Genomic DNA, 72,089 nt, shown 5'->3' on the forward strand with positions numbered 1-72,089 from the left:
TTTAGGTAAGGAACTTGCGAAGTAGGGATGTCACCTAGCATAGAGTAGGGACAGATTTAACTTGTTTATTCTCTCTTTGTAGATGACGCAACGGATCCACTTTGTGTCTATGCTTTTTAATCTGCTGATATTGGAACTGATTTTAATTGTATTCGTTTGTAGACTTAGGTTCTTTAGGGAATTTATGTTCCTTTTAGTTCCTGTTTACTTATTGAATCTTATCCTGAGAGGATTGTATATGCAACTTATTCTGATTTTATATTAAACTTTTAAAACTTTATCAGTTGTAAGTGGTTCTTCAGAGTTGCGTCAGTCTATGGGGTTGATATAACCTATGTGGGGTTTGTCTTTTACTCAATGACAGATAATAATCGATCCAAAAAGAACGAATGAGATAGGTATCAAAGTAATCAGAAAAGATATTAAAATCTCATTCCCCGCAGTTGGTAGCAAAGAAAGATGGTTTTCTTCTTGAGGAAGGCAACCTAGGCCAGGTCTAGATTACCCCAAGGTCCCTAGTCATCGACGACCAGAAGAAGAATCCCTGCCGAAGAAGGTGCTGACGGTGCGAGAAGAGAAAAGCAGCAGAATCGGTCGAGAGTGAGTATAAGGGTCATGCGTTGCCAGATTGCGGTGTTTTGTGTTGTACCTGTGTTGTAATGTCAAGCGGAGTTGAATGCCTGTTGTGTGATTGAGGGAAGGTTGTGAGCGCGCGCAACCGGATAAAATCTTAAGATCCAGAGAAGGGCTTAAGTGGTTCGGGTGTATCGAACACCCAGAGTAATTGTCTACCATTGTAAAGGGGGTCATGAGGTACCATTGATCGCCCGTAGGACCGATGATAGGGGGAGTGACAGAGTGAGTGTATGAGTAACGGACGCTGGTCGGACGTTTACTGTGTGTAAGTAACCTATCAGTTAAGGCGAGCGTCTGAACGTGAGAGGGAAGACGTCTTGTCAGTTGAGGTGACAATTACAGTTAGACTGTGGACGTACAGTCAAGAAAAGTGATCGCTTGGACGGAAGTAGTCATTTTTCGGTGTATGAATGAGACGCATGCAAGACCGCGAGACGAGCTGAGAAAGGAGGGGAACTGCTGCAGAGGGGACGAGTGACGTCAGCGTAGAGCCGCGCTGAGATTGGCCGGTTGGTGTAGAACCGCGCTGAGATAGGCTGATCAGCAAAGAGCCGCGCAGGGATTGGTGGTTTGTCATCGGGAAGTAAACAAGGAAGAGAATAAGGAAAATCATATATTATTGAAAATGAAGTGTTTTAAACGTTTAAGGGTGATCTTTAGGAGAGATAGAAGAAACTTGTATGCAGTAGAAGAAGCTCCACCAGAAGGCACACCAGCTTATCATATGGCTGTAAATGTAGGCTTACACTCAATACTATGGATCTCCGAGTGGAATAAGCTAACAGAAGGGAATAAGGAACTTACGTTTCCGAGATACGGGACGTTTAAGCTAGAAGTATTGAACCAACTGAAAGCGGTAATGCTCGCAACGAGACCTCTACCGAGGCCAACACAGTTCGAAGCCCTCAGTGCATGGTTTAGAGCAGCACACGAAAAGAGCTTGAATAGGCGCCAAGAAAGAGTGAGACGATCGGTAAAAGCAGTGCAGGATGCTAAATGGGATGATGAAGCTAAAAAGTGGAGGGTGCAAAAGATAGAAGCAGACAAACTGTTCACAATGCTAGAGACCACGGGAGAAAAGAAACCTCTAGAAGAAGATGAGGATAGCGAGCCAGATGAGGATCTGATAGAGAGGCTATTAATGGATAGACCACCTTCGTACAACAGGGAAGCCGAAAGTCCCGAACTACAGCAAGGAGACTGAGCTAGGTGGGGGGAATATAAACCGCTCCCCACATCAGAGTGGGATCCCAAGAAAGGTGAGGAAGTACCTCAATCTAGTCCCGTACAGAGAGTAGTAGGAAGATTCGTGGTCCAGAAGGTGCCAGAAACGCAGCATGCCAGGTCATATCAATTGCCAGATGCTCTACAAGTACCTGTTACCATATGCCCTATAGTGTCAATCTACAACCCAGAGGGAGCCCAGCAGGAGGAACAGGCACGATGGGACAGGGAAAGGGCAGAGATGGAGAGTAGGAATAATACGATCAATTCCCAAAGGCAGTTGCTAGGACCAAAGAGTCGGAGTACCCCAATGGATTCAGCAACGGGTCCCTGGATAGAACAGGGGGGTCAGAGAGGACAGATGGATTTGAGGGGACCGAAACCGAAAACCTTTAAGGAATTAAGGGAGTATTTGAAAGAATGGGATGCTGCTGAAGAGACTCAGAATAAAAGATTAGAAACAGAAGCAGAATGGAGAGATCAGGATAACAGGATCCTCTCTCACTGCGGAGCTGGCGAAAGCAGCCCGGAGTGGGAGAGAGGGAGTCAAGGAAGCAAAGGAGATACTTGCCATACTACCAGTGGCAGTAGGCAAGACAGGAGTACAGGGTGTGGGGGAGTGCCTCGCCTCATCCTTAGTGAGGGAGAACGAAAGACGCAGGAGTACCGAGAGAATTTTAGGTGCACTCACCATGCCCCGGGCGAAAATGTGCGACATTGGAGTCACGAGAATATAGGGAGTCGCGAAGGGTCTCGCCATGCATCCGGTGATCACGGACGAGATCGCGGGAACATGGAGGGCCTTATCGTTTGTTGAGCGACACCAGACAGCAAGGGAGTTGCAGTGATATAGAACAGAACGGAACGGAGGATCCTATCTCGCATCTAGAGAGACTGAGCCAAAAAGACAGAATGTAGTGATGGGGGATAGAACATTGTTCCACCACACCCCAAGGGAAGATGGAAAAGCTTGGGATCTAGAGAGGTGGGAACAAAGAGAAGCAAGAAGAACGCCTCATAACTCACCTGTGCTTAGACGTAGGGCGCGTAGTGGAGGTGAGAGGGATGTAAGCGAACAACCTAGGACTGAGGTACTGAGAGCTGAAATAAAAGCAAAACGGCTCGATGTAATGAGTTTGAAATCAGACTTGGATGAAATAATAGACGGCACAATGGCAATGGAAAGGATAGAGCTGTATGAACCGGATGAAATACTGTTTATGTCTAAGGATGTTACTCGGAGAGCAAGGTCAGCTCATGAAAATTTATCTAATTTGGCAAACAGGTATATGATAGACCTATCACGAACTAAAGCTTTACAGGGTAACCATAGGCTAAATTGCACGGATCAGGATCTAGATGAGCGTAGGACGATTGCGCTGAAAATACACATAAAGGAACTGATCCTGAATATTAGATTGTGGAGGAATTTGGATAAATGGGAGGAAAGATGGTCCAAGAGGGGAACCGTCAGAAGGAGTACACTTACGAAGTCCCCGGATGGAGAGCTAATGCGAATGGAAGCTTTTCCTTTGCGAGAAATCGCGAACGGAAGCTACGTGCATGTGCCCTGGAGTAGGGGGGATTTAGCGGCATTTACCAATTCCTTTCCAAAGCTAAGAGAGAACCCCGTTGAGTGGTATAAGCAGGTAGAGAGGTTCGTGAAGATCTCTAAGGTGCTGTGGGTCGACTTGAACACCCTGTTTGATATCGTAGTACCCGGAGATCTGTGGACGGCATGCAAACTTAGTGTCGAATGGCCCATTTGTGAACCCGATAGGGATGCCCGGACGAATGGCCCATCAGAGAGAGTCATGGAAAAGTACGAGAGGGTAATTGCATGGTTGAAAGAGAAAGTGCCGGTGCAGGACATAGACTGGGTTAAAATAGATCGAACGACTCAGGAACCTAAAGAGACCGTTCACGAGTTCTATGAGAGATTGCTGAAAGCATTCAAACAGTATAGTGGGTTGGACGTAATGGATCCCAAAGACATAGGACAGTTTGTGTTGAAGTTTGTCCTGGGATTGAGACCAGACATAAGCTTAATGATTCAACAGCATTTGATTTGTTGGCAAAACAAACCTTTAGATGAGATTCTGAGGTATGCGAGGTACTGTAGCGATGAAATAGATTCGAAGGCAAAGAAACTTAAGGAAAAGCTGATGTTGGTGCAGATGCAATCAGCTGGAAAGGGTGGACAGCGGCAACAGGGAACAGGAACACTAGGAAAGAAACAGAATAATCAAAGCAGAGATGAGGAGGAAAGACCGAGACCGAGAGTAGATATCGCGACACTGAAAAAGACAACGAGGTGCCATCAGTGTAACGAGGTGGGACATTGGAGACGCGAGTGTCCTTATAATGTCGAGACGGGGGAATTAGAACAGGAGGAGGATGAGGTTCAGAACAACGTGGTTAAGGGAGCAGCAGTCCCGAAGGGAAAGTTTGTCAAAGGGGGGACTCAGACTCCTCGAGCCCCGTTCCCTCAACCGCCTCGCATTGCAAATGGAGGGGAAACCTATAGACAAATGCCATTGTTCGTAGGAGGAGAAGAATGCTACTACGTTGATCCTCTTACGGGACAACGAGTGAATAGAGAAGAAGACTGTACTCTAGGAGCAGCCCTGGAGGTAGACCAGAGAGGACCATACGTAGAGGCTGAGGTGGCTGGATGTCCTACGACCTTTTTGGTGGATACGGGGGCCACTCGATCCACTTTGAGATCGGCGGTAGTCCCAGGTCTGCCAATGTCGGGAGAAACGATTCAGGTGGTAGGAGTCGCAAACAGGAGAATGACGAATCCTCTGACAGAACCAGTGTCAGTGAAGATAGGGAACTATAGTGATGAACATCAGTTTGTGATTTGTGATTCTAGCCCTGTGTGTCTACTAGGAAGAGATCTGTTGTGTAAACTAAACTGCACCATATATTGCACACCTGAAGGAGTAGAAGTGCAGACTAACGATGATGATGCCGATTTTAAGGTTGTAAACTCGCAAGGATGCGTGGAACTGTATCCTACCTTAACAGTGGAGGAGCTTCCACAGGACTTGAAGGAGAAAGTGTCAGCTGAGGTGTGGGATTTTACGGGAGAAGAAATAGGACTGATCAAAGGGGTAGAACCAGTAAAGATCATGGTAAAACCCAATGCCGAGTATCCAAGAACACCACAATATAAGTTGACACCGGAGACGATTGCAGGAATAAAGCCTGTGATCGAATCCATGATTAAACAGGGAATACTGAAGGAGATCGTGGGAAGTCCATGTAATTCTCCGATTATGGGTTTGCAGAAGCCTAGTGGGAAATACAGAATAGTGCAGGACCTTCGAAAGATTAATAATATCGTTGTTTCATGTTGTCCAGTGGTACCGAATCCATCAGTGATATTGTTTCAGATACCGTTCCAAGCTGAATGGTTCACAGTGATAGACTTGTGCCAGGCTTTCTTTTCGATTCCTTTAGATGAGGAGAGCCAGTATTTGTTCGCTTTTAAGCTGGAAAATCGCGTTTTAACATGGTGTCGTATTCCCCAGGGGTATACAGAAAGCCCATCGATTTTTAACCAGCTGCTGAAGAAAAATCTTGAAAGTCTAGTGCTGCCCATGAACTCGGTTCTGGTCCAGTACATAGACGACCTCCTAGTGGCGTCAGAAACTGAGGAAGCTTGCAAGGTAGACACCATTACCTTAATCAATCAATCAATCAGTGACACTTATAGAGCGCGCTACATACCCGTAGGGTCTCAAGGCGCTGGGGGGGGGGGGGTGCCGCTACTGCTCGAACAGCCAGGTCTTCAGCTTCTTCCTGAAGGAGAGGTGGTCTTGGGTCAGGCGCAGGTCGGTCGGGAGGGAGTTCCAGGTCTTGGCGGCCAGGTAGGAGAAGGACCTTCCTCCTGTAGTCGCTCTTCGGATGCGGGGGACGGCGGCGAGGGCGTGGTTGGCTGATCGGAGGTGGCGTTTGGGAGCGTAGAAGTTGATCCGGCTGTTGAGGTAGCTCGGGCCTTGGTCGTGTAGGGCTTTGTGTGCGTGGGTGAGGAGGCGGAAGGTGATTCTTTTGTTGACGGGGAGCCAGTGAAGGTCTCTCAGGTGTCCGGTGATGTGGCTGGTTCGTGGGATGTCGAGGATGAGTCTGGCTGAGGCGTTCTGGATCCGCTGGAGTCTCTTCTGGAGCTTGGCGGTGGTACCGGCGTAGAGGGCGTTGCCGTAGTCCAGTCGGCTGGTGACGAGGGCCTGGGTGACGGTCTTCCTGGTCTAGGTGGGGATCCACCGGAAGATCTTCCGTAGCATGCGTAGGATGTTGAAGCACGCCGAGGAGACGTTGTTGACTTGCCTGGTCATGGAGAGGGAGGAGTCCAGGATGAAGCCCAGGTTGCGTGCATGGTCTGTTGGTTTGGGTGCGGTGCCCAGGGCTGGAGGCCACCAGGAGTCGTCCCAGGCGGAGGGGGAAGAGCCCAGGATGAGGACCGCCGTCTTGTCAGAGTTCAGTTTCAGGCGGCTGGTCGTCATCCACTCGGCTACCTCTTTCATCCCTTCGTGCAGGTTGGCTCTGGCGGAGGCGGGGTCGTTGGTCAGGGAGAGGATCAGCTGGGTGTCGTCGGCGTAGGAGATTATGCTGAGGTTGTGTTTGCGTACGATGGCCGCGAGGGGGCTCATGTAGACGTTGAAGAGGGTGGGGCTCAGAGATGATCCTTGAGGGACGCCGCAGATGACTTCGGAGGCTTCTGATTTGTATGGTGGTAGGCGGACTCTCTGTGTCCTTCCGTCGAGGAAGGAGATGATCCATTCCAGCGCCTTGTCCTGGATTCCGATGTTACTGAGGCGCTGTACTAGGGTGCGGTGGCAGACCGTGTCGAATGCCGCGGAGAGGTCTAGGAGGATGAGGGCCGTTGTTTCTCCATTGTCCATCAGGGCTCGGATGTCATCGGTGGCGGCGATGAGGGCGGTCTCGGTGCTGTGATTGGCTCGGAAGCCGGACTGTGAGGGGTCGAGGGATCCGTTCGTCTCGAGGAAGGCGGCCATCTGCTTGTTGACGGTCTTCTCGATGACTTTGGCTGGAAACGGGAGGAGCGAGATGGGGCGGTAGTTCTTGAGTTCGGTGGGGTCCGCTGTTGGTTTCTTGAGTAAGGCGCTGAGTTCGGCGTGTTTCCAGCTCTCAGGGAAGGTGGCGGTGTCGAATGATGTGTTGATGATGTCTCGCAGGTTGGGTGCGATGACAGCGTCGGCCTTGTTGAAAACGTGGTGAGGGCAGGGGTCGGTCTGTGATCCGGAGTGGATGGAGTACTAAATCACTTGGCCGAGAACGGACACAAGGTGTCTCCAAGTAAATTGCAGTATTGTCTGACTGAAGTGCAATACTTGGGCCACAGGATTGAAAAGGGAAAACGGAAGGTGTCTCCAGACAGAATAGAGGCGATCATGAAAATGAACGCGCCTAAAACACAAAGAGAAGTCAGGATGTTTCTAGGCATGGTCGGTTATTGTCGGCAGTGGATAGCCAACTTTTCACTGAAGGCAAAACCTTTACTACAACTGACGCACAAAGGAGTGAGTGATCTGGTACCATGGGACAAAGATTGTTTGATGGCGTTTTTGCTGCTGCGGGAGGACTTATGTCGTGCCCCGGCTTTGGGAATGCCTGATTACGAAAAACCATTCTTGCTTTACTGCTGCGAAAGAGAAGGTTGTGCTTTAGCAGTTTTGGCCCAGATACACGGGAATGCGCGTAGGCCAGTTGCTTACTTTTCGGCTACATTAGATCCAGTAGCCGCAGCGTTGCCCGGATGTCTCAAATCCGTTGCTGCAACGGGTGTCAGCATTGAAAGATGTGAAAGTGTGGTAATGGGACATCAGTTAGTGGTGTACGTACCGCATTCTGTGGAATTGTTAATGACCAGGACTAAGACTCAGCATCTGACGAATAGCAGGCTCACACGGTACGAGCAAGTCATATTGGCTGCCGAGAATGTGACCCTAAAGAGATGCTCTGTCTTGAATCCTGCTACTTTGATGCCACTTCCAAATGAGATTGATGATGAAATTTGTACAGATCATGACTGCCTTGATGTGACTGAACTATGCACCAAACCGAGACCTGATATCGTAGATGAGCCATTGACTGATCCCGATGAAATATTCTTTGTTGATGGTTCATGCGTAAGAGACGATATCGGTCAGCTGAGAGCAGCATATGCAGTTTGTACAATTACCAGAGTTGTGGAAGCCGCCTGCCTGGAAGGAGTACATTCCGCCCAGGTAGCTGAGATTATTGCTTTGACCCGTGCCTGTTTGGCAGGTAACAAAATTCGAGTCACCATATACACGATAGCCAGTATGGTTTCGGGTTAGTTCACGATTACGGGCAGTTATGGTCTCAAAGAGGTTACATGACCTCCACGGGTTCTCCCATTAGGAATGGAGAATTCGTGAGATTATTGTTAGAAGCATTGCAAGGTCCGACGGCCATAGCGGTCGTCAAATGCGCCGCGCACACAAAGAGTACAGATTTTGTGTCGCAAGGTAACCGTTATGCCGATGAGGTTGCACATTATTGTGCAGAACAGGGATATTCTCACACCAATGTAGAAGTGGGGGGAATACAAGAAAGAACTGAGTTAACATTGTTGTTAGACACTGTAGATACGTGGGACGAATTGAAGTGTGTTCAGGAAAATGCACCAGACTCAGAGAAAAAGGGATGGGAGACAGCTGGATGTACTAAAAGTGAAATGAATTTTTGGATTTCTGCAGATGGGAGAGCAGTTTTACCAAACGAACTTGTTAGTCCAATGGCAAGAAAATTGCATGGATCAGCGCACATAGGTAGAGATGCCATGGTGAGAGTATTCAGACAAACGTGGTATAATCCGAAATTTAGAGTAGCGGCAGAAGCAGTATGTCAGCGTTGTGCGATCTGTCAGCAACTAAACGTAGGAAAGAGAACACCAGTCACGTTGAGTCACATAGGGAGGTCTGGGGGGCCTTTCAATAGAATGCAGCTGGATTTTATTGAAATGCCCAAATGCAATAGACTCAGATACGTTTTAGTGATTGTCTGTATATTTTCAAGATGGGTTGAAGCTTACCCTACACGTAGGTGCGATACACTTACAGTAGCAAAATTGTTACTTAGAGAGTTGATACCGAGGTTTGGGGTGCCAGCCTCTTTGGAATCGGACAGAGGAACTCATTTTAACAGCGAAATAGTGAAGATGCTGTGTTCAGCTTTGAGTATCGATCAGAAGCTCCACTGTAGTTATCGACCAGAAGCTTCGGGGATTGTAGAGCAAATCAACAGCACGATTAAATCCAGACTCGCCAAAGTTTGTTCATCGACATCTCTGAGTTGGCCTGATGCACTTCCATTGGTTCTTATGAGCATACGAAGCACACCAGATAGAAGAACAGGTCTCTCTCCACACGAGGTGCTAATGGGGAGAGCTATGAGATTGCCATCGGTTCCGACTGCAGCGTTATTGAACATCACAGACGATTTGATCTTGGACTACTGCAAGGGACTATCTGATGCCATTCATTCTGTGTCCCTCCAGGTCCAGGCTGCAGAGGTTCCATCAGCACAAGATTTGTGCCATGACCTGTGTCCGGGGGACTGGGTCCTGGTGAAGAAGCATGTCAGGAAGAACTGCCTAGACGTGCGCTGGCGAGGACCATTTCAAGTCATACTAGTTACGAACACTGCAGTAAAGTGTGGAGGCTTGCCCAACTGGATACACGCCTCACACACCCGAAGAGTGCCAACACCTCTGGAAGAAACAGCTCCTCTCTCGGATGAAAATCCAGCGGAAAGCGGAGAAGCCACAGAGGGGGAAAGCCAAGCTGTAGAGGTGATCGAAGAGGCTGAGCCTGTGTCGGAGCAGGCTGACGACGGTCAGGACATCAGTAGGACCGAAGTCGCCTCAGAAGAGGAGAGTAATTGGGAGTTCGAATCAGATACCGAACAAGCTGTGAGTGATCAAGAGACAAGTCCAAGAACAAGGAGCAGGAGGACAAGGAGTGATGAAGCTAGTTGGCCGGAGAGAAGGAGAAGGCCAAGCTTAAAAGCAAATCAAGAGAGAACCCTTGTCCCGATCTCTGAAGAGTCGGATCTAGAAGAAGAAGCTACGGACTCAGGCTCTGAGAGTCCGAGAAGATCAAGAAGGGTACGTGTGCCCTGCAAAAGATACGCCACCCCTGAGTGGACTTATCTAGCAGATGTCTTGGGGACAGAAATCTGGGAGAGTGAGAGAAGTGAAGGTGATCAATCTCGATCCAATTGTGGCAGTGGAGATATGGATGTTGACGCCTGGAATCGAGACTGAGGGGTTACTGACTTTCACACTTCCCATACCCCCTTACCTGAGTCGGATTAAAGATCTAGTGCTAAATCGATTAGAGTTTCCGACTTTTGGTCATCAAATACCAGAACAAGAAGAACAAGTCATTCGTTTGGAATTATTGGAACATGTTATTAAAGCTGCAGGTACGAGAATCATTGTAGATGCATAAAGACTTTTGTGTTTAAGCTATAAAGAAGAAGATAACCTAGCGCCGAGTGGAAAGAAGAATAAAATTAGGGATTATATTTAGAGGACGGAGAAGGGTTAGGGTTGTCTGTTGCTGAAGAGAAAAAGACATTGTTGCGAAAAAGAGACTTTGTTGATAAGAGCACTTTACAGACTGAGAAATCAAATAAAGCAAATAAAGACTGAAAAAAAAGAAACTTTTCTTCGAAAAAGAAAGAGCTACGCTGTTTGATAACATGGAGAATGGCAACCCAAACCGAAAAGCCAAATGCATAATAGGTACACTAATAGCAGTAGTAATTTTTCTCATTATTACAGTAGTTACCATATTATACATAGTAGGACATGCAAGTGAAAAAGAAACGACAGATGTAAAGCCTGTAACGACTTTGAAACCTGCTCTTGTTGGGAAGAAGGAGGAGAGCAATGTTATCCGTGAAAAGGCGTTACTGGCAGATGAAGCTCGTAGGTTACACGTAGACGAGTCACAGGGAAATTTTAGGTCAAATGCATATGCCAAGCTATTATACGAGTATATCGATGCCATGGAGGCCAAAGATTGTTATGTCTGTATGCAATTGCCGGCTTCTGTAGATGAAGGCATCAGATATCATCATCTCCCACTGACTTATGGGATAACATGTAGTTTATTGCTCAGTATATTTTATGGTAGAGAAGGATTCGAGTACTACTTTTCGAATTATGATTCGGTACTGCCTGAAGTCCAGAATTATAAACAAATGAATAAGTGGGACTATTATAAAAAGGAGGATAGATTAGCAAAATTCTTTCTTCCTTGGGATACACTAGATACTTCATATGCACGCAGAAATAATCTGACTTGCAAAGTGTCAGAGGTAGAGAAAAAGTTCATAGGACAAGTAGATGACCGGTACAGAAGGCAGAAGATTCTAAAAATGTCAGGACAGTGGAAAACAGATTGGACCGAAGAAGAAAAGGCACATAAAAAGAAAGGTAGCAATGGTCCAATAGCTTTGGATAGAACGCAGAAAGGAAAGTTATGTTTAACTCGAAGCAAGACATATTATGAGAGTGTATTTGTAGGTGAAGTAAATTGCGAACATGCTTTTAGGTTAGAGTACTATACGAAAGATTTTATGAAAGGGATGCAAGCAATTCCTAATGTATATTTTGTATGTGGAAGAAATGCCTATGTAAAATTGCCTGACAATTGGTATGGTTCGTGTTATTTGGCAATTGTCTTCCCCAAAATATATCATGCAAAGGATTTAGCGATCATAGAAGGAAAGGCTTCGACAAGAGCGAAAAGGGAAGCAGGAGATGCAGAGGTAGTAGGAGACATATTTGGAGCAATGTTTCCTCTTTTAGGTTTAATACTTAATGATGTTAAGATCAGGAGACTAGCTACAGTTGTAGATAGATTATCTGCAAGTACTGCAAGGTCTTTGATGCTAGTAGAAGGAGAGATGCAGTCGATTAGGGCAATGGTTCTTCAGAACCGTCTTGCTTTAGATGTTCTGCTAGCAAAAGAGGGCGGAGTCTGCAAGGCTTTGAAGGTCCAGGAATGTTGTACTTATATTCCAGACAATTCAAAACCACTTGAGAAAGTCATACAGAACATTACAGAGATTCACCAAGAAATAGAAGATTTAACAAAAATAAATGTTTGGGAAAAAGTAGGTCATGGAGTAGGAAAGGTTGGAAGTTGGTTTGCCAACCTTGGTAAAAGTATTGTGTGGTACATATTGAAACCTGTTTTAATAATATTGATTTGCATAATCACATTGTTGGGGTTAGTGAAATTGTACAAATGGTATAGGTCGAACCGGTTACAAAGGTCCATGAGAGAGCAGGAAAGGAGATTAGCTGCTTTACAAGATCAACAGTATAAAAGTTTAAGAGCTCTCGAAACGATAAAAAGAGGGAATCTTGTAACTAGTTCTGTGTAAGGTGTCATTCAAATTGCATTTAGTGATGACCCCTAGAGGTCATCAAAGGGGGGAATTGAGAGAGCGCAATTTGAATGAAAAGTATATCTGTACCATATTCACAAGCATATCGCATAAAACGTAGAAGCTGTAACGTGAAGTAACACTTATAGCGTAAAGTTAGCCGATGTAACCAAAGTAATAGGAAATGTATTTGTATTTACTCTAGAATATGTGTTAGAATTGAGAGTCCGTATACATAGTGGGCTAATATAGAAATGTATAGAAATGCTTACGAACAGCAGAACGTGCTAAACTGAATTCATGTACGTGTGTAATTATTAAACGGAGAAAGCGGCGAAATGTAAAACGAAGAAATGTGCAGCATATATAGCACGGTGTAAGCACGAGAATATAAACGTTGTATTCTATGTAACATGTATTCTAGTATAATCAATGATTTGCTGAATTCGATTATATATAAATGTGTGTTAAAGGTTATACTATGTAGAAGAGTTTGTAGGAATGTTAGAATAGTATGGTCATATGTGATTTTAACCTAACTGACCAAGGGTTCGCAGGAGTGTAGTCCGCTTCATGTAATTTAGTGGGCTCACAGGAATAGGGGATAGCCTTGATCTGAACGTGTGAGCCAAGAGTCAAAGGTCTTGTTAGATTTAAGGTGACAATGCCGGACGAAGTTTATGGCCTAAGTGAGATAAGAGACGCTTGGAATTTGGGTCTTGTTTAGAAATGACCGTTCACAGGACCAAAAGAGGTTATGATCACAACCGTAAAGAATAGAGTTCTGTTGAGGTGATAGACTTTGCTCTGAAAGTGTCAAATGGAATGTCAATGAAGTCACCAGCAAGAAGACGAAGGTGGCGCCTAAGAAGAAAGGTCAACTTAACGAACGACGCGAAGAGATGAAGCTATGGAAAGAACCAGAAATGACATCATGTGAATGTGTACGTGGTGGGCGTCGAAGGGGCGTTCCACCCATACTGTGATTGTGTATTTAGGGACAGCACCCCGGGGAGAAGTTAGGAGCGAGCACAGCGAAAAGCTCAGAGCACAGAACAGAAGATCAGGGCGCAGATGACTTGAGTAGATGATCTGAGAGCAGAGCGCAAGAGAGCAGTAGGCCGAGGACCCTTAGAGAGCGGATGGGTAGGCAGAGAGGGTACTGCTTCTCGACATAAGTTACCATTAGAGGCTAAGAGAGTTTGAACTTCTTTGGAAGTCAAACTGCTGACACCTTTTTTAGGTAAGGAACTTGCGAAGTAGGGATGTCACCTAGCATAGAAGAGGGACAGATTTAACTTGTTTATTCTCTCTTTGTAGATGACGCAACGGATCCACTTTGTGTCTATGCTTTTTAATCTGCTGATATTGGAACTGATTTTAATTGTATTCGTTTGTAGACTTAGGTTCTTTAGGGAATTTATGTTCCTTTTAGTTCCTGTTTACTTATTGAATCTTATCCTGAGAGGATTGTATATGCAACTTATTCTGATTTTATATTAAACTTTTAAAACTTTATCAGTTGTAAGTGGTTCTTCAGAGTTGCGTCAGTCTATGGGGTTGATCTAACCTATGTGGGGTTTGTCTTTTACTCAATGACAGATAATAATCAATCCAAAAAGAACGAATGAGATAGGTATCAAAGTAATCAGAAAAGATATTAAAATCTCATTCCCCGCAATAGTGTCAGTATTTTTCTCGAAGGGCTTTAATAATGGTGAATTAGAGAAGATTTTCTCCATAGTGATTTGATGTTGCAAGGATCTTAGGAAGGGGTTTTATAGAGAAACAATTTTAAGAAGTTTTATTTCAGTATAGCGAAGAAAAGGATGGGAGGTATAGTAGTAGCTTGTTGTGTGCTATTGGGATGCTGCTAGACCTGGGTTTCTTCTGGTGAAAAATAATTATTGGCGGTATTGAAATTGACAGTTGATTTATATGGGTCTGTGAATATTTAATTAATTATTTAAACTTCACTTGTGGAGCACTAATAAGGATCTGACAGGGTATCCTGGTGCTAATGATCGAAACTTACATTCCAGGTTATTAGTCAAAAGAAGCTTGGTGAATAGCCAAGTGTGATGGGAGCATGCCCATATGTGCCCCCAGCTCACTGTGCCACTGAACTAAGCTCTACCAAGCTGATGAGTCTTTATAGGGGCAAAACAGCAGTTCCTTGTATTCAGTTTAGGGAGTTCCTGGACTAGCAGTTCGGGCTAGACTGTCCCATTGGAGCAGGGTCAAGATTGATTTGCATATAGCTGGGCCCAAATTGAGGTGGCATGGTGGGTGAAATACAATAGATTCATTTTTGAGTCCAAGCGATTGTCAGTGGCTAGGATTAATACAAGCCTTCCATCATCACCATGTTGTTGGTGCCCTAAGTGTGGTAGGTATGCCCAGTCGTGGGTCCCATGCTCACTGTGCCACTGGAACCAAGCTATACCTGGTTGATGAGACCTAATAAGGGAGAAAACAGTCCTGGGTTGCTTGAGCTCACTTTAGAGAGGACCTGGCCTCAGGAGCAGCCAGTGCATGTAAGAGCAGTAGGGCAGTGGGGCAATGTTGGGGGGGGGGTGTTTGACAGATGACTGTAAGACAAAAATAAATAAATAAGTAATTTTCTATTGTAGTCGTCTGTCGAAATTCTGCCCACCACCTGACACCACCGTACTTACCTGCACAGGACACGGATGCCTGGCCTGTAGTTCAGGCCAGACTCTTCGCAGAGGAGCAGGGTCAAGGCTGATTTGCATATGCAAAGTGAGGTAGTGTGGTGGGCGGTAAATGATGCATTGGGATGCAGCCTAAGCGATTGACAGTGGCTTATATTTAGTGAAGCATTCCATCCACCACAATGTTTTTGGTGCATCAGATTGAGATAATGCCAGATGGCATTGTTGATGGCCTTTTGTCAGAAGCTGGACACAGCGTTACTTTCTTAGTTTTGTTCTGACTAGTCCCAAATTAGGGTAATGCTTTTTCATATCTTCTGTGCCCTCATTAGGCTGGCAAAAAAAGTTTTGAAATGCAGATGTCTGTAAAGACTCACTCAGATCACAACCCCCAGCAGTTATGCCTGAGTTTGGATGCTAAACCCCCTCTAATCCCTACATGGTGGCTGCAGCTGGCAGTGCTGGAAGACCCTCCTTTATGTTCCTCAATGGAAAAGGCTATAGAGGAAGAATATGAGATTAATGTTAACACGCCCTCAACCTGTTTACTCAAATGGGATGCTTTTAAGGCTGTTATCAGGGGCCATTGTTTTGGGGAACATTTGGAATGTGAGATGGACATTTCCTGCATTAAACAGGACCTACTGGGCCGGGAATCACAAGCTATCCTGACCCCAGAACACAGGGAGATACTCCTTCTGTGCCTTGCTTCTGGAACGCATTTGCTGTCTTAATTAGTGTGCCCACACAGGCAAGTCCATACCTTAATCACCATACCTCCTGAGCAGCAGGTTGAACTGAATAGCGCAATTACCCCATTTGAGATACAGGTGGCCATACGAGCCCTGGTCACAGGGAAGACCCCAAGTCTGGATGGTCTGCTGACTAAATTCTATAAAGCATATGTCCCACTTGTAGCCCCCCACCTACAGACACTACACAATGAAGCTCTTCAGGCTGCCTGTCTGCCACCCTTGGTTCACATGGCGTTACTCATCTCCTTACCCAAGCCAGACCACAAACCTTCTGTCTTACGCTCATATCAGCCTCTCGCACTACTCAGCACAGACTATAATATACTGACCAAAACATTAGCAGACCGTCTGACCTCTCTGGTGCCTACCCTCATACACACTTCACTTAACTTGTGGAAATTCTTTAGGGTTATGGCGCTTTCTCCCTGGGTTTGGTCAGGTTCCTGTTGTCTAGTGCTGGACTTGGAAAAGGCATTTGATTCCTTAGAGTGGGATTTTATTTTCCTAGTCTTGCCCCGCTATAGGCTGGGCCTTAGATTTATTAGCCTGGTGAACTCTACACCTAACTTCTAGCAAGGGTGAAGACCGGAGCCTTGACTGCAGCCCCATTGCAATCCATTGGGGCACCCGCCATGGATGCACACTATCCCCTGTACTTTTTCTCTGGCTATTGAACCACTAGCAGCCACCCTGTGCACACACAGGCAGTTCTGGGGATTTAGCTGAGAGACGAGCTGCACTCAATTTCACTCTATGTCGATGACCTACTCCTATACCTACATGACTCACATGCGATCCCCCAGACATAGCGCCCAAAGGTTAACTGGACAAAATCATGCCTTTACTTCTTTAGTGCTGCCATCCCAGTTCCTGACCACCTAAACTGCTATTCTGTGACATTCCAATATTTAGGTATTTGCATTTACAGAGACCCTGTTGACCTATTTGACAGTAATCTTACCTACACAGTGTCCTCGATACGGGCACAATTGGCATTTTGGAAATTACTCCCACTCTCCGTTGCAGGGTAAGTAGCCCTTGTTAAGATGGTCATGCCATCCCATTTACTGTACTATGTTGCCAATCTTCCAATATACATCCTTAAATCCTTCTTCCATACGCTCAACCAGCTCATGAGTGACCTCCTTTGGAACAATACGCGCTGCAGGGTGGCCTTCCATAAACTACATTTGCCGACCACTGAAAGGGGGCTAACGCTTCCCAACTTTTAACACTACTACTTGGTCTCACTTCTACAATGGTGGCCGAATGGCTGGTAGAACGTCAACTATTGGACATTGCCATGACAACTCCAGCCGGGAGCCAGACCCACATTTCCCATCTATTTCATCCCTGCATCAAGCAGCCATCCGTGTCCTCTGCACTGATACATATAACACACCAATGTTTTAAATGGAGTCTAATAATCACCAAAGCTACCCAGCCTTTTGCCCCTCCACTTCCACTAATAGACACCACTAGGGTAGACCAGATTACTTCCATGAAGGAACTTGTTAACTGACACGAGATAGGCTTGCACACACTGGGGGATCTGTACTGTGAAAGTACCCTTATACCATTCAAAACCCCAATCACCAATGAGGGACTCCAACCCAGTCGCTTTCTTCTAATCAACTCTGTAATCGAGATGCTTGATGCATGTTTGGGTTGCATGCTTAAGGAACTCCCAAGGCATTCCACTGTCCAATACCTTCACATTTTGGGCACAGACTGTCATCTGACGCGGTGGTTTGATGAGTCTCTCTGCATACATGCTGCAATCCCAGTGTTCTCACTATGCTTCCACTGGGAAAGTGATCTGGCCCGCCCCTGCACGGACAAAAAGTGATTGGCCCTAGTTGAATATCCTTGGCTTGTTCCTGTATAATACACAATTCACCCTTATCCAACACTACATACCCCACATACCCCCTTTCACCCCTGAAAAAATAAACCAATACTTGCCTGCCCCCACTGTTCCCTTCCTGATGCTGTCATGGTACACATGCTTGGGAAATGTCCCTCCCTCACCAATACTGGCTAGGCGTATCTTCTCAGTTGCAAAAAGAGCAACTGATGGACAGAATGCAGAACAATGTCATACATTCACCCCAGTACAGAGATCTGGGTCTAAATCCATCGTTTTTTTTGCTCACCATGCCATTCCAGTTTGGACCCAGCCATATGCAAATTAGTTTTGACCCTGCGCCCAAAGGAATCAGTCCATCCCGAACTGCCAGACCAGGTCCTCCCTAGATAGGAAACAAGCATCCGAGGACCGGTTTCAGGCGTTCAGCCCTCATCAGCCAGGATAGCTTGGCTCCCTTGGCATAGAGAGTACGGGACCCACATCTGGTCATATCCGTCCCACTCGGGGTGGCAAATGCAAAAAGAACAATTAATGGACAGAATGCAGAACAATGTCATACATTCACCCCTGTATAGAGATCTTGGTTTAAATCCATTGTTTTTGTTGCTCACCATGCCATTCCAGTTTGGACCCAGCCATATGCAAATCAGTCTTGACCCTGCACCCAAAGGGAACAGTCCAGCCCAAACTGCCAGGCCAGGTGCTCTCTGGACTGGAAACAAGCATCCTAGGACCGGTTTCAGGCTTTCAGCCCTCATCAGCCAGGATAGCTTGACTCCAGTGGCATGGAGAGCACGGCACCCACGTCTGGGCATACCCATATTCAGCATTCCGTCCATCATTTGTTTGCGTAGCACTTTCACCCTAAGTGGGATGGGTATGCCCAGACGTGGGTCCCGTGCTCACTGTGCCACTGGATTCCAGCCAGCCTGGCTGCCAGAGAGTGGGGAGTGTAGACGTCGATGTGGGAAAGAGGGCACCTTTATCCATATTCTCGGGGATTGTGAATACATACGGATTTATTGGGCTGGCGTACACAACACACTCAGTGAGGTCCTAACGATTGAATTGCGCCCAGAGGCGCGAAGATGCCTGTTAAACATATGGGAGCCGGCAGACCTCACCTCCTACACTAAGCAATGGGCAACATTAGCAGTAATAATCGCAAAAAGGAATATAGCGCAGAACTGGGGAGCTCATCAACCACCTACGATGGGAAAGTGGAGGGAGGATTTAGACTGTGCATGTTCAGCGAAAATTGGTCTATGTAGCCAGAGGATGTCCCAGTAAAAGGAACAGGGTCTCAAGGCTATAGAACTCATACAGGCGAGACAACCTTACACCCCCCAGGTGTTTTGCAATATTCACTGTGTATTGACCTTCTGTGTATTAGTTCAGATGCCAGATATGAATGCTGTCTCCTAATTGTGTTTCAAAATCGCTTCATATATTGATGTTGTTTAATAAAAAGGTTTCGTTTTTAGAAAAAAAGCTAGCCTGATTGAAGAAGGGTGACATACCCTGAAACCGGTCCCATGATACTTGTTTCCGGTCCAGGGAGGACCTGGCTTGGCAGTTCGGTCTGGACTTACACCATGAGGCACAGGGTCAAGACTGATTTACATATGGTTGGGTCTAAACTGGAGCGGCAGGGTGAGCAAAAGAGCGATGGATTTGACCCAGATCTCTTGACTGGGGGTAACTGTATGATTCATTCAGCATTCCGTCCATCATTTGTTTGGATAGCACAAAATCCTCTGAGTTAGCGGGCTGCACAGAGAGACCTGTGCCCCACACTTGGGAGGTCTGCCTACTAGGCCTCACTCGCAGCAACATGAAACAAATGGCCACCACATGGTTAAAAATCCTGGGAATATTGCTAACCAAGCATTTGATCACCCGTGGGTGGAGATCATCGACGCCCCCCGCAATAACTGCCTGGGAACTCTCCATGCAAGCCATGACTGGGCAGAATTTGTTGCCTTACACAGAGAGGACACGCGGCCTATGCAATTACCTACTAGCAGATAGATGGGATGCCATCCTGACCCATTTCCAAACTACCCTAGCTGTTATGTTCCCGAGGGTCCGCCCCCCGGCGCCCCGAGGGCTGGACGCGTTGGTCATGTGACTCCCTATAATAAAAAGAGGTCTAGCACGTGCGCGGGCGTTCAGAGAGAGATGCACGGACCGAGCAAGCAAACTTATTCCCAGTGTCTGCCTGAGTTTATTCTAGGGCCACGTGTCAGGCCTAGCTAGGATTAGATGCCCCTGAGTGCAGGTCCCAGAGTGATCTCCCTAGGGCAATCCTGTCCCCACTACCCGACACAACAATTGGCGACGAGGGTGGTTGTCGATCCCTCGCTCGGGGTGTGTGTGTGCCCCTCCTGGGGTGAGGCGGCTGCGGGCGCTCCCACTTGCCTGCGGTGCTCGTGCCTTGCTACCACACACCCCCTCGCACTGCTCGCCTGGAGGAACAACTCTGATCCCTGGCCCTCGACATGTGAGCGGCGCTGGCTTGCACCTTCCTGCTGCGCACAGGAGCTCGAGTGGTCGCGCGAGGTCATCCCTCTGTGGACGCTCCACGCCCGGTGCCGCACCGTGCTTGACTGCACGTGCGTGAATCGCACCTCGGCACGCCTGGCGAGGCGCTCCGGTCGGCGCCCGGTCCTGCCCAGCTGTTCGAGGGGACGTGGTGCTGACCCGTCCCGGGTTTTCACCCTACCACCGGACTTTGGTGCGCCAGGCCCATCATTCACTCGGCCCGCGGAGCTTGCCTCGTCGGAGCGCGTTCGCCGCTCCCTCCGCACTGATCAGTGTGCCCCTTCGACTCATCCCCCGGCCACCCACGAACCTACTCCAGAGTGTCCAGGGCGATGGCTACCATTCCGCCCATTGAACCGTTTGTGGTGGAGGGTGCGCCCTCCACTCTCGCACCGAAGTGGAAGGAGTGGGTGGACAGGCTCCTAATATTCTTCGAGGCCACCAAGGTCCACAAAGAACAGAAGCGCGCCATGGTCCTCCATCTTGGTGGCAAGGACATCCACTCTATCGCCCGGACCCTCACGGAGGCGACTCCCAAAACCCATCACACCCTAATCAATGCACTCAACGCGCACTTTGAACCAATGGCCAACCAAGATTATGAACGATTCATTTTTCGGCAAGCACGACAACTGCCAGATGAGTCGCTGGATGCCTACCACTCCAGGCTAAAGAAACTAGCACTAACATGTGGATTCCAGGACGTCACGGAAGAGATCAGGGGCCAGATCATCCAAGGATGCGCCTCTGCTAAACTGCGCGAGAGAATACTGGAAGAGTCGGGGAAGCCCCTACCAGACATCCTCACGCTGGGTCGCACAAAGGAGCTGTCCAAGGCCAGGGCAGCCCACATGGAAGCCGCACTGCAAGCCAACATGAAAATGGAGCCGGTTAACAAACTACAAGTCCGCCCACAGCCCAAATGGGCAAAACGAACAACAACTCCTCAGGGCGGCGCTTCAGCGCAGTCCTGTGGCTACTGTGGCGGCCCAAAACATCCGGCGCCAGAATGCCCAGCACGGGGCAAGCGATGCTCAGGTTGCGGAAAAATGAATCACTTTGAAAAGGTGTGCCGGTCCAAGAAGTTCAGCAAGCCTCGCCAGACAATACACACGGTGGCTGAGCCCGAAGGTGCTGAAGGAGAACCCAGCAACAGTGATATGGACGATGACGAGGAGGAGCGATCCGTACATAAGGTGCACATGATCGGCACCGCCACCAGACTCACCAGGACGCTGCCACAGTGCGCCATACAGGTGGCTGACCAGGACATCATGGCGACAGTCGACACGGGCGCCTCGATAAATCTCATGAGTGCATCCCTATACGGAGACATGGCTACTCCTCCCAGCCTCCGCTCCACTCCGATCACCGTTTTTGCCTATGGTCAGGACGTTCCCCTCCGCATTCGGGGAAAATTCAAGGCAGCGGTCCGACACGGGGACAAAATCACGCGAGCCAACATCTTTGTGTCGGAAGAGGGTCAAGGCATGCTACTGAGTTGCCGGACGGCAGAGGACCTGGGGGTGGTCACATTCGCATTTGGTGTGCATGAGGAATCGGTACAGCAACTAATTGTAGACTTTTCTGACCTATTTGAAGGAATTGGCTGTTTCAAGGGCCGGGAGATACACCTGCACGTGGACCCCACTGTTCAACCGGTGGCCCTGCGACACCGTCGTGTTGCGTTCCACTTGAGACCACTGGTTGAGGAAGAGCTGCAGAAGCTGGAAGCAGCGGGGATAATTGAAAAGGTGTCCGGTCCCACCCCCTGGGTGTCGCCCATCGTGGTCACGAGGAAGCCAAAACAGCCTGGAGCGGTCCGGATTTGCGCGGACATGCGCCTACCCAATGCTGCCATCAAGAGAGAGCGCCATATCACCCCCACGATAGATGACCTGATTGGAGAGATGGCTGGAGCACGATGGTTCTCCAAATTGGACCTCCGGGCGGGGTACCATCAACTTGTACTAGACAAGGAGTCCCGGAACATCACGACGTTCTCCACACACATTGGACTGCGCAGGTACACCAGGTTGAGTTTTGGAATCTCCAGTGCTGCCGAAGTTTTCCAGAATGTCATCCAGGAACTGATTGCTGGGATACTGGGAGTAATCAATGTCAGTGATGACATCATGGTGCACGCAAGAACAATCCCAGAACACAACCAACGCTTGGCGCAGGTTTTCCGCAGGCTCCGAAGTGCCGGGCTCACCTTGCACCGAGACAAGTGCGAATTCCTCCAGAACAAGCTGGGATTTTTCGGATACGTATTCTCAGCCGACGGCGTCAACCCTGATCCTGACAAGGTCAAAGACATCAAGGATGCACCGCCACCCACAACAGTCACGGAGGTCCGAAGTTTTCTGGGAATGGTAAATTACTGTGGCCGTTTCATAAGGGACTTAGCCAACCTGACTCTCCCTCTGCGTGAACTAACCAAAGACTCCACCCCATGGAGCTGGGGGCCTGAACAGGAAAGGGCATTTCAAAACATTAAGAGCGCACTCTCCAGCAGCACCACGTTGGCGTTCTTTGACCCACGACACTACACTCTCATTGCAGTAGATGCCGGACCGGCGGGATTGGGGGCCGTTCTGATGCAGAGAACCCGAGATGAGATAGACTGGGCCCCCGTTGCTTTTGCCAGCCGGTCCCTCACGGACACAGAACAAAGGTATTCCCAAATCGAGAAGGAGGCCATCGCAATACATTGGGGATGTCGCCACTTCCATTTGTACGTCTATGGCAAGCCCTTAACAGTGGTAACGGACCACAAACCGCTGCTGGCTCTGTTTTCAGGCACCTCCTCCAAGCCACCCCCTAGAATTGAAAAATGGATTTTACAACTGCAAGAGTATAATTGCACCATCGAGTACCAGCCAGGGGCAAAGAATCCGGCGGATTACCTATCACGGCACCCTAGGCCTGCAACCCCTGAGGAGAGAGATGAGGCGGAAGAGACGGAAGCCTATGTACAGTGGGTCGTGGCCAGATCATGCCCGCGTCCAATATCATTGGAAGAGGTCGTGAGCACCACGGCTCAGGATGCTTGCATACAGCGGGCTAAGGATCTGCTACGAACAGCCAACTGGCAGAAGGCCAAGGAGGGCTGGAAAGTACTCACACCGGAGGCTCAGAAGATAATGGACAGCTTGTACCACGTGAGGGCTGAATTAAATGAAGATGCGGCTGGATGCCTCCTGCGGGGGCATCGCCTGGTGATCCCGACGGCTCTGACAGGACGAGTAGTTCAACTGGCCCACATAGGCCACCAGGGGATGGTCAAGACAAAGGCCCGGCTGCGGACGAAGGTATGGTTCCCGCTCATGGATGATATGGTGTAGAGCGTGGTGCGATCGTGCGCAGCCTGTCAAGTCACGGGTGACAATCCCCGTGAGGCCCCCATCATTGTGGAACCCAGGCCACGAGGACCCTGGGAGAGAGTCAGTATGGACTTTGGCAGCCTTCCGGATGGAAGGCACACGCTGGTAATGATAGACGACCACTCAAAATATCCTGAAGTCGAAATTGTCACAAGCACCAGTGCCGACTGTGTAATCCCCAAAATAGAAAAAATCATTGCCACTCATGGAGCCATGAGAGAACTCAGAACAGACAATGGACCGCCATTCCAGGGTCAAGACTTTGCGGAATACCTCTCGTCTCTGGGGACACGTCACAGGCGCATAACACCTCGGTGGCCTCAAGCAAATGGGGAGGCCGAGAGGTTCATGAGGACTTTGAACAAGGTTATCCGTATCGCCCATGACAAGGGGCAGTCAGTGGAAATGGCCATTTTCACATTTCTCCGCAGTTACCGCCAGACCCCGCACTCCACAACTGGGGTGGCCCCCGCACATCTCCTTCTAGGAAGGGTGATAACTGACTCCATTCCTCATCACCCCCAGTGGGCCCCTGCAATGATAGACGAACGCGCAGTGGAGAAGAAAAGAAATTCTGCATGTGAAAAAATCAGTAAGAGACGCCGGGCTGTGGCCCCGCACTTCAAACGAGGTGATGTGGTGCTCATCAGAAATCGTGTAACTGGTGGCAAGTTTAAACTTAACTACGAGAAGCGACCATGGCGAGTCATTGGAGTGAAAGGCACCCGCCTCACGGCCATTCGAGGACGAGACAGGGTGACTCGCAATGTGTCTCATTTCAAACTGTATCATCCTTCAAGCCTTGAGCCAGGGCGCCAGCAAGGCGGTGAACAAACGAAACTGCAACCACTGTGCCGGCCGTTGAATCAACACCTCGTCACGAGGTCAGACAAAGTAGCGAGCATCAGGTTTCCAGCGAAGAAGTGGGAGGTGACGCGGAGGCCCTGGAAGAGGCCCCAGATCCGGAGGGGGCAGACAGAGAGGCCCCAAGATGCGAGGTGGAGGTTGGAACGGAACTGATGACTCACCGGGGGTCCCAACGTCAGCTACGTGACAATCCCACCCCCTCCGGCTGGCTGAGAGACTACTTTACGTAAGACTGTTCCCATTTACATATTACATGTGTTGTTTGAACTGAATGCGCTGGCATTTAAAAGGACGCTGAAGGCATCGGTCCAAATGTTTCACGAACAAGAAATGTTACTGGTTAATTGTGTTCATTGTTTACAGGTTTTTGGTTTTCCTTATTTTTAGGAGGAATGTTATGTTCCCGAGGGTCCGCCCCCCGGCGCCCCGAGGGCTGGACGCGTTGGTCATGTGACTCCCTATAATAAAAAGAGGTCTAGCACGTGCGCAGGCGTTCAGAGAGAGACGCACGGACCGAGCAAGCAAACTTATTCCCAGTGTCTGCCTGAGTTTATTCTAGGGCCACGTGTCAGGCCTAGCTAGGATTAGATGCCCCTGAGTGCAGGTCCCAGAGTGATCTCTCTAGGGCAATCCTGTCCCCACTACCCGACACAACACCTAGCGCCTGCTGATACACCGTCTGAGGGGTCCTAGTCTCCAAGAATTACGGAAATCCCTCCAGTTACTGATCTGTTGCTCATCCCTGAAGCCTTCCCCCCCCCCTCCCCCACCGCCACCCTTCCAATACGGCAACTGGCATCCGATTTCACATTCAAACAGTTGTTTCTGTAATGCTGCGCTTTAGTTCTTCGCTCCTGTTAAACATTGGCACGGACCCCACTGCTGATGATTTTTGCTTGGGAAGAGCTTGTTTTTGACGTTTCTAGTTAAAACAATACTTACCGAGTCTTCTGCTTGATGCACTGCTGTTCTTCGCTGTTAATGCAGTGTACTTCACATGTCACCTCATCTATTGCATATGAATGTAATATGAAATGATTGTACACAAAAAACGCAATAAAAAAAGACAAACAAAAAAATAACATTCATGCAAAACTAGGGCAGATACTTGTGTTTTTACGTTATGTCACCAAAAAATAAATCTAATATGCCAGCTACACTGGTGAAATAATAATCTCTTCAGATTTATTTTAAATTAACCTTTGGCAAGTAAAGAAGTAGAAACAAATTTGAACTCTCGTGCTCCCATCCAAGGCCTGCTGTCATATCATATCCTTTAATAAGTCTGCCCTCTTCAGCAGTGAAGCCATTTTCAGTGTCAGGTTCTGCTCTGCAGTTGAATTTCACCCAGCCAGACTAGCTGATGTCTTCCTTTTGAATTACATGTTTTTCCCATGTCCTGTCATCGCCTCTGAAAATTGCTGAAGTGTCTGGAAACAGCATCGGCAGCACAGCGTTTTTCAAAATGTTCCCCTAGCTTGTTTTATGCTGTGAAGGGCAGCTTTATGCTTTTCCTGTCAAGCATTGGTGTCTGCGACTTATCTCAAAATAATTTTCAACTCTTAAGGGCCAAGTCCCATGTTAGATTTTCCACATTGACAGTTACAAGCTGAGGATGTTGTCAAGGCTTCCTTGTTTGTGGTTCATCATAGTTCATCTGTGATGTATAGTAAGCAAGAAATGAGGAAATTGGATCTTTATAACTACTGTAAATTTAAATTAATTAGCTGTGAATTAATATATTTCCAAATTTTCGACAGCATACATTTCAGGTCCAATTTAAGCAATCTAAGGCCCTTTTCCCGTTCGCAAATGGGCCTATTCTCAGAATCGGCCCATTTGCGAACGAGTAAAAAGGCTTTTAGGATGCCTCATCCCAAAAGGCCCTCGCAAAATAGGGATTTGCAAAATTTGCGATTCCCTATTTTGCGAAAGCATTTAAGGAATCACAAATTGCAATTCCTTAAATTCAATGTAGGAAGCATCCAAGTTGTGCGATTTTGGCTTAAGAAACCGCAAATTACCACCAACTTCAGGTTGGTGGTAATTTGCGATTTCATTGAAAAATTCATTTTTTTGCATTTTTCAAAGGGCCATGTGGTGCACATACATGCCCTTAAGGCATGCATGTGCGCCACATGGGACACCTACATCTTTCAAGGGGGTTTCAGGGTGTCCTTTTGACACCCTTACACCCTTGAAATTGCATTCGCAATGTGCGAGTACCTAATGGGCACTCGCAAATTGCGAATGTCTTCCCATTCATTCCTATGGGCCTCTAGGCCCATAGAAATGAATGGGAAGGTACTCCTTAATTGCGAATCGCAATTTGTGATTCGCAATTAAGCAATATGTAGGAATCGCCATTATTATTGCGATTCCTACATACATAGCATTTTGCAAGTCCACAATAGCGATTTGCTAAAATTCGCTATTAAGGACTTGCAAAAATTCTATTTCATACATATGACCCTACATGTAAAGAACGGAAAGTAAAAGGATTTGGCCCAATTCTGAATTGCAGCTGTGTCTTTCATATGTAGCACAGAAAAGTCTAATATTCCGAAATGCTACCAAAAGTTTACTGAGATACACACTCACAAGTCCTCAATGTTTCTATCCAATGGGATAATAATATATTTTGTTTACCTTTAAGATATCTTACTAGCTGGGAAGTGAATAAATCATTTAGGAATTTAGCGACTTATTTAGAGTTTTGCAGACAGGAGACTCCGTCACACATGTGGCGGAGGTCCCATTTGCTACATCACAAGTGCATTATAGCCTATGGCACTTGTAATTTGGAGTACGGAATATCCGCCTCATTTTAACACTGTATCCTTTCTACCAAACTCTAAAAAAGGTTCTAAGGGCCCCATTTATTAGTTTTAACCATAGGGCAGTACAGCAGGCTTCCCTGCTGCGCTGCCCTACGGTAAAAGAAAAGGGCAGGAATGTGCCGTATCTATGAGATATGGCACATTCCTGTACTTTCCCCCTGCGCCGGTGCACAATGGGCTGCCTCACGCGAATGCAGGCCCCTTTGCACCATGATGCAAGGGTGCCTGCGTTGAGGGGATGATTTTTTTGGTGCAGGAAGGGAAACCTTCCTGCATAAAAACAATCAAAAGAGGCGTTTTCCTTTTTCTATGTACGCTGCAGAATGCATCACACATAGAAAAAGGAAAAACAAGGAGAAATAAAGATATTACTCCTTGTTTGTTCCTCCCTTACTCATCCCCTGGGGAGGCGTACGTTTCGGTATTGCCTCAGATTCACAATTTCTCGTAAATCTGCGGCAATGTCAAAATGCCATGGATGTTGCAGGGAACACCCCCGAGCAACAACAGTTGCACGCCCCTTTAACACAGAAAACTGTGCTAAAGGGGACAATATTTACGAAGCAGCATTGAGCCAAACAAAAGTGGCTTAGTGCTGCCTCGTAAATATGGAGCAGACACCTGCGCCACAGAACATCACAAAAAGTGACTTTCTGAAGGTGCAAGGTGCCTCATAACTGAGGCCCTTAGTCTTTAAGTTAAAGGAACATCACATAGTCTTTCAACTACAACCACATCACAGATTCGACCCCTTGTCTCCCCTTTAGCCTCTAAACCAGCCTAGTATTTGCTACTGAGGGGCTACAGCAAGTAGGTAACAAGGGGCCCACAAGGCACAGCAGCCTCATCCCCACTCTATCCTAATTAACAACCATGCCCCAAAAGCTTTTCCTAATACCAGCAACACCGAAAGAAAAATACGTTTTGAAATAACTTGTTATGGAAACGTCTAAAAAGTGGACATGGCTGCCTGGTACTTCATTACTTTGCAAATTTGAGATGCTCTTTTCTAAAAGAAGAGGGCAATGCAAGAACTGAGGAAGTTCCTCAACAAAGCAGATCCAAGGCAACTAGGTACAATATTTCCTGCACCCACTAAAAACAGATTTAGTGGAGGAGTGTCTAGTAGCCAGGATACATTGCAAAACCACTCTTCTGCAAACTTGATATTAGGGAATTGACTAGTTAGCCTCTCATCATGATACCATAGAAGATCATCTGTGAAAGTGAAAGAAAGGACAGACAAATTATGAGTTGCTGAATGTTCGACAGCCATGATCTTAATCTCTTTTCAAAGCAGCTACTATAATCAACTTTGCTTAATTGATGCTGATTCGTAGTACGAATGAGAAATTACTGACAATGAGAGCAACACATCTTAAAGAGGAAAATCCCAATTCCCCGAGTATCTGCACCCATTTTTAAACTATTACAGAGGTAACTCTTTGAGGTAGACTAAGTCACATATTTGATTTTGCTGACTGACAAATTGGCCACCGCAGGGTATCTAACAGCAGTCAACAACATAGTGCCCACACCGCCATCGCTCGCTCCACCATGCGCCCCATACACTTACAAACCAAGAAGACTCCTGAGACATAATTGTGGGAAAACGGTGGTGCAGGTTTATTTGCATACAAGTAGCAGATAGGTGGGTCATCTTACAGGCGATCCAAAGCGGCAGCCCCTCGCTGACCCGCATGCCCAATTAGCCATTTTGCACGGTAAGTCGATGCTCTTGACGGTGCAATACTTTGATAGTTATCTCGTTTACTCCCGCCCCCCCCTGTCAGGGCGGAGCGATGAGGCACACCCCCGGTCGGTTCAGGCCCCCCGACCGCCCGAAGGACTAACGGGGCGCCGACGTTGTTTCCTGGAACCCCCTCGGCTCCAGGTTCTTGGCTCAGGCACCCCTACTGTGCCAGGCAGAGGTATTGCTGTCTCCTTCTGCCGCAGAGGTACCCTTACTGTCCATCTGCTTCCAGATCGCCCTGTGACTCCGCCTGCAACACAAAACAGACCATTAATTGCTCACACCAACCTGCTGCTCTGCTGCTGGGTCAGGGCCAGGGTGGGAACAGCGCAGAGCAGTCAGGACGAAACGCGGCAGAAAGAGGGCGGACAAAGCCACGCTGACCTAGATAAGGCCCTGGGTCCGCCTCCCCCCTTACACGCGCACCCTGCATTGGCCACATCCCAAGGGGGCGGCACCCTGTCCGGCGCGCTGATGACGTTCTGCTCGCGAGGCATGTGTCACTAGGACGCTGTCTCGCGTTATCTCCCCTTCGCGTCGCGCGGCCAGCGGCATAGTGCCCACACCGCCATCGCTCGCTCCACCATGCGCCCCATACACTTACAAACCAAGAAGACTCCTGAGACATAATTGTGGGAAAACGGTGGTGCAGGTTTATTTGCATACAAGTAGCAGATAGGTGGGTCATCTTACAGGCGATCCAAAGCGGCAGCCCCTCGCTGACCCGCATGCCCAATTAGCCATTTTGCACGGTAAGTCGATGCTCTTGACGGTGCAATACTTTGATAGTTATCTCGTTTACTCCCGCCCCCCCTGTCAGGGCGGAGCGATGAGGCACACCCCCGGTCGGTTCAGGCCCCCCGACCGCCCGAAGGACTAACGGGGCGCCGACGTTGTTTCCTGGAACCCCCTCGGCTCCAGGTTCTTGGCTCAGGCACCCCTACTGTGCCAGGCAGAGGTATTGCTGTCTCCTTCTGCCGCAGAGGTACCCTTACTGTCCATCTGCTTCCAGATCGCCCTGTACTCCGCCACAGCTCTGGAGGAGGCCCCCGTCGATGACAGAGCCCCCCACCACCTAGCCACCTTTATACCTAGCACCCTCGTATCATAGGCACCCTGCTGCTGCCAGAGCTTCCTGTAAGTCAAGGATGAAAACATCCATCCCAATCCCTGACAAGTGAACCCCATCTCTTTCATAGTAGCCCACCGTTCTGGCCCCTCTTCTCCATGAATGTTTGCATGGCCCTGTTCACCCTCCTCCTGCCTTGCTCGATGGCAAGGGGTGACCACGCTCCCCTCCAGGTCCTGCGGGGGGCAATCTCTGACCATACAAATTCAGTAGCCCCCAGTGACATGCCGCTGCATGGCATCCACTAATGCTCGCCTCCCCATTGTCACCAGATCATTCCCACCCAGGTGTATCACGAGGATGTTCCTGCGGGGGCAATCTCTGACCATACAAATTCAGTAGCCCCCGGTGCATCCCGCTGCATGGCATCCACTAATGCTCGCCTCCCTATTGTCACCAGATCATTCCCACCCAGGTGTATCATGAGGATGTTGGGAGGCCCACCCCGGGCTGCCACACATTGGTCCGTTTAGAGCACCTCTATCATAGTATCCTTCACCACACCACTTATGGAGATTTCTTAGAACGGTTCTTAGGACACGCCCTTAGTTACATAAGCCGCACCTCTAATGGGGATTGCTTAGATGTGTTCCCCTTTGCATTTGCACAAGTGCCACCCTTGCCTACGTAACGTTTGTTCTTGCGCCTGGGTGTCTAGTATGTATTGCAGTATTTCACCCCGAATTGTACTGTCTTTTCCCTTGTAACCTGCACACTGTTGTACTGTTTGCCACCTCCTGTATTTATTTATTCACTATTGTCCTCTTACCTCATGTAACTTGTCTGCTTTTCCTGTAAAGTTTCTCGCCCATCATTTCTGGGTTGGTGTATACCCTTGCGTTATGCAGTGATCCACATGGCACTAGCGACTTACACTTGATGCCTGAGTTGAGTTTCGTGGATGGACTGCCCCTTCCCACATCTGACACCCATGCATCTGCTCCTATTCCCAATGTAATCCATCCTGGATGACTTATAATACGGTGTCTTGTATGTCGTCACTTTTGTCCCAACGTAACCTGACTGATTCTACCTCAGGCACTTATTGCGATTATCATTGGCTATGGGAAAGTACGGGTTAAGGTGATGGTACTCTTACAGTGCCTGCACTTATTTATATAGTGAACAAGTGGCAGGCATGCCTCTCTTAAGTCCCTGGAGTATCTGCCTTGTACCTGCGCTTGGTACTATTTTGTACATGCACCCGCCACTGATTGCTACTTCTCACATGTTGTTTGCCTCTGCTGCTTACACCAGCGCCACCATCGCCTACCTTACGTTTGTTCTAGGCCTGAGTGTCTAGCACATATTGCAGTATTTTACCTCCAATTGTACTTTGTCTCTCCTGTACCTGCACACTTGTCAATAATCCCTTCTGTAATGCACTGTTTGCCACCTCATGTATTTTGCTTGCTCCCAATTGTCACTTTTACCTCATGTAGCTTAACGTCTGCTTTTGTACGATTATTACCCGTCATTTCTTGTACTTATTGTGACGAGCTCACGTCATTTAAGATGGTATTATTCCAAGCGTGTGCGTAAGGAAAGTGCGTTTTATGGGATTTAAACCCATAATAAATTTAATCTCAAAATTAAATTGGAGTAATTATGCAGGAGTATGAGGCAGTGCTTTAATCACAGCCAGCCACAGATGCATTGGAAAGCATGATTCTGCATTTCCCCGAGTGGGTTGAAAAGTGAACCTTAATGAAGGCACTTGGGCTTGTTTTACAAACCTTTTCCAGTGTGCGCAGATCCCTCATGGAGTACTTGGTGGCGAGTACTGCATAATACTGCAGTGCCTTTTAGGATTACATGTGCGAGTTAGACACGTTCGGATTTATGCCTGCAGAATTAAGAAACCTGCAATCACCCTTTAAAATATTTACCCACGTGTCCTACACCATAGCTGTCCGTTGTCTTAAATATCTGTTATGGCTACGTTCACCCCCCAGATCTATTAAGTTCATTGCTTGAAGTTAACTTCGCAAACTTGAACTTCACCGCAGCTAGATTTTATTGGAAGGGAAGTGTAACAGAAGCTGCGATGGTTTGCTGTTTCATATCTCATTCTCCATCATACCCATGAAGGCTGTATCACAGCTGTCCAGCTCAGCTTAAAAGATGTGAGTCAAGGCATACATTTAAGGACCAAAACAGTGCTTGTACGGACTGCTGCGCAAAGACTGCACTAGCCTATTAGCTGGAGGCTTAAATACAGATTTAACAGCAGCATGCCCTTCGATTTTATGAGCAGAGTTGCTTTTTACATGCTTGTTTTCCTTGGTATGTTCGCTGTAACCTTTTAGTATAAGCCTATTGTAATCATGAAAACGTTTCATCTGTAGAATACTTTCTATGCCCTCATTATGTAGGCGAACTCATTCCAACACCTTGGGTCGTCATTATTACTATCGAATAGTGTTCTGAAAACCATTTACAGCTGGCGATTTATAGCTACCACACACAGCATGAAATAGGTAGTGGTCCGAGGTAGGCGCACTGAAACCCGGCCTGTATTCCGCTGAACGATGTAGTAAGAACAACTCCCCCTGGACCGGCTCAGCTACCAGAAGGCAGTGTTGAAGGAAGTGAATCAACATTAAATCCCTTTTTAATTCGCCCTGAAGTGCTGCCTGAAATATTACCGTATTCAACACAGTTGCCTAGTGAGGAACCAGCGATCACAAAGGTAGCCAAGAAATCCAGTATAACCGTAAGCAGGCTTGGTTGCGTAAATGCGCACAAGTCCAGCTCCTAGCACCTTCTACATGTTGTAAGAAACAATCTCATTTGAGAATGGAAAACCAAGGGCATATCAAAATAATACATATGAAGTCAGCGTGCCCTGGAATAAAGGAAAGACACGTGATATGAAACCCGGCAGAAACCACATTTAGCCATTGTAACATACAGACCATTTGTGTGTTCCGTGTAACTGCGGATCTAAATGAAATTCTCTCAATATCAAAATTATCATGTTATTGGCGAATTCACCGGACCCACGAGGAAGCTGCCCCGGAAGCCCCATTCACAGACCGTGGAAATATTTGCGCGTTTAGAGAGGGTCTCGCGGTTTCTAGCGCAGCTTAAGTGATGTGGCTAAACCAGAAAATGGTTTCTGGGTCATTACCGAGACTCGAACCCAACTCCCCAAGTCCGAGGTTGAACGTCCTAGCAATCAGCCCACGGCAGCGCTGAAAATAAATGCCTCGAAAAGGTGCTTCAACACTTAGATGTATTCCAAAACGATCGCATCCAGCAGCCATATGAGATTGAATTAGACTAGGTATGTGTGAATACCGAAATATACTTTTGCATGATGTGGTATTGAGCCCAAGCCTGACACGTCTCGCTCCCAACTATATCAGTAGGTGCTTCTGAAACGCTCAAGGGGCTGGGTCAGAATCATTCACACATCGTGCACTGCTAACATAGGAATTACATTGTACCTAGAGGGCACCACGAGAAAAAAGACTAGTCGCAAAATCTGCCCTTCCACCCCCAGGTCACACTGCCTTTGGTCCCAGATACTGGATCGACATTTGGCAGTTCATGTCAGTAAAGTCCTCCATGGGTGATTTATTTTATGCAAACCGCTGTTTAAGAAATAAGTAACAATGAAAAACCTTGAAAATTGAGCGACTGAACTACGGGACAGTCTCACTCTGGTCAGAAAGAAATCAAAGAGTGTCTGAAACAAGAAACAATGCTGTGAGCGCCAAGACGCCAAGTCACAGCTGCTTCGTTTGAATGCTTTGCCAAAAATGTGTTGCTACAAAGCAGGGCTTCGCCCCATGGAAGCGACACAGATCTGCTGAAAGGCGCACATAAGAGAAGTATACGTGTAACATAAAAGGTCTTATGCCTAGCACTTACCGCATGTTTAGGAAAACAAGGACTGAATGGCTGTATGAACCAATATACGGATGTACATATTTTCAACACATTTTAAAACGTACTTCCAATTAAATCGATTATCTTCATCATTTCATAAAGAAATATTGCGGTTAATTAGTCAATACATGATAAGTTACTGTGTTAATAAAAGATAATCCTTTGTAGCTTCTCCCCAGTTGCTGCGACATGACTCAGAAACTTCCACTGCAGCGACCTTCAACTAAGAACGACACATTCTCTCCCCGGTAGAGCGACGAGGATAAAGCTTTAGAAGTGGGGAGTGGGGGCAGCTGGTAGATAGGCTAGAATCCTGTTTAGCCCGAAGGCTGCATGTTACTGTGTTAACTCGCGCAGAGCCTGCGACCTTTGAACTTGCAAACGAGAGCAGTGGAGACCGGGCAATCAATGACGTGATCAGTCCAGCTCCTGTTCACTGAATGAGACGTACTCATCAGATGAGTCTAACATATTGTCAATAGGATAAGGAATTCAGAAGGCAATTCACTTCATTGATTATTTTGCCAAAATATGTCTACACTTATACACCATCAATCATGTTTCCATGCATCTCGTGTTAGAAAACAGTAACAAGATATAGGACGGTGTTTTGTGGTGTGTCTCACAACCACTGTGTCATTCCAGCTATATTTGCGCTTTTGCTACCACACCTGTGTTGCCACAAATACCCTACCCCACCTGTGTTGCTCGTTCCAGAACTAACTTTGTAGTTAAATTACTTGTATCCGCAGTAACGACTCTCACAAGAGCCGCAGGTGCTGCCCGCTAAGGGGTGCATGGGAGCAGGGCGCACAATCACAACAAACCTGCCCCAAACACACACAACTGATTAAAGGCACCGAAGTTAACCCGGACCTCCAGGTCGTTACTGTACACGGTCATTTGCCAACCAGCTGAGCGCGGGCGGGCATATATACATTGAGGATATTATATAAACTTTTGCGGGTGGAGTGGGAAACTACCGATCTTTTTAAGGCCCACCCTGTCCATTAGGGATTCGTGGGTGTAGTAGGCAGTAAAGTAAAAGGCAACTGCCAAATTGTTTATACAACCCGTAGCTTGGTAGGAGCCCATTATACAATGAAGGGAGCAAGCGCTCGCATAGGCGCTATAGTTCGAGCAGCATGGCCTGGTATACGAAGGGCGTCGAACAAAGGGGGCCGTTGATGGCGACCCAGGTTTTTGGCGCCACCCGGTTACCTCGGTAATCGGACATCGTTACCGTGGATGCAGTCATGGAAAGAGGCCCTATCTCATACTAGAGGGTGTGCAAGTGCTATGGGGCGCTGTGGAAGGCCCCGTCCGAGATCCCTCTTGCTGCCAATTTGTCCTTCCGTGAAACGGCGGGACAGTAGAACCCGCCTTCCTTGCTGACCGAGGAGTAAGTCACACCTAACTCCTACGCGACCCGGGCAGCGCGCTGGGCCCTCCACCCCACTCGCACGAGCTTGTGACCGTGCACCACCATAGACCCCACAGACCCCCTCGTTTCCACACAGTCTTAGGGGGACTAACTAGAACAAGCATTCGTGCCATTACTATTAGGCTTTATACAGCGCGCAGCCCTAACCACGCTCGAGTTGCTGCCAAGTGCCGCGAGGCTTAAAGTAACCTGTCGGACAAAAGGATACTGGTCATGCAACATACCCACTCGTTCATAGGACAACAAATAGTCGCTTGCAAATCTCTGCCCTTCAGATACGATAACCAGCTTCTCCTGCTCCCAAAACCAAATCAACTAAACAAGTACCCCTTTGTCCCTTGAAGAGAACGTTAATAATGGCTGCCACGTTCGAAATACCGGGGTTGGAGAATTGCCGTAAGCATGATTTTCACAGACCTCCGAAGCTCCAAAACAAGTCCCGGACCGAGAAAGACTGAGAAACAATATACAATTAGAGAACCTATTCATTGAACCGAGAAAGACTTTGCAGCCATATACAATTAAAGAACCTATTCATTGAACCGAGAAGACTATGAAGCAATATACAATTAAAGAACCTGTTCATGTAACAATTTGGGATTCAGCAACTCAAAATATATATACATTTAAAGAACCTGTTCATGTAACAATTTGGGATTCAGCAAATCAAAATATTGTCTCCGTGTCTACGTATATGTTGTGGATCAATTTATAGCTGCACTCTGGTTAATTTAGGTCATAACAATGATCATAGAAAATACTGCCGCAAGCATACCTGCGCTCTGGTTAATCTAGGTCATAACAATGATCATAGAAAATACTGCCGCAAGCCAATCGATCTTCAATGTTCAGTCTACATACTTCAGCCCACCTTCCCAGAGGCTTCTTAAGCTACAAGTAATTCATATTAACTTGTACAATGCTTTCAATTGGAAGGCACCGAGATAATAACCGTAAGTGAAACAGACCTTTTTGCCAGCGCTTTACACGGACCACAGCCTGCAGTGATGACTCATCCCGTTAAGAACATGGGAACATTATATAAGAGTTGCCCTTTTATCTGAAACATCTAACGATAAGAATGTGTCGTTAAACCCTGAGAACACATTGCGCGAGTCTCTATAATGCTTGGCTTTCAGCGCGCTATCTCAGTCAAGGCACAATCCAGCACAACCGTTCGGTTAACAGTAAAACGACTTCCCCGTGTTGCTCCTTGCGGCGTCCTCGCAAGACTGGACTGGAGAAGGGGTCGACGACCGATGCCTAATGCATTATTATTTGTGCAACTCTGAGTCACCAACAGGGCTTGAGTGCTAACCCCATCCACGCTTGCAGCCCGCTCAGCCCCGAGCAAGACAGAATCCCCCAGCAGCTAGCGCCAATCAAGCATGCCGTCGCCATGGTCCATCCACCCCAATTATTCAAACGAGGCCAAAACACAGCCCCGTCTGCAGCGAGCTCTGACCACCAACCACGTCCGCTGTCCTGTGCTGTACCACCAACCGCGCCACCCAGAACGAGAGTAAAGGACGCAACTTCCCGTACCTCCCACAGCAAAATTCCCGAAAATAATTTGCAAACAGCCAGGCCCCGCAAGAAGCCATAACAGCCAAGTGGCTGCATCGAACACATCCAACAAACACCGAGCAATCAGACTCCGCGCACAACAAAAGCCGCAGAGGACACGTGTGAAAACCGCCACAACAAACACTGCCCGGCACGCTCTCCCTCGGCCCCCAGGGCCACACAAACCGCCGCCCATGACAAACACTGCCCGGCACGCTCTCCCTCGGCCCCCCGGGCCACACAAACCGCCGCCCATGAATACCAGCACTCACCGCAAACCCGTCGAAGTTAAAAACCAGACGCAAGCCCAGCGAGGCAGGGCGGCCCACCGAGGCCGGACATGGACAATCAGCGAACAGCGCAAACAATCAAAAGAGGCGTTTTCCTTTTTCTATGTACGCTGAAGAATGCATCACACATAGAAAAAGGAACAACAAGGAGAAATAAAGATATTACTCCTTGTTTGTGCCTCCCTTACTCATCCCCTGGGGAGGCGTACGTTTCGGTATTGCCTCAGATTCACAATTTCTCGTAAATCTGCGGCAATGTCAAAATGCCATGGATGTTGCTGGGAACACCCCCGAGCAACAACAGTTGCACGCCCCCTTAACACAGAAAACTGTGCTAAAGGGGACAATATTTACGAAGCAGCATTGAGCCAAACAAAAGTGGCTTAGTGCTGCCTCGTAAATATGGAGCAGACACCTGCGCCACAGAACATCACAAAAAGTGACTTTCCGAAGGTGCAAGGTGCCTCATAACTGAGGCCCTTAGTCTTTAAGTTAAAGGAACATCACATAGTCTTTCAACTACAACCACATCACAGATTCGACCCCTTGTCTCCCCTGTAGCCTCTAAACCAGCCTAGTATTTGCTACTGAGGGGCTACAGCAAGTAGGTAACAAGGGGCCCACAAGGCACAGCAGCCTCATCCCCACTCTATCCTAATTAACAACCATGCCCCAAAAGCTTTTCCTAATACCAGCAACACCGAAAGAAAAATACGTTTTGAAATAACTTGTTATGGAAACGTCTAAAAAGTGGACATGGCTGCCTGGTACTTCATTACTTTGCAAATTTGAGATGCTCTTTTCTAAAAGAAGATGGCAATGCAAGAACTGAGGAAGTTCCTCAACAAAGCAGATCCAAGGCAACTAAGTACAATATTTCCTGCACCCACTAAAAACAGATTTAGTGGAGGAGTGTCTAGTAGCCAGGATAGATTGCAAAACCACTCTTCTGCAAACTTGATATTAGGGAATTGACTAGTTAGCCTCTCATCATGATACCATAGAAGATCATCTGTGAACGTGAAAGGAAGGACAGACAAATTATGAGTTGCTGAATGTTCGACAGCCATGATCTTAATCTCTTTTCAAAGCAGCTACTATAATCAACTTTGCTTAATTGATGCTGATTCGTAGTACGAATGAGAAATTACTGACAATGAGAGCAACACATCTTAACCACATTACTGCTGGCCATTTTCCCCCCTGTGCTGGATTTTGCACTTTTGCTGGCACCATGAAGAGCTCAGCTCGTCATCAGCACACGACACCCGTGGGTGATGACGAGCTGAGCTCGTCATCAGCATCGAAAGGGTTAAAGAGGAAAATCCCAATTCCCCGAGTATCTGCACCCATTTTTAAACTATTACAGAGGTAACTCTTTGAGGTAGACTAAGTCACATATTTGATTTTGCTGACTGACAAATTGGCCACCGCAGGGTATCTAACAGCAGTCAACAACATATTCCTGATATCAAGAACGTTCACTCGTGAGTCACCACATTGTAATGCGCGGAGCCTCCCTTCCTATTCTGGTGAAGTTCAGATTGAGCTACGTTTGTCCCTGAGGGGCTGGAGCGGCCTGCTTGGTCTTTTCGCTGCCTGGCTGTTTTCTCTGGCAATTGTATCACTCGGTGATTTCCTAACGGGTGAGTTGAGCATGTCTTCTCGTGGGGTCCAGGGGGCAAACGGCAAGACACCAGCTAACTCCGGCCCTACAACTGCAACTCTCCACTCTTTCGAAGCAGAAGCAAACCCTAAAAGCAAACGAGAGACCATGGGCCTCAAAAAAACATCAAATAAACCTGCTGGTGGGGGGCCCCAAAAGATGGGGGCTCCTTTCAACCCTCAGTTGCCAAATTATTCTCTGTCGTGCAGGTGGTGACCAGCGCAGGTCCTGCTAATGGGGCAAGACTCTCAAACAATGTCGATGGCAGGATTGAAAATTATTTATAAAAACAGTCTCATCCAGCTTGGCCAAACTTCCTGATGTGCAGCTAGAGCTACAACTGCAACCTACTCCACTTTTACCAGGCTTACTCGGCTTGGAACCAGGCTTGATAACCCAAAACCAAGGGCCTCATAAAGGCACCTTTAATTTTAACTTGGACGTCCCTGCTCTCCCTGCAGAGACTGTCCTGTTCACCGGCGCTGACTCCAGCTTGTTTCCAATCCCCCAGAACCCCCAGGATCATCCTATTTGGGGCCCCTTGTCCTCCGATGCCTTGGATGCAAAATGTAATAGTGCTGGTGCTAGTGCTCAATGGCTACAAAATCCTGTGTCACCAGACCCCCTTGGAGAGCACTTCTTCTCGGTCTCAGACGGTTCAAACTCTCAGGCCGAAATAAGCTCTTATCCATCCAGTGACTGTGACCTCTCTGAATCCAACTTCAGTAATCCCTCTTAAGGGAGAAGCACGGTTCAAAAACAGAAGCACCAGGGGGCGAAAAGCAGGGGGGAGAAGATAGATAAGAGAGAACAGCTCAAATGGGACTACTCTGGGTCTCACCTCTCTTTTCCCTCCATTGGCGAAACTGCAAAGACGGCCTGTGCCCCACAAGAACAGACTGCAGAACCTTCTTTGGCCGCTATACTTTCTTCAATTAAGCAATTTCAGGAAGAAGCCAGGGTAGACAGCCAGCAGCCTAAATGTGCGGCAAAAAAATTACAGGGGGTCTTCGGAAACTTAACAAAACCTGCTCTGACATTTGTGAAAGAGTGACCATGGTGGAAGGCCGAACTGAAAGTCTTGAATCTGAAGTCCTAATACTCAAGAGTCAATGTTCCTCTCAGGGGGATCAAGTGACGGACAACATGTGGAAATTGGAAGAATATGAAAACATGCAGCGCCGAAATAACCTCCACCTTCTTGGGATTCCAGAGAGAGTGGAGGGGGAAGATCCCCGGCGCTGCATCATAAATCTTTTCATGGGGGCCTTTCCCGAACTGACCGAGTGGTGTTGTGAACACGAAGTCCAACGAGCTCACCGCTTCCTCTTTACAATAAAAAAGCAGTCTGGCAATACTAATGAAGCCACAAGACCTCAAGCCTTCTTGTTTTTTTTCGGGAACTTTTTATTAAGATAGCTAATTTTGGATCAAGCTCGACAGTACTCTCAGAATGTTTTGAGGGGGTATCTTTCTTTGCCAAACCTGACTTTTGTCATATAGCTGTGGAACGAAGATGGGATCTCCACCAGTTAATCGCCCCATTTCAACAACTGGGAGCACAGGTCTTCCTCATGAACCCTACTAAGCCGAAGGTCATATTGAACGGCGCTTCATGAATTTTTACTTCAGAAATTAAGGCTCAAGAGTTTCTCAATGGATTTAAGGCCAGAAAATGCCAAACTAATGCTATTCCTGGTTTAGTATGGTCTAGCTAACCTCGTTGGCTAGATAGTTTAAAAAAAGGGGTGTTATCCTTCTCCCTTTTTGTTTTCTATTTAGTATTCCTTTTTGCTTACTATTTTTTTTCTTTTTTTCCCGCTAGCTCTTGTCCTCCTTTGGGGGTGGTCGGTTCCAGGCTATAAGGACTAGCAGGCCCCCTTTGAGCTTATCTTGATAAAACTCGCAACAGCCTGATGTCTTAATACATGTTGCATGCTAAACACAGGCTTTTCTAACATGGCAAGGGGCGGGTGGTGGGGTGTTACAATAGGTATCCATCATTCAGGGTTTTCCTGATAGCTCATTTTGGGGCGGTAGAGGGGGTGGGGGAGGTTTGGAGGTTAGAGAAGGGTTGGGAGGGGGGTGCATGCTCAGGGGGGGAAAGGCTGAATATAAATAGCTGCTTTTGCTTTTTTGATGTGCCTAATGTTTAATGTGTATGAGCAGTCATAAGTCAAAAGTATATCTAGACTGTCTTTAAGTCTGACATGGGCTATGTATCTGTTCAGTCTGGGCAGGCTCCAGTGTTTCTTTATGTACTTCATTTATGTTGACTTAATGACTCATGGATTCAATAAGGATCTTGGTCGTGCATTGTATGTATTTTGTGTACACTTACCTACAGAGTTTCAAAATGTTTTTTTCTTTAAAATCACAATGAATTCTATACATTTTAAAATCATTTCTCTGAATATTTGTGGGTTAAACGACTCTCAAAAAAGGCAGAAGGTTACTCAGACCTTATGGTTGATGGGGGCCAACATTGTGTGCCTTCAGGAGACACACATAGAAGGCTCTCAGTTCCATCTTTTAAATACTTTGGGATACAAGGTTATTGGGGGTACATCGCAAGGGACTCAAACTAGGGGTGTGGCTATTTTGACATGCTATAATTGTTTACCTCAGTGTCCCTGAGTTAAATCTGACCCCAAGGAAGATGGGTGTTTGCAGAATTATGTATTTGTTTAGAGCCATACCTTTAGAGTTCAATGAAGCAACACTTTTAAGATTTTATAGGTTATTTTCTCAGTTTGTGTGGGCATTCTCTCAACCTTGGAGGGCATACAAATTGTTGTCCCTACCTCGAGAAAGAGGGGGGTGGGCGCTACTCAATTTAAGAATATACTTTTGGGCTACTGTGTTACAATCATGTCCTATACTACAGCAAGACTCTCCCCCAACACCAGCGGTAGGTCTATCCTCACCTTTTGAACTCTTGCTCGGTACTGACGCCTGGGGTTGCTTGTGGTGACAGCTGGAATTTGGATATTACAGAAGGGGCAAATTTAAGATCCTCTTAGGGGTATACAAGGTTTTCGCTGCTGTTCGCAAGAATGTAGGTATTGGTAGATTGTTTTTTTGTACGCCTATCAAGAATAATCCCAATCTACCGGATATCTTTAGACCATCGTGCCTACAAACCTGGAATGATAAGGGTGTAAACTAGGTGACCTTTGTTCACCCCAGGAACTTCAATCTATCTATAAGCTAGACAATAGTGACTCTATTAGGTATCTTGCTATTAGGTCCTTCTTTCTTCGGAAGACGGGGGCCCTCAGGCTTTGCTAACTGTGAATCAATTGGGAAACTTTGTGGGACTATACCCCCATGCATTGGTATTATGTACAATTTTCTCAATAGCTTAATGCCTGATGATCTGTCTATAGTTTCAACCAATTGGCAACAAAACCTGAATATTTCTAATAATGCTTTTAGCTTAGCACTTAAATCTTCCCAAAATGATTTGTTGTCTGCTAGTCTTCATGCGCAGTTTTACAAAACCTGTTTTTTTAATATTTTACTCCCTCTAGGATAGCGAAATGGGGGACTATGAAAGGTACACACTGTCCGCGCTGTGCAGAGTTTAGCATTGACTCCATTCACATGTTTGCTACATGTGTAAAATTGGGACCATTACAACATAAAATTCAATTCTTCCTCGGTCAAGTGCTACTCCAAAATGTACTTCTAACGCCCTCCACCATCTTACTTGGCATACAGGGCTCAACAGTCAGAAAGAACGGGGGGCCTTAATATTCGTTGCCATGGCCACCTACAGGCTGTGCATCACATCAGCCTGGCTGGACCCTGACCCCCCATTGTTTGCACATTGGTTTGCTCGGTTTTATTTAAATTTTTCTCTTGAAAAAGCAATCTATTCTAAAAAAGGTCACCGGGCAAGAAAAAAAGGGTTAGTCATCTGGGAGCCTCTTACTCGCTGGCTAAACCAGTCAAACCCCTAAGCAAATGAGGATAACGTTTAAGGATTGTCTTCAACCAAATTATTGTATTTATTTATTTTGAAAGTTTTATAGAGCGCGAACAAGATCCTCGCGGATATCAGAGTGCTTTACACACATAGAGGTTATACAAAAAACATAAATCATTAAACATAACATTTTGTGCAAAGTGAGCAAAACGGTGTAAGACAATAAGTACCCATAGAGTCAAGGCAAAGGCAACAGAAGTGCCTAGGTGGTCTAGCTGACCATTGTCATAAAAGGAATACTAGTGATTCTTGAGATTTCCTTAGCCTATATTCATGTGAATTTTGCCAAGAGAATCAATTTTACTTCTTTTTTGAAGGATGCCGTGGATGAGATAAGTCTGGCTTCTGAAGGGAGTGCATTCCAGATCCTGGGCTCCATCCCTGAGAATGACCGTTTCTATGTTTTTTTTCTTGTTGAATCTTTTTGGTTTCAGTAGTAGATTTTCTGCGCTTCTTGTGGATCTAGAGCCACCCATGATTGTCAATTTCTGAGCAAGGTAACTGGGTGAGTTGTGATGTATGGCCTTATGCGTCATGCACGCAATTTTAAGGTGTATTCTAGCTTCGTATGACAGCCAGTTCAAGGATTTCAAGTCTGGAGAGATGTGGGAGCTTCTTTTAGAGCCAGTGATGAGTCTCGCTGCAGCATTAATAGAGGCTTTTAGGGGTGCGGTTGTGGATTTGGGGAGGCCACAGAGAGCGACACTTCCATAATCTACTCGAGGGATATCTAGAGCTTGGATTGCGGTCCTGAAGTCATTGGCGGACAGGAAGGGTTTCAGCTTCCTCAATGTATTGATCTGGAAATTTGCTCCCTTAGTTGCATTACTGATATGATTCGGGATATTGAGATTGCAGTCGAGGGTTATACTGGATCCACAATGGTTTCACTGAGTCCACAAGGGTTGGTTGAACGTTGAATGCTGTAAGATGTTTGAGCCAATCATGTAAGATGGGGACTTTGGCGGATGGTGCTATTAGGGGGAATTCCATTTTTAGAGCGTTCAGTTTGAGATGATTCTCTGCCAGCCATGTCTGAGTGTTCCTAAGCATTGTGTTGAGTAGTTTGATGTCTCCATGGGTGTGTATTTTAAGGTACAGTTGGGTATCATCTGCGTACATGTGAAATTGCACATTAGATGCTTGCAGCAGTGCAGTGAGTGGTTCCATGACTAAATTGAACAATGTCGGGGATAGGGAGGATCCTTGTGCGACACCTAATGTTACTGGAACGGGTGTGGACACGAAATTTTTGATCTTGAGTTTTTGTGTCCGGTTATGAAGAAAGGAGGTAAACCACTTAAGCACAGTCCCTGATAGACCCATTCTGTGATTCAACAGATCTAATAGGTTCTCGTGTTTGACTGTATCAAAGGCTGAAGAGAGGTCAAGTAGGATAAGGAGGGAAGTACCGTTCTGATCAAGTATTTGAAGCGCTTCATCAATTATGTGTGTCATAGCTGATTCTGTGCTGTGGCCTGCTCGGAAGCCTTATTGGTGTGAGTTGAGGAGGTCAAAGTGCTCGATGTGCTTTGTCATTTGGAGGTGTACACATTTTTCTAACAGTTTGGCCAAGGTAGGAATATTGGAAATAGGGCAATAGTTGTTTAGGTCAGAAGGGTCAGCTGTGGTTTTTTTTAGGATGGGCGATACTTGTCTCACTTTTTTCGAGTCTGGGTACATCCTTGTTGAAGTGAAGTATTAATGATTTTTGTCCAGAGAGGGAGAAGTAATGGGGTAAAGTCCTTTACAGCGTTTGCGGGGAGAGGGTCAGTGAGGTGATTGGAGGGCTTCAGAGTACTGAGAATCTTGCCTATAGTTTCTTCTGTGTAAGTATCAAAGGACAACCATGAAGCGTTGTTTTTTAGGTCAAAGGATGTTTTGATGTGGGGACTAGAGTGTAAACTTAAGTCAATGAGGAGATCTTTCCTGATGTTATCCGTCTTTAGATTAAAGAAGGTAGAGAATTCTTCACAGGTCGGTTGTGTACTAGTTGTGTTTGTAGTCGTTGAGGTTCATCCATGGATTGAGTTTTGATTAACTCAGACAGTTTTTTTTGGACGGTTTCTTGCTTGGTCTAGCTGGTGGCTGAAGAAGTCTGATTTCGAGTGCTTGATCTTTCTAAAGTATGCATTTCTTTTTTTCCTTAGAGTTTTGAGGTGCATAGCAGATGGGACTGATCTCCAATTGCGTTCCGCCATTCTCAAAGATTGTCTATCTTCGTTAAGTAGCCCGTCGTACCAGGGTTTTGAGTCTTTAGAGGAAACTCTCTTTAGTTGAAGGGAAGCAACCTCATCGATTATCATGGTCATAGATTTGAGGTAGTGGTTGGTGAGAACCTGTACGTCGGAGGCGCCTGCAGGGGGTAGAAGAAAATTGTAACTGGGAGATGGTAATGAGTTGGGATTTAGTTTTTTCAGGTCTCTTTTCCAAATCTTTGGTTTGGTGGATTGAGCCGGGTTAAGTTTCACAGATTAATTGATAAAGAAGGTGATAATATGATGGTCTGACCAATCACGGTGTTGGATCGATTCAAGTTGAATGGAGTCACCTTTGGAGATGATTAGATCCAAGATAGATCCTTTGTTTTGTGTAGGGCTGTTGCAGATTTGGGTGAGGTCCAGAACGCCGAGGCAGTTTTTGAGACTATTGACCACTGAGTCGTTGTGATCGTTCCAGTGGAGATTGAAGTCGCCAAGGAATATTTGTGTGTTTTGCCCTCCAGAGTTCGTTGTGACAATGTCCATGAGGTGTTCCGTGAAGGTGAGGTTGTCCCCTGGTGGATGGTAGATAATATGTAAAGAGCATACTGGATTTCCTTTGCTGTTAATGTCGAGGCAGATGTGTTCAAAGGAGGGGAATACTGGGGATATGGCTCTATTTACAGAGAGGTTGCTCCGGTGTATACATGCGATTCCACCCCCTGTCTTGCCACTTCTGTCCAATCTGATGATGTTGTAATTAGGGGGTACTAGAATTTCGATGAGTGGCGAGGAGGATTCTGTTAACCAGGTTTCTGTGAGCATTGTCAGGTCCAGGTCATGCGCGATAATGAGGACGGCTATGTATGCCACGTGTCTAGAGTCCGATCTACAGTTCAGGAGTGTGCATTTAAGACGGGGAGTGATGAGGGAAGAGGAGGGATCCTGAGAGAGTGTGACTTTTCTAAGATTATTGTCGATGATACCTCCAATGTTGTGTGTAGAGGACCTGTGAGGGTTGGGGTGGATAGTGGGGATGGGCAGGTGTGTGGGGGCTATGTGGGTCGTAAGAGCGGGTTCGTAAGAGTGTAGAAGGGAGCGTATGTCGTACTCCGAAAGTGGATTGATGCTTCGCATTGGGCGGGTGGCAGAATTAAGGGAGGGAATTGATTTCCAATAGGGTAGATTATGTTTGTTTGGATGGGAGGACATTTTTTTCCAGTAGGGAAGATTATGTTTGGGGGAGAGTGGAGGATGGGTAGGTGGCTCGCTTGGTATAAAGGTTCTGGAGGGTCTGGAGCACCTTTGTTGATTCGAGAACAACTCTTTATAAGTATGGAGTTCCTCTTTGATTTGGAGAAGTGTGGACATAATATCATCCACAGTGGTGTTTGGAATGGTTATGATAGGGGTAGGTGTCTGTTGAATGAGTTGTGCTGTCATGGCCCGGTTCGATGTGTAATCTGGTGCAGGTGTGGGAAGAATAGGAGGGGGTGTTGCGTATGTGGGTGGGAGAGTCGTTGGTATAGATTTTTGAGTAGTCGGAGTGGTTGGTGGGTGAGGGGGTGTAGGAGGTGTAGCTGGGAGTGGAGTGTGCTCTGGTGGATGATTTGGGGGAAACATAGGAGAGGGTGGTGCGTGTGTGATTGGGAGAATTGTTGATGAAGCTATCTGAGTAGTAGGTGCAGTTGGTAGGTGAGGGGTTTTGGGAGGTGTAATAGGGGTGGAATATGCTCTGGGAGTAGATTAGAGGGGGTGGGATGTATATTAAATGGTCGTGGTGGGGAGTCCTTTTATGAGCCACCAAGTGATCGTGGGGTGTTGGCTGGTATGGGGGCGTTCAATGTTAGAGGTGGGCAGGTGGAATAGGGATGATGCGGGGGGAGAATTAAGGTGGGGGTGCTGTTAGAGGGGGAGTGACCTCTAATCGAAACCGATGAGAGATCAGCTTCTATTGTAGGTGCGTGAGTTGTTTCAATACTGGGATGGGGGAGTAGTAAGTGTCGCTATGAAGCAAGGCTGAGGTAGGGAGAGGGATGGTTATGGGGGGGAGAGGCTAGAGGTGGGGGGTCTATGGTCGTTCCGGGGGGCATTCAGATTGAGTAGGGTGTGCGATAGTTGTCACAGTCGTGCAATTTAGAAGTCTGTGAGGATTAGGTGAAGTGAGGTGACGTGCGTTGGTGGAAGGGGTGGAAAGTTGGGGAAGGCATAGGGATCTGATGTCCGCGATAGCTGGGGAATTGGGGTGGAGGGTGACATAAGGGGTTGGAACTGTGGTATCTTGGGTACTAGGTGTGGGGGTTGATCTGGTAGTAGTACGCGGATTAGACACATGCTTTTTAATGATGGGGAAGATGTTATCTAGTAGATTTCGACTTCGGTCCGTGGATTGAATAAGAATAGTTCTTTTATTGTAAATTGTGATAGTTGCTGTCACTTGGAAGAGTTGTGATGGTGCAATAGAAATCACTAGACCATGAGCGGATTTCCTAGTGAAAGAAATCAAGAGTAAGGCTAGGAAAGCTTTCCTCCATTGGACTCTACGTTTGGTGTGGAAAATGTTGTCAGTGGTCATGATCCCGTTGTGTAGTGAAAAATAAGGATCAGCAAAGGGAGTTTATGGGTGAGATTTAAAAAAAATTATGTTTGAAGCGTTTGGCAGATTGTTTTGAGAGTTTAGGGGCATACATGATATTGTACGTGTGAGTGCCTGTGAGTTCCATGTTGTTAGCTGGGGTGTAGGTGAGGGGAGTAGGGTTTGAGAGTGTGGGCTGTAGTATAGGCTAGAGTGTCATAGCTGGCTGGGGTAAGAGTATAGGGCCCGATGTAGGTGCCCTAATACCGGTTGGAAACGGCCGAATTCGGCCGTTTCCGACCGGTATTACGTTTTTCAGATGTAGGGCATGCATTTACAGAATCGGTATTTTACCGATTCTGTATTTACCGATTTGGTAAAATTACCGAATCGGTAAATACAGACTCGGTAAAATACCGATTCTGTAAATGCAGATGTAGCTGGCACATGTCAGAGTGCCACAGGGCTTTAAGAATCGGTATTTTACCACCCAATCCTATTGGGTGGTAAAATACTGAATACAGGTGTGCATGCACATCTGTGCATGCACACCTGTGCAATGTGACACACAGACATGCCCTTAGGGCCTGTCTGTGTGCCACATGGCACACAAGTCCGGAATTGGGGTGCTAGAGGGTGTCAAAGTGACACCCCCTGCACCCTTGCAACAATCGAGATTTACCGAATCGGTAAATACCGAATCGGTATTCCACATTGATTCCTATGGGCTTCAAGGCCCATAGGAATCAATAGGGGATACGATTCGGTATTTACAGAATCGGTAAATACCGAATCTTACCGATTCGGTATTTACCGATTCTGAATTACCTACATTTCCCCCCTCTAATTTACCACTTCTTAAATACCGAATCGGTATGATTCGGTATTTAGGAAGTGGTAAATTAGAATTACCTACATAGGGCCCTAAATCAGGGATGATTGTGTGTCACTCTTTCTTTGTTGCTGTAGTATTGCACTGGTCACTTTATCCAATGCCTCCTTGTTACATTGCTTAATATATACTCTGCTGTGGTGCTTTTCTACTAAGGATGTTCTGTTGCACAGATCACTTTAGTTCATTTTTCTTGTTTTAACTATCAATATTTATCCCTGTTGTAATGTTCTTAGTCTAATGAAGTACTGGTGCTCTGGCCACTTTATCATGTGATTTTATCCAGTTTGATGAAATATTTTCTGCCCAACTGCTCGCTGGAGTATTTTATATCGTATTTGGGTATTTTGGACTTTGACACTTCTGCTCTAACATGATTTATAATAATAGGCTTTTGATGATCTGGCACTCTCTGTAAATTTTCAGCCGGGGTGGAGGGGAAGGGGGGTTGATACACATTGTATTTTTCATCTCCTATGTTATGTATTTTGTGTTCACTGCATATTAAAAAAGATTTTAAAAAAAATAATAAATAAGATGCAAATGAGTCACTTTTGGGAGAGACACCTATACAGGTAGGTGGATAAAACTAGTCCATTGCCATTTGATGTGGGCAGCCAGGAACGGGATACTTTAGAAATTTCACTAAAAGGAATGCGTGGGAAGTAATTTGCAGTAAAAGTTGCGCTATAAGTTTTCGAAGTTTACCTATAGCATATTTCTCTCATAATGGTAACAGGAAACTGTAAAGATGGCAATATGAGCAGACTGTGAACACAAATTCTTAACTAGTTGCCCGCAGTAAGGAAACTTGTCTTTCTGTATGTCCTTTTTAGATCGAGAATCAGCGCTCATATGATGTCTGCAAGATGTGTTGTATTCTCTATACGAAGTGTAATCCCGCCTGCTGCTTACCATAGGTTGACTCCTGTATCGCTCTTCATTGCTGGCTTCTCATTGGTTAGTGCTCTTGATACATCACTACCGTTGTTCGCTACTTTTATATTCTGCTTGGAACATCTGGGGTTGGATTCAGTAAAGCTTTGCTTATATATTTTATCATTATCATGATTATATGGTGGAGAAATGGGGAACAGCAATTTTTGTGAGAGAAAAAAACACACAGAAGCTGACCTAGGGCTTGTTTTTATGCAGCATCATGTGGCTCTATTGTGATGACTATGAAAAAAACGTGATGTCTGAAAAAAATTATCTCTTTCTAAATTACATTTTACAAAGATTTATTTCAATAACAATAATGGACAACATGCCATTGTTTCTTAAGATTCAAGTAGATGGTTAGCATTTTTAATACAGAGGTAAATAGGCCTGAACTTTAAGATGACCTTTATGAATTGGGCCTTTAGACTTCAGGACAAAACTTAAACTTCAGGTCTAAGTTTACCTTTGTGAATCAGGCCCTGAGTAATTCAGTATAACATTTCTGTCCAGCCAGCAATTTTGTTCTCTACCGAAAGAATTTTGAAGGCACCAGTATGACTAATTAATGGACGTGATCCCATGTGTTTCTGCCATTAATCAGTTGCGGACAGTTTATTAATACTGCATGTGAAAGTATTTGTTTCCATTAAGATTTAATTGTGTAGATATGCCGACTCTTCTCATTCCAGAAAATAAAAACACGCTATTAAAGTCTGCAATGATGGAATATTAATGCTTCAATTAATTATTTGTTGAGCGCTGTTCGTAATAGCACATTTTAAAACAAAAGTATGCATGCAAAAAAAGTAATGCTGTTGATTAAACACGACCTAATTTTTACCTTGTCAAGTAATACTTCAGTTTTCTCAGGGATAAGTCAATGTTGTGAAATTGAGGTTGCGAAATAATTGAGACTAAAAATGAAAAAAGAGAAGCATATTTACCTTTATGACTGCTCTTCATTCAAAAATATAAGAATGCATTTTCTGCGACTGCACCCGCACTTGACTGCAAAAGTGATACTGTGAGAAGTGTTTTCTCAGGAAGAGGCAAGTACTGGCATCTCTAGGTGGGAGTCAGCGGGACAAGTGCCCAGTTCCATTAGTTCTGCCCCACCCCCTTAGTTCGCACACAACAGCTGTTTAATGTCACTGACAAAACAGGTACACTGCACTTTGCCACACATATGCCAAAGGAACTGTCCTTTGAAGCAATACATGCAGGGACGGCTGGTGCCAAAAGAGACTGGTAGGGCAGTGCAGGGGGCAAATAATAATAATAAAAAACACTTAAGTCACGCATCTGCTCCTGCTGCCAGCCGCCTTGGTGAAGAAGTATGAGGAAGTCCATGGGCCATTCCCACCCAATCCAGATGCTGCTTTCAGCATGAGAGCAGCACAAGTATTGGTCTGAGCGGTCTCGTTTGGCACTCTGTAAGTGACTTAGCCTTTGCCATTTCTCCACCCGGTTGTACAATACTGCTGGGTTGCAGAAATCAATGTGCACAGGGCAGTTTGGCCCTCCCTGCCCTTGACTCAGCAGAATCGACTGTCAGAGAAAATTAAAACGATAATAAAATTATTTTATTATCATTCTATTTTTCTTCTGCAGTGAGTGGGGGTGACATTCCTCCGCCATTGTGGAGGAGTCATCACTGAATATGTGAGTGTCTACATATGGCTGCTTGTGCCTATATTTCACTATGAATATACTGGGAAATACACACACAAACAAGTTTGTCATGATTACCAGTCCCCTTCAGCCCCCCAAACATACTAATAACACAGAAGTAGGACAACAGTTGTGCAGCACTAAGGGGCAGAAAATGACTTATTAACAGCATCTCAATCAACAACAAGGAGTTGTTGTCTAGTGGTAAGGGCTGCTTTGGAAATGAGGTAACACAACACATGGCGGCCTGAATTACAGATGTTTATTGTTAGCCAACTCAATGGTACTAATTTTTTCGACCTCAGATGGATGAAAGGCTGAGTGGACCCTCCAGGATTTGAACCTGTGGTCATGAGGTCTAACACAGGCCACTAGAGTGGACGCCTTAGTCCACTGAACAACCAGACCTGGCTACCAAGTACCAGGTTTCAGTCCCAGAGTTGGCTCAACATCCTTTGAATATGGACAAATCACCCAATCTCACTGTTCCTAAAAAAAATTAGCTCACATTTTGTGATTTAATCAATGTAATCTGTCGCTCTTGTAAAGTGCTCCAATGCCCTGGGGTCGAATTTGCACTATATGGAAATAGTGAAAAAAACACAGCACTCCCAAACTTAGAACATTTATGACAGTGAGGCTCTAAAGTATCACAATTGATATTTTGTGATAGTAACATAGGGAAAATTAGAGGTAACAATTACATATGGTGCAATGTGTCAATGTAAATGTGTCACTTAAAGTGCTTCCTGATGAGTGTTTGATTGGACTTGAACGTATTTTGGCTGAGCTATGACTATGGCTGTGGCATCTCAATTCCTTTTTTAGGTCGAGCCCGCGACAGAGCATGCACTGCATGCACTCTTGCTTGTGAGACACTATCGTTTACAATACTATGCGTTGGCTTCAGTGTCACTTTTCTTGTAGCCTCCTAATTGACCATGGCAGGCCAAGTGTCACTTTCGCACCTTTCTGTAGAGCACGGACCGAGCACACTTTGATTCAACTTAATCAGTGGTCATCCGCTGCTCCCAACTTGTTTGAGGTACTGTTTCTTTTTCCCCACCCCAGCTACCCCTGCCACAACTGGGACACCCTCCCTCCTCCCCAGCACCTCATTCATTTTGTTTTTTCCATACCCTCCATCCTCCCGCTGTCCATTATTGCTGCTCACTCCTCCCTCCTGGAGATTGAAACATAAATCACCAAGGGTTTAAAGCTCAGAACATTTGCCTCACCATTATGCACTCCAGGGGCTATTGCTTTGTCTAACAGGGTTTGCTTTTTGGGGATCTGAGCAAGGGACCAAACGCTGGCCCCACTTTTGTGCTCCTCCAGTTTCCCTGGAGGAATCAGTGCAAGTCCTTTGACCTTTCTTGGTGCCTCGCATCAGTGAATCCATACACAAGACTGAAGCCACTTTGGCTGATGCCGATGTAAGAGGCAGGCTCGCACAGGGAGAGTGAAAGAAAAGTGTTCTAATCACCGTGTTAAGCCATGACCGGCTGCTGACTGCGCTCACTGATGAGTGGCAGTGTGCATCTCCCAGCCCCTTCCATTGCCGTCACTTTACAGAATGTGATTGTTCAATTACTGACCCCTCTCAACCATCCTTTCACTCAGACACTCAGCCGTCCATTCATCCATTTACTCAATATCGCGTTCACCTAGAGCACTTCATTTTAAAGAAAGCCAGAGTTACTTCTTTTGTTAGCGTTTGTTTTTTTTAATTTGTGAGTGTAAACCCAAAGTTAGGCAGGTTGACAGTTGTCTTTTCTAGGCAAGTTCAATGTTTCCTTGTAAAGTGAGCGCATTGTCCTTTGTGGCATAGCGTGAAGCAAGCCCAGCCTTATAAATATGACACCTCTGGGCCCCTCCACTGAACCTTTTAACTTTAATGAGGAACGCAGAGGCTGCAGCGTTGACAGGTGCTGTCTTACATTGCCACAATCTATTTGTCATCACGAAGGTTATATTTGTCTTCAGACGAAGCACGTGTTGATGCGTTTTGTACTCGTCAACAGAGCCTGCTTGTCTCCATTACACTCTGATGCTTTCTGAAATGCCTGACCTCCAAGACAAAATGACACATTCACTGCTGATCATAAATAAGAAATGCAGGGCAGCTGTATGGTGTGCTGTAACAATACGCCGTTCTCTGCCATAAAACGTTCCCACACAGATGAGGATGCCATAAAGGCAGTGCTTAACTTGTAAAAAAAAAAAAAAAAATACCAGGGCCCTCATAAATAGGCTACTGCAGACAGCACCGCCCATTGCCTCTGTCAGTACTGAGAATCACAGTACCAACACAACTACTAATCAGCACACTCCTACACGTCTGACAACTCAGACTACTCTAGGCGTCAAAGCTAAAAGAATGGCTTGAACAGCAGATATTAATCATTTGTAATGTATATTTAATTAATAAACAACTGTTGTTGTGCTAATCTCTTAAATAACAAACAGCGCCACCAAGTGGCAGACAGCCATAAGTGCTGGTGCTAATAATTAAGTGCCTTTGCTGAGCACTGGAAACCACTGGCTCAAACTAAGCACTGAATAAGAGTCAAAGTATGTGAATCTAATACAGGCATTAATAGGATTCTGTAGAGTGATTGAGAAATGTCTTATTCACTGATTCAAAACAAATGCAAATTTCATACAAAGGTTAAACTGGCTAAAAGAACATGTTTATTGGTAGTGATTATAAATAAAACAAATCTAAAAGGACTGTGAGTGTCATCTATTAAAATGTCTGATAAATTTGCTTTCAGACATTGAAACAAGTAATGACTCACCCAGAGAGTTGTGCTAAGTTCAGGAGTAGCACTTCACTGCAAAAATAACGTCCACAAAGAGGTGAGGTATTATAACTTGATTTAGAGTTGTTTTTGACCTATAATTTTTAATAACTTGCACCGCAGCCCTGGTCTTTCCGGCACTGCTGGACGACCATCACGAACCCGCAGCCTGCACTGTGACCTGAGGACCCCAAACACTGCATTACTGCACTTCCCACCAGAGGCCCAACACCTGCCGACACCGGCTCTCCCGACTTCTACTACGAGGAGTTCGATCTGCAGCACCTGTGACTTCAAGAGCCCGATGACTCCTAGGTCTCCCTGACACTGTAGATGGCCTGCAATGCCGTGGTCAGGCAGAACTATTTGGGTTTGTTGTTCACAAAACCGTAATAGACCCGGACAGAGCTATCGACTTCAAGGAAATGCATTTTAAGTCTATTTTTTAATATTGATACTTCTGAGAACTGTTGTTGGATTTTTTTATCGTTTTTCAGATAAAATATTGGTAATTTCTCTAAAACTGGTGTGGTATCATTTTATAGTGTTTTCACTGTATTACTGTTGGTTGTGTGAAAATGCTTTTCACACTGCCTCTGAGATATACCTGACAGCTTCTGCCAAGCTACCAAGGGGATGAGCAGGGGTTATTTCAGTAGTGTATCCTCCTTATCCTGACCAAGAAGAAGGGTCCCTACTGGTCAGGGTAACAACTTGACTACTAGAGACCCCTATTACTAACAATAATGATTCCACAAATCTCAAAATGTTTCTTCAACAGCATGAAGGGGAAGATATGGAGACTTCAAGAACAACTTAACTGCCTGCCTTCTCATATGCCTCAGCTTACAAAAAAACTATTGCTATATCTGTTTCATGTGTTTTATATCATAAGCATTTTAAGGTTTATAAAGATGCCTCCATCGAAATAGTCAATAAATACAAATACCTTGAAATTACATTTGCTAGAAGGCTATTGTGTACTAACCACCTATTCACACGAAAGTTTAAGTCAACTATGATCACAAAATATATTATAAGATTGTCTTACCTGTTTGGAGGCAGAGCAATCACATCTTCATTGAAAGCACTAAACATTAAACTTGTCCCTTACTTACTTTATGCACCACCTGGGTTAAATAATAAGGTCATAGCCACTCTCGCTAAAAATGATATGCAGACATGCAGTGTATGCATAATCTTTTGCATCTTCACACTGCTACTCCAAACTGTATCCTCAGACTAGAACTGAATCTAAAAACTCTAATTTCACTTCAATACAGAGGCAATTTGAATTATTCTCATGATTGTGCAAGCACAAATCCATCAACCTTAAAATTCCTAATTCACTAGGATTAGAAGAAAAGACCACACAAGTATATGCAACTGAGGGCCATATGTATAAAACAAGCATTGGCATAGCCAATATGTCTCGCCTTTGGGACCTTATAAGTGTTTAACCATGCAACAGTTGATGTTGTTGCACCAAGGATATTGTGCTGGATAACTAAACAGTTATAAGGTCCCAAAGGCAAGACCTATTGGCTATGCCAATGCTTAGTATTATACCAAGAGTTCATTATAATAATTTCTATATTTTCGGCCATCTGTGGCGTCTAAAGCATCACAGCTAAAGGCGGTTAGTGGTCACACAAATCAGACAGACACCCCACCCTTTCCTCATTCATCATAGGGTTAGGAAATTGTGGGGTGAAAGAGAAGACAGCAGAGGTTGAAACCTTGAATTTGTGACTGTGCAGGTTTGAGGTTTCAGTTCCACAATGCTCCTGCGCTGAAGCAGAAAGGAAAAGAAGTTTAAACTGGACCTGTGCAGGCAGCATGGTAAATAAAAAAAGCTTTTAAATGCTGTGCGTGTATTTGTCAGCGTGTATTTATCAGCGCTTAGAGGCCCCGGTGGCTATAACGCGCTATACAAATCAAATAAATAAATAAATAAATAAATTTGTGAGGGATTGTGTCTGTGAGAGAGCATGTGTACTTGTATGTACGTCTGTATTTCTATGTGTGTGTGTAAGTGAAATTGAGAGAGTGTTGGCGGAGTGGGTCAGAGCGAGTGATAATAATAGGAAGAGTTACAATGAGTGATAATGAATATGAGTTAGTGAGTCAGAATGACAGTGGGTGTACTGAATGTTAGTGTGTATGAGACTGAGTGAGTCACATTGTTAGTGAGGCTTAGCGAGACAAAATGAGTGAGTCGAAATGAGAATGAGTCACAATGAGTGAGACTGGTCGAGACAAGGTGAGCCAGATTAAGATTGAATAAGTGATCTTGAGTGAGAGTGAGTGAGTGACAGTGCAACTGAGTGAGAATTAGTGAGTCAGAATGAGATAGAGTGAGATTGAGTCAGAATGAGAGATTATGAGTGAAACTCATTTAGTATGAGTGACTGAGTGAATCAGTGACAATTCAGTGAGACTGAGTGAGAATGTCCGAGACTGACTGTGAATGAATGAGACTGAGTAGGACTGAATGCAAATGAGTGAGACTGGATGAGTATGAGTGAGTCTAAGTGAGATTGAGTGAATCAGAACGAGTGGGATTAGGTGATTAAGGGACAACAAGCGTACCAGAGGGCGACTGAGTTAAATGATTGAAGCTGAGTGAGAATGAGTGAGTCAGAATGAGTACGAATTCTGGAACTGAGTGAGGGCAAGTGAGAATGAGTGAGACTGTTTGAGTCAGTGAGCATGAGTGAGTCAGAGTAAATAAAAGTGAGTGGAAGTTTGAATGATAGTAGAGAATGAGATTGAGTGAAAATGAATGAAAGAGTAAGGTAGAGCGCAAATGAGTGTAAACAAACTCTCCGAACCCGCTTATTCGAACTCAGGCCCGCTCAATGAAATTCAAGCCAATGATTATACCTCGCCACTTTAAAAGGTCATCAACTGACACTGTTTATATGAGGCACAGATACAATTCAATACAGAATGTTTATTTTGGATACAGAGATCCACAAAACATGTGACAGCAAGTTGTGGCAAGTTCTAGAAAAGATGAGGGTCCCCACTAAAATTTTTGTCTGTTCTTATTGCTTGCACACAAGTATTCAGGTATGACAAGACTGGCGAGCTCACAGACCCCTTCAACTTCGAAATCAGTGTCCTTAAATTACTCCTACACGAAGCTGGTGTTATAGACTAATAATGAGACATTCCAAGCAGCAAATAGTATTGGACAAAGCAGATTTGTAGTTACTTCAGCTACTTACCTCTGATTCATAATGACATACATCGGCATTTGCTTGGCTGTATATTCACACATACTAATGTTCCTTTTCTGTCGACGTTGACTGGGTATTGAAAGCCAAATCCTACCTGGACCACGTCCCAAATTGACATTAGAAAATTCTTCCATTTTTACTTTCATTTATTGTACTTAACTGCAGCGCAAGTCGTTTCATTTTATTTCTTGCTTCCACTGCTTTTGGAACATTCACTGTGACATATGCAGGCGTTGAAACACTCACAAGTATGTAGGAGTGGTGACATAAGGGAGAACAGGACATGAATTACGAACATTATTCACTTGCACACAGACTAAGACTCGTGAAGTAGGAAGAAGAAGCGCCAGACTAAAATCTCAAAACATATTCGTTCAGGTGGTAATTACCGGAGTTGGCTAACAATGCTTTCAGGCCCACACATGCGAGAAAAATGCACTTCACCTTTTGGGAATTTACAGCGAGCAGAGTGAATATGGGTCAAGTAATCAAATGTGATTCCATTTCAACATTAGATGATGCAGTTGCTAATTGTCTGCAACTGGGTACAGAAGCTCAATATTTTGCAAAGGAAGGTCAGGAAGCTGCAGACCAAGCAGAGATGATGAAATCAACACAGACCCCACTGCCAAAACAGACCTTCCCACAGTGCACCTCTCTCCATATAAGGCGATACAGCACCTCAAAACAAGAGAAGCTATTGATCTGTTGAACAACCTAGTAACAAGGAATGTTAGGTTACAACATTTGAGGGAAGGAGAAAGAAAGGGACTTTAAACCAATTACTACTTACAGACAACTTCGGCAAGTTGTTGATCCCCCTTTCCATGAATTGTTAGCCGATAATGTGGCATATAAAAAGTCCAACACAAGAAAGTCATTGCGATCACTGTGAGACCGAAAGTAATCGCGATGATGCGCGTGCAGCAGCACGCGGGTTTGTGCACGTGAGAGTAAGCTGGTGGCCGCTTTTGTAGCACTTCTTAAAGCCGCTACAAAATGTCTCTCAGAGCAGCGCATGTGCGCTGACTCAGCGAGACCTAAAAAGAGTTTAGCGTTTCTCAAATTGCGATTTTTTGTCAATCGCAATTAGAGAATCGCAAAATGCAATGTATGTATGTAGGATTTGCTAAAAAATTTGCGAATCCCACATGTTCCTTATTTGATAATCGCAAATTGAGATTTGCAATGAAGGAATGCCTTCCCATTCATTCCTATGGGCTAGGAGGCCCATAGGAATGAATGGGAAGACATTCTCAATTTGCGAATACCAATTAGAGAATCGCAAATTGAGAATGCAATTTCAAGGTTGCAAGGGTGCCAAAAGGACACCCTGTTGCACCCCTGAATTATGCATGTGTAATCGCAAATTACCACCAACTTGAAGTTCTGTCTGTTGACTTTGCGGACTCACAGCTGAAACTCTTTTGCACGTTTTATGTATTTGCCTCAAACCTTTGTATATTAGAAAAATTTATATACGAACAACCTTTAACAAGGCTAAAATAAGAACTACTATGTAGGCTGTTAGATATTATTTTAGAATCAATGATAATAGCGCAATTATAAGTCTAATGAAAGTTTTTGATAAAGTTTCCAAAGTGTTAGTCTTCTGAGTTTAGCACATTTTTGATCACAGATCTTAACCTATATATATATGTCCAGTACTTTTTAACTGTTATTTTTATTTGACTTTTATGCCGATTGTGATATACTGCTTTTTATTGTAATCTTTGATTTATTACAATATATTTCTTACTCGCCTCATTCCAAGATGGCGGCGGGGGGAGATGATCCATATAAATCCCATTTACCAGCTTTAATAGGTAACGCACAAGTTCCACCCTTAATACCTTATAAATTTCATTTGGCAAACCATCCGAACCTGGGGCCTTCCCGTTCCCGAAATTTATTTATGATCTTATCTATTTCCTCCTTCATAATTTCCAGATTTATGATGGTATTTTGATCTACACTCAAACTGGGAAAATGATCTAGTTGTAACAATTCCTTAATCTCATTCTCTGTTTCCACTGGGTCCTCTGTATATACTTCTTGAAAAAAAACTAAAAAAGGCCTCCCCAATAGTTCGATATACATCTCTCTTTAGCAACGTTATTTACTACCTCCTTAATTTAGTTTCTTATGTTGCCCGGCTCACCTGCCAGGCCAGCCACTTCCCACACCCCTCCCCATATTCATAGTGAGACAACTTGCTAGCCTTCCTCCTCTTCTGCACTATTTCCTCAAGTTATTCTCCTAAGGAGTCCTTAGCCTCCCTCAACTTATTTTGCAACTCCGAAACATTGGCAGGGTTCATAGTAACAGCGAACTCTTCTCGGATTTCCTTGATGCTAGTTTCAAGGTTTGAAAGTTTATCCCTGGCTAATTTTCTTTTAGGTGCTGCTACACCTATTAGTCTGCCACGGATAACGGCTTCATAGGAATCCTACACAATATGTCCCCGGGCTGAATATTCACTGAGGGTAAAAAAATCGATCGTGTTGGCTCTCAAAGAATCTATAACATCTTGATCTCCCAAAATTGTTCTGTCTAAGTACATCTGACCTGGGCAGGGACAATGCCTAATGAGATATTTAGTTGTATTGAAACATGATTAGATAAGTGTATTGGCTGGTGCATTATTTTGCTAATGCTCTTGTTTAATTTGCAATCTGTCAGGAATAAATTAATTCTGGAAGCGTGCAAATATTTTTATTCTAAAACGTATATTCCCTTTTCTGTCCCTCTTTTAATCTCCCAGCGTCTACTAACCCCAAATTCTTAATTAGTTGGTGTAGACTTTCTCTCATTTTTGGAGAGTACATTATAGATTTAACAGTGGATTTATCCAAAGCTGGGTCCAATAGAGTGCTATTAAATATCTTGTTCCAAGTATTTCCTTATATACATCCTCAAGCGGGAAGGATTATCTATATTGGGCCCATAATATCCTACAAAAGTGTACCCTACACTATGTATTTTAATAATACGGATTAACCACCTACCCCCTCGGTCAGCAATAATGTTCTCCAATCTAGCTTGTGTGGATATCTTGAAAAGGATTGCTATACCTGTTATATTGCAATTTTGGTTAGTACATGCAAATTGTGTAATCCGTTTGTTCCCTTTAAGAATACCACCCCATTCCTCTTGACGTAGATGTATCTCCTGCAAAATAATAACATCATTTTTTGATTCTTTAAGTGTTTCCAATATCTTCATTCTCCTATTTTTTACCCTTAGCCCATTCACATTCCATGTTAATACCCTCAAAACCTAGGCCCTTCTACCATCAGCTGTCATTGATGTATGTATTTGGCTCTCTATTCCTGAAGATCTTCAGTCTACTTATGTGCATGAAGACTCTAAACAATTTTATAAATGTTTCCCTATTTTTCTCCCACACTGGTGTTCAGATAAATTTAACAGTGAACCCCCTTCCCCTACAACCCTCCCAACCCACCCTGTGAAACCCTCCATCTTTCCAAGTTGGGTAATGCATTATACCCTCTGAGCTCCTTTGTTCCAATCTCAATTATAATCCTTTCTGAGCCTTTATTTGTGAACATCGGACATCTCTTTTATGTTGAACATCTTATTATTCTACATTACTTTTAGTGACACTGGAAACTTCAACTGCGCATTTGCCCCCAAGGTTCTCAATTCCTGTGTATGCCTTCCCAGTTCACATTGGTAGGTTTGAGTGACTTTTGCTAAGTCGGATCTTATAGTGAAAGACCAATCCTCCTTTTTGGATTGCTTTGATTTTAGAGCTGCTGTTAAGATTGTTTCCTTAATCATGTAAAATGGAAAATTTATTAGGATTTTCCTTGGTTTTTCTCTACCAGAGATCCTCTTAAATGGGTTTCGGTGTGCTCTCTGAATTTCCATTTCTAGGTCCTGAGCTACAGTTCTGGGATACATTCTTTTATAAGGTTAATAACAAATGCTTTTATATCTCCTCCATTCGCCCCCTCTGGGACATTTAAGCGTCTTAAGTTGTTCCGCCTTGAGTTATTTTCCAACGCCTCTAGCTTGTTTCTGAACTACTTCTCTCCAGTTTATTAGGATTTTCCTTGGTTTTCCTCTGCCAGAGATCCTCTTAAATGGGTTCCGGTGTGCTCTCTGAATTTCCATTTCTAGGTCCTGAGCTATAGTTCTGGGATACATTCTTTTATCAGGTTAATAACAAATGCTTTTATATCTCCTCCTTTCGCCCCCTCTGGGAAATTTAAGAGTCTTAAGTTGTTCCGCCTTGAGTTATTTTCCAACGCCTCTAGCTTGTTTCTGAACAACTTCTCTACAGTTTTTAGTTAGAATCTCTTTATGATTAGATTTTACTTCCTTTTGTAGTGTTCCTAAGGATTCTTCCATTGTAGTAAACCTTTCTGTAATGCTAGCCAATTTCTTCTCTAGTTTTTCACAAATCTCATGTGTCCTCTCTTGATTTAACTCTGAGATTGGGAATTTCTCCTTTATCTTTTTAGACAGAGTAAGTAGTATTTGGCTGACGTCTACGCTAGCCAGCTCTGTATTCTTGTTAGGCTTTATGCTGTTTTTTTCTGAGAGCGGTTGTGAGACCTCCCTCTATATACCATCCATCTGTGAAATATCTGTGAGCACAGCAAACTGATTAAAGGTAAAAATAGGCTGTAGAGCAAAATGGGGAAAGCCTGACTTGCTTTCAGTGCCTTACTGGGTGTCATTTGTATTCTTGCCAGTACCAGTACCCCTTCCCCAGGCAGCTCTGGTATCTCAATAAAGGCTCAACTCCAAAAGCGGGGGTCGGGGTACGCACTCCTTGGTGTGATTCAATTCTTTACAGGTGGGTGGTGCCCGTGGGGTTGAACCCTCTGTACTAGGGTGAAGTATGATTCTGTAATGCACTGTTCTGTCAAGAAAAGTGTCTCCCCTGAGCACTCAAAATCCGAAATGTTCAAATAAAGTTCAAATAAAGGTGCAGACCATGTAAATCAGTTTCAGTGTATTTCTTTACTTGTGCATCATTTCATGATTCTTCTCATTATATACACATATTTACTCATTGGCCCAATGCATTTCGGGCGGAGCCCTTCCTCGGGGGCCCTGTAATATCCTGTTCAGGCATCTATGTTAGCTGCGCTGATATTCACAAATGTCGAGTGAGGTTTTAAGCCGTGTCCGAGTCGGAGTCCGGTTAGTGAAGTGGCGTTTCCGCGTTCGATATGTGTATAAATATGTGTATATAATGAGAAGAATCATGAAATGATGCACAAGTAAAGAAATACACTGAAACTGATTTACATGGTCTGCACCTTTATTTGAACTTTATTTGAACATTTCGGATTTTGAGTGCTCTGGGGAGACACTTTTCTTGACAGAACAGTGCATTACAGAATCTCAATAAAGGCCCCATGTACCTGTAGGTCCTGGAGCAATAGAGGTCCAGTGAAATCTAAGAGCAGCCGCAGCCCATCTACCTTGACAAATATGCTTCTCTGCAGAAAACCAAAGAAAAGCAGCAGAATCAGCAGATGCGGCCACTTTCGTGAACGCCACCACAGCCCCCACTCCTGCATATCCCAGGAAATTGGAGATCAAGGAAGATGTCGCTGATTACTCAGCAAGCCCCTGACAGCGCATTAAGGATGTGGTGAGAATCCTGCAGAAAATACACGGAGCTCAGGTAAGGCTATGTTCCTTGTGGACTACACAGCATTTTTTTTTATCAGAACAGCAGAGCCCCCGGCCGGCATACTAGCGAGCCGCCATGTTCCTCTCGATGAATCAGACAGCACTTTTCAACATTAATACCTAAACCCAATAAAGACTTGACTAAATGTGAGGCATATAGACCAAAATCCTTGCTAAATTCAGACTATAAGCTGTTCACACAAGTTCTTGCCAAAAGGTTGGATAGCGTTTTAGGAGATATAATACATGAAAATCAGAAGGGTTTCATGGGTTAAGACAGCTGGCAGAACTTAGCCATGACCTAGTAGGTGCAATTGATGTGGCCTTGGTTTCAGGAATCCCTCTAACTATAATACCGGTTGATGCAGCCAAGGCATTCGACAGAGTCAGCTGGCCATACTATTACCAGGTTATGGAGGGAAATGGATTAACAGGAAATATCCTTAGGGCAGTGACAAATATTTACCAAGCTCCAGTAGCAAGGATATTGGTCAACGGCTCATTACCCCATCCTCTGTAATAAGTAGCTGTACGAGACAGGGATGTCAGTTATCCCCGCTGTTCTTTAATCTATACATAGAGCCTCTGGCCAGAAGATTAAGTACAGAACAGAGGATTCTTCCTTTTCAATACCTTGAACGGAAAAAGAAGGAAGCATTACATGCTGATCATTTAATAATTTATACTAGGGACCCTCTTACTTCGTTGCCAGCAATAATGGAGTTAGCAACTGACTTTGGGAAGATATCAGGCGATCTTGTGAATGAAGGTAAAATGGAAATCATGAACCATTGGGTACCCCTTCAAGAAAGAAAGAAATTAGATATCTAGGAATTCGGGTGGTTAAAAACCTGGACGAGATGGCACACATTAATTTCAATATACAGTTGAAAAAAACTAAAAACCTCTTGCATCGTTGGTCTGCTCTCCCTATATCCATTCTGGGAAGAACTAATGTTGTAAAAATTGTGATTTTACAGAAATTCACATTCCTCTTTAATTCCCTCCCACTGCATTTTAAGCCAGAATGGTTTGGGAAATTACAGAGTGAGTTGATCAGTTTTATTTGGAACTGCAGGAGTGTAAGAATTGCATAGAAAAAGCTCAGAAAGAAAAAGTGGATGGGTGAATTGCACTGCCGGCATTTTAACTGTACTACTGGGCTTTTGCATTTAAGAAGATAAGGAAACTATTAATGGACTTTAATGACATGCCAGCATACTTAAGTGTCCAAATGAAAAATCTAGAAGGAGAAGGAAACTTCTTTTTATACAAATGTGGTCATCCCGAGCACTTTTTAAAAAAAAGTTACATTTAAAATACCTCATTTGGCCTGTAAAATTTGGATGCAAGTTAAACAAAATACTGGGAATTTCATTCTACAGTGCTAAAGCTCCAATTTGGAACTCCTTAGAGACACCTCTGTGTCTTTATAATAACCTAGCAATACCCTTACTAGAGGCAGATATTGAGAAGTGGGGCCAGTTATCAGAGGAAGAGGTTTTGCTATCATGGGAAAAACTGAGTACAATCACAGAATCCAGAATATCCAGATTTAAATACTACCAACTAGTGAGCTGGTCTCGAGCACAGTCGAACTGGGGACAGAAGCTAAAAATTTAGGATGCGCTACAAAGCCCCCAGGCATACAAGAAGGAGGTTGCCAGATGGTATTGGGCTTTGGTACAGGGAGAAGATGTTTCTCTGGCTCACCGGAGGAGATCTGGAAGCTGGACATGCCGGGCTGCAATGTAACCCATCTGTGGCAAGTATCTGCATCTACGCTTTGGTCTTCAGTGAAGTCAGCTCCACTTAGGAGAAACCACTTGTTTACCTTATACAGGGCCTACTGGTCCCCAAAAAATTTATCAAACATGGGGGACGGTAAGAAGAGGCAGTGCCCGAAGTGTGCCATGGAGAAAGCGGATGATGGTCTTCTCTTTTGATGGTGTCCGGCTATTCAGTCGTTCTGACTAGAAGTAGGGGAAGCACTAACTACAATTCTGGGCATAAACATCATGGTAAGGCTTTTGTTAATCATCTTTGGAACATTGCACAGAGAAGAGGTATGTTTGGGGAAGAGTAGAGACTAATTCATTTTTAACCTGATGGTTATAGCACAGGGCGAAATCTGTCTAAAATGGATTTCAGAAACACAACCAACGAGTGAGGCTTTGAGGGATTTGGTTGATCACATAACTAGACTTGACTGTCAAACTGGGTCTAGTAAAAGAGAAAGAATGTGAGCATCCTTTTTTTTACTTAAGAATGTCTGTCTGAAAAAGTATGTGGTAGAGGGAAAGAGTAAATTGTTGCTGGGCTATAGGAGGAAAAAGTCCCAGGATTAAGACAACTTTTCTACCGGTTGCTGAGGATAGTGATGGGTGCCATAATTTGCTCTTCAAGTACTGGTTTGAAAAGGTTGGTAAAAGTGTCTAAAGCCAGGTGGAGATGTTGCACCACTTCCTCCGGCTTAAACACCCCTTGGATATGATCCTTACCTTTCCCCCCAAATATATGAGGAATAAAATACATTTTAAAAAATCCTTTCTTACTACCCACTACTTGCCAATTACTTAAATGTTAAAAAAGAATGTTCAAAAATCGATTCTTTATTCAATAGCAATGAAGATGTACTTCTTAGAGATAAAGATATTCTCAATGAATTTGTTCAGTTTTATAAACATTTATATACCTCAGACACAAATCCCTCTCCATAAAACATATATACCTTCTTCCAAAATATTGATTCTCCACAAGCCCTCATGATGATTTTAAATCTGTATAGAAGGATGTCACTTTAGCTGACATCATTAACACAGTAGCTCTTATGAAAATGGGGTCAAGCAAGTGGGCCAGAAAGTTTTACCAGTTAATTCTATAACTAGTTCACAAAGATTCTTCTCCCACATCTTCTACTTTTATTTAATTGTTTCATTATACTGGATGCCTCTCAAGGTACCAATCAGGAAGCAAAGATTTGTTTTATTCAAAAGAAAACAGAGATCATAATTATTGCAAAAACTACCGACCCATTTCTTTAGTCCACACAGAAGTTAAGATTCTTGTGAAAATACTAGCCATGCATACCGATCCAATTCTCCTAGACCTTTTTAGTTCAGAACAATATGGATTTATCATAGACTGACTTTTTTTTATATTGCCAGGGTTTTCTTCAATGTGCTTGGTAATACCACTATACTAGATTATTCTTTGGCCAATATCAACTTGGACACCGAGAAAGTGTTTGACAGGATTAGATGGGACTTCATGCTTGTAGCATTAAAATGGATTGGTTTTCTCTGAAATTTCTGTAGCTTAATTTCCTTACTCTACACCGGTTCTAAAGCCACCATTTCTGTTAATGGTGTCATATATGATTATTTCCCTTTATTTTGAGGAGTACATCAAGGTTGCCCCTTATCTTGTCTCTTAATTATCATTGCACTTAAACCTTTCCTGGCCTACATTCAACAAGATCCCAATGTTTCCAGCCTTCAACTTGGTAAAAACACATCAAAATATTTGTTTATGCAGACACCATTCTTTGGAATTGCTCCAATCCATTTTATTCCATTCCATCCTTCATGTTTCAATTGTTTGTTACTTGCCAGGTTAAAAACGAAATACTGATAAATCAGAAATACTCCCTTTAAATATCCACTGTACCAAGCAACAATTAAAAAATAAAATAATATTTTTGGGTATTTTTCAAGTAAATATATCCACAATGGTACACCCCATCAACATTCAAAAAAGAATATATGCATGAGCACACACTGCTACATTTTATTTTTTCCGCACATATAGGCCCAATTACCCCTCACACACAGCTGGTACAAGCCCATAGCATGTTCAAGAGATGTGTGTGCCAAACAGAGCGTTCAATGGTCAGGCTCGGTAAAAGTCTGTAATTCAGCTCTCTGTGAATGACATATTTTGCCGCAGCTCATCTCATTCCATCCAGCAAAACATCAGATCCCTCGTCTGGTGGGTGAGTGGGAGCATTGGCTTGATCCGGTTCCAAGGGCCAGGGAATCATATATGATTTCAAGGGGTCCCAAATGTCCTTAGATCTGAAGGACTGTGGCAACAGTTCAGAGTATATAAACATTTGTTCTTGTCTAAAAAGTAGATCTTTGATCCAGTCCTTAAATTTAGGAGCACAACCCTATCTGCACGTGACCCTATGCTTGGCCAGCAGTAGCCCAAGTGACAGTAGCCGGACTGGTCCAAATATGTTTGGGACAGATATTGTGTGTGACGCAACCATGTGCCGAGTCCCAGGGATATAATCCAATAGTCAAGGCGTGACCAAATAAAATGCACTGTTGAGTGCAATGTTCCTTCTTTCACTATGGGATGCATGGTTCTACAGGCATCGATCAGATGGCTTTTGGTAAGGACATGTCCCAGCTGTCACTGGGCCTCAGTGTAATGATGTGCCTGGGGATGGATTCTGTTCAGCCGAGGATCCAGTTTAAGGTTAAAATCCCCTCCCCAGATAAAATGAGTGGAACAAGTATTTACAACCATGCCCCACATCCTGTCAAAGAAATACACATCAACCCCATTCGGGCAGAAGCAATCGACCGATGTGATGTACTGTGCAGCTAGTTTACTCCACATAATGCAATATCTCCCTAAAGGGTCTTGGATAGGTTCGCCAGGGTATAGGGTATATTTTTCCATATGATAATGGTGGTGCACCTGGAGCATGTGAAGTATGAAGAGAAACTGCAGTGGGAGGCCCACTGTGTACCAAAGACAGGCTGAGTGCCAACTCCTGTGTGTGTTTGCTGCAGCTTTGCCCCTTGGATATCATACCTATCTAGATCTGCAAGTATATGGCGGCGTTTACGTGCGTCCCCAATCCTCTCATGTTCCATGTCATGAAATTGATCCCTGGGTGTGTTTGTCTATCCGACATGTGTGGTTGGGTATGGCTGGCTTACAGCAATTATCACTCTTCCCCGATATTGGTGGCCCAACGTGGGCAGGAATTAACACAAAAGCATTATGAGATGCATCATACAAACAAGTATCCTCTTATAAACCTCCCCCACCCACAACGATAAGAGAAACAATGGTCCTTACCATCAATCAGACATTGCATGAGTCAATACTTAGTTACTCAGTCAAAACATTATTCAGAGCATATCATAATTCTACAGCTCTATGAGATGAATCTTGTATGTGGTACAGCAAACGCAACAGACTTATTTATTACCAAGCAATTTAATTCATTGCTAGTCCAATAGATATATATATATTTTTTTTTAGTTCATAAAAGACAATTTCCGAATGTCCATTCAGTACATTAGTACAGCAACTTGATCAAAGGTGATTATGCCCCAAGATGGGACGTGCAAAGGCAGACGTGATAAAGGATGATATAAGTGTTTTAGAAAAAATATAGAAAGAATCAGAAAATTGTGACAAAATGGGAAATTACAATCTTTACAATGGAGAGCGAACGATTTGGGAATTACCGTCCCAATAGACACCCAGCCATAATACTATTCTTTTATAATTTTATCAATGCAAAATGGACTTAAGTTCCAAAGTAAGCACGCCACGTGTGCGCTGTGCTCTACTTGCCTAAATTACCCTGACCCAGGATTTTCCTATTTGATCGAGTGTGGATTATTACCAGTGCAACCCACACAGGGAGTCTTAACCACATATTGCCTTGGACACACCTCTCACTATATGTGGGGATATTTTACCGTCCTATGATTCCTGAGTCTTACTGTTTCTGTCGTATTTAATGACACCAGGTTACATGCGCCAAGCCAATTTCTTCCTTATAGCTTTGAAAAAGTCATAGTACTGATTGATAGTACTGACAAAACACGTGTCAGCTGTTTCTTATAAACTCTAATTTATGGATCTTCAAATAAAGAAAATGAAAATATGAACTTTTTATGCTCCTTTGTCTTGCCCAAAAAAATCATAGGATACATACAGCTTAAGTGTTGTGGATACTACGAGACCTATTAGTCTCTTTTGTACATGTGTTCCAGGATTGTGCTCTCTTTGACCTCTTCTCTTCAATTGTACATTTGTCAATCTTTTGATTGTCATTGGTCCCTCTTGGTAGTGGGGGACAGTGGTCTATGCAGCACTCCGTCTTTAAAAACTAAATATTTTTCACTTATACAGTATTGTTGTTCATCCTACTATTATTTGTGTATGTGCGGTCTTTTCCAACTTGGATACACCACTTCTGATCTCCTTATGTATTATCATTCTTTATCACGTCTGCCTTTGCACGTCCCATCTTGGGGCATAATCACCTTTGATCAAGTTGCTGTACTAATGTACTGAATTGACATTAGGAAATTGTCTTTTATGAACTAAAAAATATATATATATCTATTGGACTAGCAATGAATTAAATTGCTTGGTAATAATTTAGTCTATTGCATTTGCTGTACCACATACAAGATTCATCTCATAGAGCTGTAGAATTATGATATGCTCTGAATAATGTTTTGACTGAGTAACTAAGTATTGACTCATGCAATGTTTCTCCTATTGCACTTTACCCAGGTCCTTGACCTATTGGGTTGCCCCATTTTTGAAAATGGTTCCCCCACCCACAACAGCAGCCCAATCCCACAGTAACCCAACCTACCCTGGAGCCCCAACGTGGGCACAAAACATTATAGTCTAATCCTCAAGTGAGGTAACAGTATAGTGTGACGTAACAGAGAGAGAAAACTGGAGAGCTCAAAGAGAAAAGACACAGGGCCCCATGCATCAACAAAAAAACTGTTGCAAACGGGCAGATTCTTAAAATCTGCCCCTTTGCGACCGGTACGTTTGAGATGCATCATCCCAAATCAGAAATCGTAATTTATGGGATCGCAAAATTTGCAATTACTTAAATTGTGATTGCATTTAGGAATCACAAATTGTGATTTCTAAAATGCAATGCATTAACCTTTAAAATGTTGTTATTTCGCAAATAGGAATCTCTCATTCCCGTCAATCTAAAGTTGATTGTAATTTGCACACAAACGCCCTTGGGGCATGTGTGTGCGCAACATGTGTATAAATTGTAATTTCTGGGGTGCAACAGGGTGTCCTTTTAGCACCCTTGCACCATTGAAATGACATGCGCAATTTGCGAGAAACTATTGGGTACTCGCAAATTGTGCATGCTATTCCCATTCCTTCCTATGGGCCTCTAGGCCCTTGGGAATGAATGAGAATCAATTCCTTAATGGCGACTCGCAATTTGGGGAGTCACAATTGAGGAATATGTAGAAATCACAATTTTTTTTGCAATTCCTACATGCATAGGCAATAGCGATTCTTTAATTGTGATTCTTTAAAAATAGCAATTAAAGAATTGCTATTGTCTATTTTGATGCATGTGCACCACTGTGAAGTGAAAAGTAAAGTATTTCCAAATATTCAGTTTAAAGAGTACTTTGAGCTAGAAGAGAGGTAGAGAAGAAGAAAGTGAGAAAGTGGTGTGAAAGTGAGTAGTAGTGGAGGAAGAAGAGTAACAAGGTAGTGTATAACAAATGGGGGTATCCTGTCGGGGTAACACTACAGGGCGAGGCCGGTCCTTCTCAAGTCAACCAAGGCACCAGGGACAGGAGCTGCGTGTCCCAGCTGGTAGACAAAAAATTTGACAAATCAGGAGCTGCAGTGAAGGTGACAAGCGTGTAAAGGATTGCATAGGTAAAAAGCAAACCATGGATTTTGTAATAATAGAATCAGGTGCAGGCGATAAACATATAATGACTTACCAAGGCATCATAACTGTGAGTTTAGACTATACGATAGGGACGAAAAGGCAGATGGGATACAGGACATTTATTTCCAGAAGATGCATCCTGTCATTAGGTAGGAGAGGGCAGCCTAACCCAGCTCTGACATAGGTGATGGAGATCTAGCCACAGGCGACCCTCATGCCACAGGAGGAGAGTTTTAGATAAAGGGTCTTTAAGAACTCCGCGTCATGCTGTATATTAGTGAAGAAATGGTGCTTCCCCGATAAGTAACTTGAAGGTGGGCTGGACACAGCTTGGCATAGGTTATGCTGGCCTGTTGGAGCTTTCGTTTGACTGGGAGGAACTTTTTTCTGGCATCCTTGACCACCAAGTATAAAATCAGGATAAATGGCATTGTAATTGCCTTCAAATGTGCTGTGCTCTCTGGCCTTTCGGAAGTCACATCATGATCCCAGCAGGTTAGCAACCTAGCCACTATGGGGCGTGGTGTAATTCCTGGAGGGGGGGGGGGTGAGCCAACAGCGAGCGGTGAGCCCTCTCCACCACCAGCATGAGGAAAAAGGATCAGTCCCAAATATACTAGTGATCAGCTTCTCTACATACTCCTCCATCTTTCCCGTATCAGCGTTCTCTGGGACCTTGAGGATCCTGATGTTGTCTCTGTGTGAGCACTACTCCAAATCTTCATTCTTTGCTGCAATTACTTTCAGAAGGCGCTGTTACTGAGTACTTGGTCATTTCGCTGTACTGTCGTGTCTTCTAGTTCTGATATCCTAAGTTCTGTCTCCTCAAGTTGGCCATCATGTGTCTCCAGTTTTAGAGTGATGAAGTCCATCCTCGTGCTCATAGAGTCCATTTTTGATTCAATTGATGTCAGACTCTGTTTTATCGATTCGTAAACAGGAACCACAGGACCAATGGTGGCAGGTACTGTAACAGCTTCTGGCACCCATAAAGCGACATTGACACCGCTCTGTTCCATACCTCCCAATGCAGACACTCCTGCCCCCCCCCAAATCTTGCTGATATCCTTCCCATACCTCCTGGATCAGGACCCACCTGAGCTAATACACTCCCCACATTCTCAACTCCTCTGAGTTTCGCCTTCCTTCACCTGATCCTAGACTGTAAGGTGGAGGACACTCGGCTAACAAACCATCCAACAAGTTGTTTTGGTTGCCACTACCGTCACTTTCATTTGTCCTTTTACTCCTGTCCAGTGACACCCCATCTCCTATCAGCACTCGGTTCAACCTTTCTCCCTCAATGATATCCACTCTCCATTTCTTAAGCTTAACATCCCACTATGCATCCTGATTTGTCCTTACAGTTTTCTTATTC

General features: G+C 44.9%; 1 long non-coding RNA gene across 1 annotated transcript; it reads right to left on the minus strand.

The window, feature by feature from the left end:
- Window positions 1-28,858: 28,858 nt before the first annotated feature.
- On the minus strand, window positions 28,859-31,599 carry LOC147684996 (uncharacterized). The gene is made up of 4 exons (XR_015300749.1): window positions 30,702-31,599; window positions 30,511-30,617; window positions 30,216-30,381; window positions 28,859-30,143 (listed from the first exon to the last, which is right to left on the minus strand). It is a non-coding gene; the product is annotated as an uncharacterized LOC147684996 (long non-coding RNA).
- Between the last annotated feature and the right edge of the window lie 40,490 nt (window positions 31,600-72,089).

This window comes from Lissotriton vulgaris, chromosome 10 (genome assembly GCF_964263255.1).
Source record: "Lissotriton vulgaris chromosome 10, aLisVul1.2, whole genome shotgun sequence".
Taxonomy (NCBI): Eukaryota; Metazoa; Chordata; class Amphibia; order Caudata; family Salamandridae; genus Lissotriton; species Lissotriton vulgaris.